Source organism: Mercenaria mercenaria, chromosome 16 (assembly GCF_021730395.1).
Source record: "Mercenaria mercenaria strain notata chromosome 16, MADL_Memer_1, whole genome shotgun sequence".
Lineage (NCBI taxonomy): Eukaryota > Metazoa > Mollusca > Bivalvia > Venerida > Veneridae > Mercenaria > Mercenaria mercenaria.
In genome coordinates, this window is record NC_069376.1 from 4,525,837 (window position 1) to 4,597,925 (window position 72,089).

General features: G+C 35.6%; 2 long non-coding RNA genes across 3 annotated transcripts; both read left to right on the forward strand.

Annotated features, from left to right (window-relative positions):
- The first annotated feature begins 11,096 nt into the window (after positions 1–11,096).
- Positions 11,097–17,376, forward strand: LOC128549430 (uncharacterized). 2 transcript variants are annotated; one of them, XR_008367608.1, is made up of 7 exons: positions 11,097–11,238; positions 11,720–11,835; positions 13,109–13,252; positions 14,046–14,179; positions 14,829–14,947; positions 16,514–16,647; positions 17,298–17,376. It is a non-coding gene; the product is annotated as an uncharacterized LOC128549430 (long non-coding RNA). The 2 variants fall into 2 exon arrangements; XR_008367609.1 differs by lacking the exons at positions 11,097–11,238; positions 11,720–11,835; positions 13,109–13,252 and adding an exon at positions 13,338–13,450.
- Positions 17,377–40,724: 23,348 nt separating this feature from the next.
- On the forward strand, positions 40,725–42,506 carry LOC128549435 (uncharacterized). Its single transcript, XR_008367621.1, has 2 exons — positions 40,725–40,864; positions 41,203–42,506. It is a non-coding gene; the product is annotated as an uncharacterized LOC128549435 (long non-coding RNA).
- Positions 42,507–72,089: the final 29,583 nt, after the last annotated feature.

The following is a 72,089-nucleotide window of genomic DNA, read 5'->3' on the forward strand; positions in this document are numbered from 1 at the left end:
CCCCTTAAAGGGAAATTTTTTATAAAATTTGGGGGTTTAAAATGATCACCTATCAAGACAATGTGCAAACCTATGAATAAAGCCATGCCGGCTCAAGGTAAAGGTCACAGCTTAGGGTGAAAATTTGGCCTTCCTTTTTGTTTTCGCTCTCTATCTCCTAAACCCCTTAAAGGATTTAAACAAACTTGGGCCCAAATGACACCTAGGGAAAGGGCAATGGGCAGAATTTTAATCAGCTATGCTGGTTCAAGGTCAAGGTCACAACTGAAATTTTAAAATGTTTGACCTTCCTTTTTTGTGTTGCTCTGTATCTCCTAATTCCCTTAAAGGTTTCTGTAAAAATTTAGGTCAAATAACACCTCATAAAAGGTGATTTTGCAGAACTCATAAATAAGCCATGCCGGCTCAATCAAGGTCAAAATGCAAGGTCAAAGGTTTTGGCCTTTCATTTCGTGCCCTGCTCTAAAATCTCCTTAACCCCTTGAAGGAATTTTTTTAAAACCCTTTTTTCAAATGTTAAACCTCATAAAAAACGATTGAGATTATGAGCCCAAGCCATGCTGGCTCAAGGTAAGGTAAAAACCCTTAAAGGGTGAAATGTTTAAAGCCTTCCACTGTATGTCCCTCTGTTTCCAAAACCCCCTTAAAAAGTTTTTTCATAAAAAATTTTTGGGGGGTCAAATGATCACCACATGAAGAACTAATGAGTCAGCCATTTCAACTAAAGGGTTAAAGGTCACAACCAAGGTAAAAAGGTTTTTGAGCTCTGAATCTTCAAAACCCCTTGAGGTTTTCATGAAACTTGGGTAAAATGATCCCCTCACCCAAAACATTGTGCGATTCAGAGCCCAGCCATGTAGTTTTAAGGTAAAGGGTTTCACAGCTAAAGGTCAAAGGTTTACCCTTTCATTTTCCCCTTAGCATTGGCGGGGGTTTTTGCTTTTCTTTTTAGACTGCCTTGTTAAAGTTATGTCCCGAGGGTGAAAAAGGGGCCCGGGCCCTGGGGGTCCCAAATTTAACTTTAGACTTATACATGTATAAAAGTTAAAGGGCCCCTAGGCCTTTGATATTTGGTGGGTCTTTCCCTATTTGAACCTCCTAAACGTTTTTTCAAATTATGGGTGAAAAGAGGTCTGCGGCTCTGCCCTTTGGGGGTCACATTTTTTAAAAATATGAGTTATATAGGAAAAAATACCCTTTTAAAAATTTTTCAGATCCCCTAATTTTTTTAGGGGTTTTTAAAACCCCAAAAAATTTTTTGGGTCACTTGGGCTTTGATCTTTTCCGTTTTACCTACTTTCTTGTTTTTAAAGATACCTGAGCCTTTAAATTTCGATGACATGTGCAGTTTTTTCAACGATCTTAAAAATGACTTTAAATAACCCTAAATGTGACTTAATGATCACCTTCTTTATATAGTTCTTAATAATTTTTTTACCATTTTTAAAAAATGTAGTCATTTACTCAGGGGAGCAAAACTAAAGGGGCATCTGACCCTCTTTTTTTCTTTTTCTAGGTACTTGCCCGGCTATTTTTGTTCAAGGGTTTTATAACTCTTTAATTGTGTTTAGGGGAAATTTTCCCCCCTTTTAGAAGTTAAAAATTTTGCTGCAAGTTGCTTCAAAAAATTTTTTTCAGGGTGTTTTTGAAAAATTTAAAGTTTGTCGTCAGTTATAGAACTAGGTGGTAGTAAACAAGTCCCCTCACTCTGTCATGAATTTTGGGCAAATCCTGCCCCCTTTTTTTTATGTTTTTCTTTAAGTTTTCTGGATTGAAACTCGATAGATATTTTAACATTTAGGGTTAAATTTTCCCTGCTTCCCGGGGAATAAGTTGGGAAAAGTCAAGCAAATTTTCTTCTTCAGACGCTCTTGTTTTATTAGCTAAACTGATTTTTTGAAAGAAAAAATGATGATTATTGTCACCCCTTGATTGGGGGCGTCACTGGGTTTCCCTTTCCTCCTTAACTTTTGAAAGTTTTTGCTTTGAAACTTGCAACATGGTTTTACCTCAATAAACGACCCTGTAAGCAAGAAACATAACTCCATCCTGCTTTTTGCAAGAATTATGGCCCTTTAAATTAAAAAAAATATCAGATTTCTGGGTTTTAAATTTTTTTGTTTAGGTATTTTCTTTTTTCCTAAACTATCCCAAAACTAAAAGCTTTGAAACTTGTTGGTTTTCCATCATAAGCTGACTCTGTACCCGCAAGAAAATAAAATCCTCCCGCTTTTTTTCAAAAATTTATGGCCCTTTTTTGGCCCTTTGGAAATCATGGGTAAAGGAAAAATATTTCTATTATACAGAACAAAAGAAATTTGATTGGTCCCGCAACCGCAAAAACGGGGCTTTGTATTTAAAATTGTCCCAGAAATTATATTTAGTTTTCCAATATGGAAAAAAAGGGAAAAAAAAACCCCAAAAATTGGCTTCATGCAGGGATTGCCAGTAGCTTTAATGTTTCGAAGATGTCACATTTTTAAAAAAGGGGGAAAAAATGTAAAATTGGAAGTTATTCTTGGGAGTTAAACTCTTTCTTTGGGTTTTATCTTTTAAAAATTGTTTAAAAGGATAAAGAAAAGGAAAATGGTCCCCGGGGAAAGACCAAAACTACAGTAGGTTTCAAGAGGGTAAGGACAAGAAGTCTGTTTTCATGGAAACATCCCGAGGGTTTAGAGGTTTTTGGAAAAAGGGAATTTTTATAAACTGTCAATTAACAAAAACTTTGGGATATGTTGGATGCATTAATTTTTTTCAGTAAGTGTGATAACAAAAATAAGGCATTGAAACAATTTTATTTCATCTATTTTAAACTGTTAAAAAATTTTCCCTACCCGCAATATAACAGTGTCCGGGGGACAAAATTATAAAGGGTGAATTTCAGCTCAACTATTCAAAGAATAAAAAAGTTTAGTGTCTTATTGTACTGGTTTAAAATTTTTCATTAAGTCTATATCTTCTGTTGGGAAAATTTAAAAAAATCTCAAATTTTTTGCCCCCCATGGATGTGGGTTCGACCTCACTGGGGGGCACTGAATTTTTTAATTTCCTGGGAAGCCATCCAGTTGGCTTATGGGAGGTCAATGGTTTTTACCCTTTTACCTGCTCGTGGAATTTAAAAAATCCACAAAAGGAGCACCTGGGTTTTTTCTTCAAAGCTGGAAAGTTTGCCCTATAACATATGGTTGTGTGGGTGCGACGTTTTAAAAACAAAAAAAAACAATTTAAAACAACAATCAAAAGAAGCAGGGTTTTAATTTCTAAATTTGTGTGACAAATTGGTTTTAAATCTTAGGGGCCGTATTTTTTCCCGTTACATGCCCCCTTTTTTTAAATTAAAAAAGGGTTTTATAACTCTTTAAATAAAATTTTTAAAAAAATTTTTCCCCTTTTTGGGGGTTAAAGGGGTTTAAAATTAAATTTTTTTTCTCCAAAGACAATGCATATATTGGGAAATGAAACATCAGACAACTTAAATTTTTGGGCCCTTTTTCACTGGGCTAGTTATTTCGGTATGGATTTGATTAATTTAAAATAGTTTCTCCAAAAATCACCCCCCAAAACATATTACACAAGGTCCATAACCTGGCACCAAAAATTTTTCATGAAAAAATGCCCCCATTTTACTTAAAATTTAAGGTAAATTTTTTATGCATTTTCGCTATACTCCCCCTTGTTTTTCTAAAAAACCCTTTTTATTAAAGGGCTTGAAGTAGTTGTTCCAATTATTTACCCCCTTAAAAAGACACAAGAAAGAAAAATTTTTGCACCAAACTTTTTTTAAAATTTTGCCCCCCTGTTTTCTTAGAATTTCGTTATTTAGTGTTTTATAAAACTTTATCTTTTTCTCTCTTATTTCTTTTTTTTTTGGACACCCGGGCCCAAAGCTATTGTGCAATATCTTTTTTCCCCCTTTGATCATTTTTAAAACTCAGGTTTACAGCTCCAGTTTCCTCAGATATTCCGTTTTTTACTTTCCCGGATCGAAATAGTGGGCGCGTTTCCTTTAAAAAGCTCTTGTTATTTGCAATGAAGAAAAAATGAACAATAAATTTAAAAACCCAAAATAACAACCCCACTGCATTTTAAATTTCAATTTAAGTCGTTAATATTTCTTCAATCCCTTTTTTTTCAGCAATAAAATGAGCAGGTTTCAAAAGTTGCCCTTTGGGGAGTCAAAAAAAGGGAAAGAAAAAAAAAAAGGGTTAAAAACTTAAAAAAAACTTCCCAAACAAAGCGGAAAGATGGGAAAATTTTTTATATTTTTTATTCCCCTTTTAAAAAAAAAGGATGTATTATGGGAATGTTTCAGGAGGAAAGGGGGAAACGGGCGGGGATCCACAGACTTTGTCCGGAGCATATCTTCGCATGGGGTTGAAAGGGGTTTCGATGGGGAAACTTGACCCCAACTGTTTACCCCTTATGAGATGGAGTGGGCATACTCTAGAACCGGGGTCCCCAGGTTCCCAACGTCAAGGGCACACCTTTTGAGGTCAAAAATCAAAGTCAAGAATGACTGTTTTTGGAGATAATTGCTTCAAAGCACGGAGGGATTTTTGTTTTTGGGTTGGCACAATTAGATGGGAGTGCCCGCGCTGGTCCCTTTTTTAAAATTTTTTTCCCTTTTTTGTTATAGAAATGTTATGTTGTTACCTTTTTTTTTACTAGAGGGGAGGAAAAAATGGAGAAACCCCTTTTCCCGGAAAACATTATGCATGGTTTCATCCAATTTTTAGGGTATTTTAACCAAAAACTCCTGGGTTTAAAGGGTTTTTTTTTTTTGTGGGGCCCTTTAAATTTTTTTTTTAAAAAATTAAATTGTTAGAATCTTCTATAAATAAATTTTATTGTAATTTTTATAATTTGGGCCGTAGGGAAAAAAACCCAAAACCACTTTTCTGGGGGTACAACATAGGTTTTTACTTTCCCAAAATTTTTGGTGATTTTAAGGTTTTTTCTACTGGGGAAGGAAACTTTTTTGTTTATTTAGAAAAACAGAAAAATTACAATGATTAGTAAACAACCACAAAATTTTAAAAAAACCTTTTTCAAATACAAAGGGGCGGGATAAAGAAATTTGCTGTGAAAGGGGTATATTGTGACATTTGGCACTCTTGTAAAATACAATTGTGTAACTTTCACTGAAGTTTCCCGGACACCACAATTTACATATTTTTTTTTTTTTTGTATTACATCATAAAATTGTCAAGTCTATTCGGTATCGTATCAACAAAAAGAAAAGGGCTTTTTCTGAAAAATATAATTTATTTTTTTTTTTTTCGGTGTTTTTTCGAAATATAACGGTGGGAAATTTTATCCTGATAAAATCACGGCCACTCAGTGAAAAATTTTCAAACTGATTTTTCCCGATTAACGTCAAAAAAATTTAAACCCCCCCAGCATACTGAAAACCGGAACAATATGGGCGATGACGTCGATAAAATGACGTCATCTTTGCGTGCTTTTTCCCGATAAAATTTCCCGCAAAAATTTTTACATTTCATTTTAAAAAAAACAACAAAAGTAGAGTTTTGACATAAAATAAACAGAAAAAATTTTTTGGGATCGATGTAATTTTCACCCGGGAATTTCACTCGTGAACACCCAAAAATTGTTTTTTTCACTGTGGCGCGCCAAATCGTGAAAATTTTCACTTTTTGGGCCCAAATCGGTGAAAAATTTTAACGGGGATATTAAAACCAAAAAACCCAAAAAATTTTCCTTATATAATCCTTGTTTTTAGCTCTTCATGCTCAAGGTGGCTTTTTTGATCGCCGGGGTCCGTTGGGCCCGTTTTTCGTCCGCCGTTCGTCCGCGTCAACAAAATTTTAAAGGGTTTAAAGCTCTAGATTTTAAATTTGATCTAATATTTTAAAGAAAGAATGCTACCCTCAGTAAAAAATTTTTTACAAATTTTATATTTGGTTATCTGGGGTCAAAAAATAGGTGACCAGGTCAAATCAAAAGGGAAAAATTTGTTTTAAAACTCTAGAGGTCACAATTTTAGCCCCAAACTTAATGAAACTTGGGCAGGGGAAAGCACCCCTTTAAACAAAATCTTACAAAAGTTTGATTTTGGGTCATCTGGGGTCAAAAACTAGATCACCAGGTCAGATCAAAGGAAAAGCTTGTTAACATTCTAGAGGTCACAATTTTGAACCAATATTAATGAAACTTGGTCAGAATGTTAGCCTTAATAAAATCTGGACGGGTTCGATATTGGGTCATCTGGGGTCAAAAACTAGATCACAAGGTCAAATCAAAGGAAAAGTTTGTTAACACTGTAGAGGCCACATTTATGACTATATCTTCATGAAACTTGGTCAGAACGTTAATATTGATGATCTGAAAGTCTAGTTTGAATCTGGAAAATGTAGGGTTAAAAACTAGGTCACAAGGTCAAATCAAAGGAAATGCTAGTTAACACTCTAGAGGCCACATTTATGAACCTATCTTAATGAAACTTGGTCAGAATGTTAATCTTGATGATCTGTAGGTCAAGTTCAAATCTGGATCAGGTGGGGTCAAAAACTAGGTCACCGGGTTAAATCAAAGGAAAAGCTTGTTAACACTCTAGAGGTCACAATTATGGCCCAATCTTAATGAAACTGGGTCAGAATGTTTCCCTCAATAAAGTCTTGGATGATTTTGATATTGGGTCATCTGAGGTCAAAAACTAAATCATCAGGTCAAATCAAAGGAAAAGCTTGTTAACACTGTAGTGGCCACATTTATGACCATATCTTAATGAAGCCTGGTCAGAATGTTAATCTTGATGATCTGTAGGTCAAGTTTAAATCTGGGTCAGGTGGGGGGTCAAAAACTAGGTCAATAGGTCAAATCAAAGGAAAAGCTTGTTAACACTCTAGAAGCCATATTTATGACTGTATGATCTTTAGGTCAAGTTTGAATCTGGGTCATGTGAGGTCAAAAACTGTAAGTTTAATGGCAGCACTCGGCGAGTTATCTTCCCAAATGATTTAACAGGTGTCGCTACGGGCGAATAGGTCCTACCATGCGGTGTACTCACGGCGTTTATCATAGTGTTAAGAAAGTGATTCAAATATTTAAAAAAGTGAAATCATGTAATTTATCAATATCATCTATTTAGATAGCTACATGTTTCTTCTGTTTTTAACGAGATTTATAGCCTCACTTCAAAATACTGGCCATTAATATATAACTGAAATAGTGTCTTAGCATTTATTTTTAAGTGAGTCACATTTCTGTTTAGTTTGCGAGCAAAGCGGGGTTAGCTTATTTAGCTAGTTGAAAATATTGCTAAATTTACCCCTGTATGGATTCTTTGTTTCACATAGACAATGATTTCTCTGGATATATTAAGTTTGCATAACATTTCCTATCCACTGACTGCATACTGATTGTTATCATAAAAATGTGCATGCCGTGTGTCCTGTTAACTCTTAGGGGGTTAAAGAATATGTCATTGAAGCAGATTTAACACCTTCTCCTCCCTCGTGTGTGCTACATATTTGACAGTCTGATGTTAATGTTTATAATAAGTTTTCTTAATACTTTTAACACTGATTTGACATAATGTCTAATAGGTCTCACATTTGTTGTTATTTTTTATTTCCAAAGCTCTACAAATTTGTGGTCTGTATATTAAAAATCCTCGGGTGCTTTTATAAATATATCTATTTTGACATTCATGTGATATTTCTACCTTTGTTTTCTATAGTTAAGAAACAAAGGTGTCAGTTTTTTTGTTTTTTTTTATTTTATTTAAAAGCATTTCAACTAATTATTGGGTGTTATCTCAAGAGGCGATGCTTTAGGCCCGACAAAAATTTGAGACTGAACCAATGGCCCTTTATTGGAAGTTTGTATTTCACTTTATGTGGACAAACTGCTGTGAATTTGAATTGACTGAAAAATTAAAGAGGCAGCACCATAACATTAAAATTAACACGAGGTATGTTTAATTTGTCAATAGAGATCATTTATGCCTCATTAATGATATTTTCATAAAATATATGAGAAAACAGATTTAATAATTAACTGGGCTGATGGAAATTTGTAGGGACATCTTATCACAAGTGCATATATTTCAAAGTTTTACAGTAAATATTCTTATAATTTCTGTATTATTCAAGACCTCAGCTGTGTATGCAGATCTTTCCGATAAAATTGTAACTTTACGAATATATACTGTCTATACTGATCCTTGATTTAAAGAATATACGGTAGTCTGAATACTTGCAAAATGATAAAAGAATTTTCCAAGGAAGGCACTGAATATTGAAAAACTACTTAAAAGCTAAATAAAGCATGTATTGCCATAATTAACAAATATGACAATCATACAGTCTGTGAATAAAATGACACACAGAAAATGCACTTTAAAACAGTCCTTACAGCTAGTCTGTTATTTTTCAAGGCAGTGGCTAGGGTTACGGTACCGTAATCCTAGCCTCTGATTCTAGGATTACGGAAGTTCCGTATTTCTAGACAACCCTATTAGAATAGGCTAGGATTACGGAAGTATTTAAGAGGAATTAAATATATATGTTAGTATATGCATATATGATGTTGTAAGCTTACTTATTTCACTTAGAATAGCGATTTTTCATGTCTGCCATATTATTTCGTGTTATCGATCCGCCATTTTGGGTTAGTAAAATATAGCTGGGCAATTATTTTTGCGCTGTTGATGAATGATTATGAATGCTAAAAGTTAAAATCTTCTTAATGAAAATAGTAATGTTTCATTGTTGTTTCAGTGTTTACATAATTGTCATACTACATCACGAGGAGGCGCTCAGTTCAAGGCCCATTTCTTTTTCTTTTCAATTTCCATAAAAAAATAATCGTGTTTTTTTTTTAATATATTGTTGTAATTTTGTTTTTTGTTTAGAGTATGTTATTATTTCATAGTCATGATTTTGCATTTTTAATTGTTCTTCTCTATTTTGTTTTCTTTTCTCTTTCTTCCTTTACTACAGTAACCCAAAATGGCGGATCGATAACACGACAGGCATGAAAAGTCGCTATTTTAAGTGAAATAAGTAAGCTTACAACACCATTTGAATGCATGTCGTGACATATATTTGATGCCTCTTAAATATTTTCGTAATCCTAGCCTATCCCCATAGGGTTGTCTAGAAATACGGAACTTCCGTAATCCTAGAATCGGAGGCTAGGATTACGGTACCGTAACCCTAGCCACTGCCATTTTTCAAAGCATAGAATATCAATAGCTTTGAACACTCAAAATTTTGCTTAGGTGATAAAAAGCTGATCTTTAATGACATATTCGGATACTTTCAAAATCTACTAATATTTTGAAGTAACAACGACTGTACATGTATAACGATGTAAGTATAAAACTTAATCTAGGACCTATTCGCATGTAGCGCCACCTATACGCGCACCTGTTTTATCAGGGGAATTAACTGACCGATGTCGCCCATTACCATTTAGTGCTCATAAAATGTTAATTCTGTTGGTAGCAGAAGCCTGACTGTCCAACTTTGATCACAAAAATACTTTGAAACACTAAACAATGTGTTAGTCATATCTCACATGAAAACACTAAGTTGTGTTTTACAGTAATACAAGATGAAAGAGAAAAATGCCCAGGTTTCATATACCGCCTCACCTTCTGGAAAACAAGGTAATATAAGTATGAAATATCCAAATCCATTATCCCCAACAACTTGTTAACATATCCTTCAGAGATTTTTTCTTCATGTTTTTACACATTTTTGTCCAATCTTATTGAAAATAGGTCAGAATATTTGTCTTCATGAAATCTCAGAAGGTTTAAAAATTGTGTCAGGCTGGGGCAAAAAAACTAGGTCACTAGACTAAATCGAAAAAAAAATCAAACTTGTTTTAATACACTCTAGAGGCCACATATTTGCTCCAATTTTCATGAAACTCAGAGTGTTAATCTTCTTGAAAACTTGGGGTAGTTTAAATTAAACTGGGCCACTAGGACAAACATGTGTACACTGTTATGGTGTGTTACTCAGGTGAGCAAACTGTGGCAGTATTTTCTATTGTCGGTGCAGATATACTCTTCCTGTAATAAATATACTGATATGGGCAAATCTTTACCACAGATATGCTGTAATTGGACCCATTAATAATTGATAATTATTGTATGAAAAATGAGTGACCTTTCTGCATGTTTACACTTTCCTTACCTGTTGCACTTGGTATGAAGCACAGTGATTTTTTCTTGCTGCCAGCATTACCTTTGTGCACTGTCATGAAGTTCAGTAACTTTCTTGCTTCCAGCTCTACCTGTGTACATTGTCATGAAGCAAGTGACTTTCTTGCTGCCAGCTTTACCAGGTTACTTTGTCATGAAGCTGAGTGACTTTCATGCTACCAGCTATACCCCAGTACATTGTCATGAAGCCGAGTGACTTTCTTGCTACTAGCTTTACCTGAGTACATTGTCGTGAAGCCGAGTGACTTTCTTGCTGCCTGCTCTACCTGAGTACATTGTCATGAAGCCTAGTGACTTTCATGCTACTAGCTCTACCTGAGTACATTGTCATGAAGCCGAGTGACTTTCTTGCTGCTAGCTCTACCTGTGTACACTGTCATGAAGCCAAGTGACTTTCTTGCTACCAGCTTTACGTGAGTAGATTGTCATGAAGCCGAGTGACTTTCTTGCTACTAGCTTTACGTGAGTACATTGTCATGAAGCCGAGTGACTTTCTTGCTGATAACTCTACCTGTGTACATTGTCATGAAGCCGAGTGACTTTCTTGCTACAAGCTTTACCTGTGTACACTGTCATGAAGCTCAGTGACTTTCTTGCTGATAGCTCTACCTGTGTACATTGTCATGAAGCTAAATGACTTTCTTCCTACAAGCTCTTCCTGTGAACATTGTCATGAAGCCGGCTGACTTTCTTGATTCAGCTTTACCTGTGTACACTGTCATAAAGCTTAGTGACTTCCTTGATGCCAGCTTTATCTGTGTACAATGTCATGAAGCCCAGTGACTTTCTTGATTTCATCTGTCATGAAGCTCAGTGACTTTCTTGATGCAGCTTTACCTGTGTACAATGTCATGAAGCTGAGTGACTTTCTTGATGCCAGCTTTACCTGTGTACAATGTCATGAAGCCGAGTGACTTTCTTGATTCCAGCTCTACCTGTGTACACATTGTCATGAACCCCAGTGATTTTCTTGATTCCAGCTTTACCTGTGCACACTATCATGAAGCCCAGTGAACTTCTTGCTACCAGCTCTACAGGTTACACTGTCATGAAGCTCAGTGACTTTCTTGATTGCAGCTTAACTGTGTACACTGTCATGAAGCCCAGTGACTTTCGTGATACCAGCTTTTACCTGTGTATAATGCAGTGGTACAATGTCATTAAGCCCAGTGACTTTCTTGCTGCCAGCTCTACCTGTGAACACTGTCATGAAGCCGAGTGACATTTTCAATGCCAGCTCTACCTGTGAACACTGTCATGAAGCCGAGTGACATTTTCAATGCCAGCTCTACCTGTGTAAACTGTCATGAAGCTCAGTGACTTTCTTGCTACCAGCTTTACCTGTGTACACTGCCATATAATTAATAAATAATAATATTGAAGTTGATTATTGAGTTTTAAAGTTAAAGTCCATAACATCTCCATAAACGAAATGTCAAGCTTTTTAATTTTCTCTGACTTTCAATAACAAGTTTTCACATATATAATACGTATATAATAATATTACAACATTTTCAGGCCAGTTGAAACCAGAGACTACCGGTACATTTTTTGGTGATCATTTGACGAAGCCAGTTGTAGTGCTTTTACAGTTAGGGGGAGTGAGTTTACATTTTGCTGGAACCTTGTTACAGGTATTTCTCTATTACAAAAAGGAACCAAAGGCATGGAAGACTGTTTATGCCTACAAATAATGACATACATATATATATATATATATATATACACGTATATGTTAGTAAATTCATCTACACGTATATGTTAGTAAATTCATCCATGCTAAGCACTTAGTGTTTTGAGTTTTCACTTTTAAACAGTTCAAGGAATTCCAGTGATACCTTACTCAGATGAAATCATGTTGAGAAATTGTGTGCTATGTACATGAATCAGATTTTTACATCAAAAGTCAAGGTTCACAGCCAAGGGCACTGCAGTTCATGGGTGTTCATTTTTAATTCACATATTCATTTTAGCTTAATTGTGATGGAATCTTTAAGCTTATTTTGAACCACATCTGTGTCCACAGTATTGATGTCATAATGTAGGGATAACGCATGTTTTTTTCGTGTTATAGCATCTGCGAATCCTGAGGGATTGGTTGGTACCCAAGCCCGTTAGGGCGAAGGTACCAACGATTCCTGAGGGATTCTGAAGATGTTATAACATGAAAAGAACATGCGCTAACGCTTTTCTAGCAGAAAAGGCGTAAAAAACATGTGAATTAATATATTGTCCCTCAACGTCATTGAATTTCCATGAAATGCGCGGTAAAGTCTACGTTGTTTAGTCACGTTGATGTCATTTCATTTTGAATTATCCGTTTTGGGGCTGTAATGCGTTTACGCTTTGCCACGGAACGTGGATATATAAAAAGATGTTATAACAGCACGTTAGCGCGAGAATCTCTCTGTTAACACATGTTTTCTCTCCTGTTAAAACACCCCCGAAAAGTGACAATAACAGCAGTTTTATGCTAGAATAGAGGATGTGTTCTTGACCCCATTGGGTATCAAATCCATGATCCCCGGGGTGATCAACAAGACACCTTAACCATTATACTACCGCTCCCCCACCTCATGTTTACTAATGACCTCTCTTGTTCAATCTACACATATGATACACATTCTGTTTGTGCTCTGCCTTTCACCAGTAGGCATGTGGAAACACCATGAAAAAGGGTACAAAAATAATGTAAACATTCCATTTGAAAAAAATTTTTTTGTATATTATACGGAAGTGGTTACGCGGAAAATAGTTCCTCTGTTTGATGGTGAATACTGGTGAATTTTTGAGTGAAAGACCTGCAATAAATGGCATGATTTAATAGAGGAGATATGAAATAGTAGGTACATGTACAATTTGACAGAATGAAAATGTCAGAATATGCATAACATGACTTTTTGATAGGGCCTGTTTTGCCTGTTTGCCGCCATCTAGAGAGTATTCTTCATACGCATGTGATTTGGTTCAAAATGGTGGAAAAAAGAGCCGGTCAACCCAATGTTTACTGTGGCTGGAATTTTTTCTCTTGGATAGTTCTGTTGAGTTCAGGTATTTTATAGGGGTTGGAATGCATGCAAAATTGCTATAGTGTCCAGTGCCTATATAGAAACATATAGTAAAAATAACTGTGGTCTTAGGCCTGATATAGTGGAAAATGTCAGAAAGTAAATTGTCAATATTTTTGTTATTTTTCAATCTACATGGCTGAAATTTTGACAGTGAATGGCTGGTAGGCATAGAAATCTGGTAAATATTTAGATTAATCATTACATTTGCTGAAATTGCTTCAGTTTGGGTAAAAAGTATACATGCACTTGAAACTTGTGAAAAATCCTACTTTCAGTTTACATATTTCTGGATTTTTTTCTAATTTTGCAGGTTTTCATGCATGAAATGCATTTTTATAAGTTCTTTGTTTGAAACCGGTATGCGGAAAACAAAATGGGGTATTACAAATGCCGCGATGTGATATTTTTTGATTTTTTAGAAATTTGAGCTGCGACTGAGGAAATCTGACCTAAAGTCAGATATGTATTTTTTTCTATTCTTGTTTACATAAAATTGCTCTTTTGGTTACTTGAATTTACACAGTACACACAGTGTGAATAGTGAAATATGTGTAATCATAATCTGTGCAAGAAAAATCAGTTCAAGGGCTTGAAAATTGGACAGATTAGGCCTGAAATTGGCATATTTCAATTGATTTTGAAGGAAAACAGGCAGATTTTCACACACTAGACTTGCATATTGGTTTCCTTAATGCTTAATTGAGCATAAATCATCATATCTGAGGTCCTGAATTGTATATTTACTTATTCTGTTGGATTTCTTACACTTTTAGTACCTAAAAACCAGAAATGAGAGCGCTCGGGCAATGTGAAGTTTGTCGCATAGACGGGGATTGACCGCCTTTGTACATATATGTCTACAGCTTCTCAGATTTGACCGAAGACAGTTGTTCGGTGTTGTGAATGGGTAAATAATTCCATTTTAGATGCTTTTAATCAAGATCAGGTACTTTCGGTGATTTTGTAAAATTTAATAGACTTCGTTAAATTGCATCGGGAAGCGAAAACAAGCCAGAAAATAGAATTGTAGTGGAATAACATTATTTCAGCCAGTTTTGCCATAATGACTACTTTCTAAATCATGTGTGGTAGTTAGATAACATTTATAATCAGTTACCATGGAATTGGACAGGAATTTGTTCATAATAGTTGATGCAGTAAGCTGTATTCCCAGTGTGAATACTCAGTTCAGATTGTAGCTAATTTCACCTGAAAATAGTAAACATTGCTTCAGATCTAGCAATCAGTAAAGCAAGGAAACTGGACAGACTGCTTTGTGATTGATAGTTTGTTATTCAGACTGTTTGTTATGACAAATTTTACTTACATAAGACTTGAATTTGAGGTTTTATATTACATTATGACAGTTTCAGTATGGGGAAAGAGACTGTGATATAAATATTCATAGAAAAGTTGCTTTGAGGGGCACTTTTTAGCATTTCACACTTTCTTTGCAGTCAGATTGTTTTGAAATATAGTTTGCACATACATACAATCATGTAAACTGATTAAGTATTCATTCTAAGAAATTATGACTAGCTCGACTCATATTTCAGATGTTGTTCGTCCGAAGGCCTTCCAGTCACACAGAAGATCCTGGTTCAGTCGCACGAAGGGTCACTTCCATTGATATTAGTCACAGGAAAAATTAGGAGCACCAGTTGTAGTTTTTCAGGTTGATATTTATTAAGGTTTTTGCTGAAATTAAGTCAGTTTGGAACATTCAGCAGGCAGTGATGTACATTAAAATCATTCTTTATAGAGATAGGGGCTGTTTTGCCAGAATGCTCAGCTGTGATACACAGTGTAAGATTTTGTGCAGTGTAAATGGTCATGGTGTGCAGTTTTCATTTACAGAGGCACTGAATACCTGTAAACTTAAATTTGAGTGAAATATTCAATTCCATGAAAGGCTCAAAGCTCTTTTAGTCACTGATGTCATCATTTTGATTTTCCGAGCTTTTGGCTATGTTTACGCTTAGGTAGCCACAAGATGGATAATAAAAGTATGAATAACAGCACGTTAGCAAACTATCTCATTTAACACATTTTTGCTCTCCTGTTAAAAAGCGAAAATGACATACAGCAGTTTTTGTTAGATGAGATGTTTTACTTTTACCCATGATCCGGTGATAAAAGACATTCCTTTTACGCTCCCCTTTTTACTAATGACTCTTTTCATTACAAATTGATACAGTATATTGTGCTCAGCTTTCAAGTGGCATGTAAAATGAAAGGTAAATGAAAATAAAAAAATGTATATTAACGGAATGACATGCTTGTTTTATTGTGATTTTTGAGTGAAAACTGCATAAATCAATTAATAAGTTAGATAGAAATTTGGTCAGTTTCTTTGACATGAATGTCAAAATGTACGCGATATTTTTGTTTTGCTCAAAATTTGTACCATACCATGTGTAAATTGGAAGCCTGTCAACCCAATTTTAGTGCATTTTCACATAGGTGTTCTTTCAGTTTAATTTTATAGGTTGGAATCATGCAAAATTGTATAGTTGTTTGAAAAGAAAAATAGGGTCTTAGGATATAGTGGAAAATGTCAGAAAGTAAATTGTCAATATTTTTGTTATTTTTCAATCTAAATGGCTGAAATTTTGACAGTGAATGGCTGGTAGGCATAGAAATCTGGTAAATATTTAGATTAATCATTACATTTGCTGAAATTGCTTCAGTTTGGGTAAAAAGTATACATGCACTTGAAAGTTGTGAAAAATCCTACTTTCAGTTTACATATTTCTGGATTTTTTTCTAATTTTGCAGGTTTTCATGCATGAAATGCATTTTTATAAGTTCTTTGTTTGAAACCGGTATGCGGAAAACAAAATGGGGTATTACAAATGCCGCGATGTGATATTTTTTGATTTTTTAGAAATTTGAGCTGCGACTGAGGAAATCTGACCTAAAGTCAGATATGTATTTTTTTCTATTCTTGTTTACATAAAATTGCTCTTTTGGTTACTTGAATTTACACAGTACACACAGTGTGAATAGTGAAATATGTGTAATCATAATCTGTGCAAGAAAAATCAGTTCAAGGGCTTGAAAATTGGACAGATTAGGCCTGAAATTGGCATATTTCAATTGATTTTGAAGGAAAACAGGCAGATTTTCACACACTAGACTTGCATATTGGTTTCCTTAATGCTTAATTGAGCATAAATCATCATATCTGAGGTCCTGAATTGTATATTTACTTATTCTGTTGGATTTCTTACACTTTTAGTACCTAAGAACCTGAAATGAGAGCGCTCGGGCAATGTGAAGTTTGTCGCATAGACGGGGATTGACCGCCTTTGTACATATATGTCTACAGCTTCTCAGATTTGACCGAAGACAGTTGTTCGGTGTTGTGAATGGGTAAATAATTCCATTTTAGATGCTTTTAATCAAGATCAGGTACTTTCGTGTTATTTTGTAAAATTTAATAGACTTCGTTAAATTGCATCGGAAGCGAAAAAAGCCAGAAAATAGAATTGTAGTGGAATAACATTATTTCAGCCAGTTTTGCCATAATGACTACTTTCTAAATCATGTGTGGTAGTGAGATAACATTTATAATCAGTTACCATGGAATTGGACAGGAATTTGTTCATAATAGTTGATGCAGTAAGCTGTATTCCCAGTGTGAATACTCAGTTCAGATTGTAGCTAATTTCACCTGAAAATAGTAAACATTGCTTCAGATCTAGCAGTCAGTAAAGCAAGGAAACTGGACAGACTGCTTTGTGATTGATAGTTTTGTTATTCAGACTGTTTGTTATGACAAATTTTACTTACATAAGACTTGAATTTGAGGTTTTATATTACATTATGACAGTTTCAGTATGGGGAAAGGAGACTGTGATATAAATATTCATAGAAAAGTTGCTTTGAGGGGCACTTTTTAGCATTTCACACTTTCTTTGCAGTCAGATTGTTTTGAAATATAGTTTGCACATACATACAATCATGTAAACTGATTAAGTATTCATTCTAAGAAATTATGACTAGCTCGACTCATATTTCAGATGTTGTTCGGCCGAAGGCCTTCCAGTCACACAGAAGATCCTGGTTCAGTCACACGAAGGGTCACTTCATTGATATTAGTTTACAGGAAAAATTAGGAGCACCAGTTGTAGTTTCTCAGGTTGATATTTTTTAAGGTTTTTGCTGAAATTAAGTCAGTTTGGAACATTCAGCAGGCAGTGATGTACATTAAAATCATTCTTTATAGAGATAGGGGCTGTTTTGCCAGAATGCTCAGCTGTGATACACAGTGTAAGATTTTGTGCAGTGTAAATGGTCATGGTGTGCATGTTTCATTTACAGAGTGCACTGAATACCTGTAAACTGTAAGATTTGAGTGAAATATTCATTCCAGAAAGACTCATAAGCTTTTTAGTAAGCTCACATATTGGATTTTTCAGAGCTGTTTGGCTCATTTTACCTAGGGCAGCCATAAATGAATGATCACTGAAAAGTATATGACACATATATGTACAAAAGCTATTCATTCTCATATTTGCCACATACTAGGCTGCTTAAAAAGGGCAAATTTGACAGCTACAGGATTTTTGTTAGTTCACATTTTACTTTTTCGTGTGAGTAGACTCCGCGTTTTGACGTGCTTTTTGTAATATGAATAGTTTTCCTTAAAATTGGAACAGTGATATTGTAATCAGACTTGAAGTGGCTCTTAATTTGGATAGATGTATATTAAGGAAACATGCTGTTTTTTATTTTGGGTGAAAATCTCATCAAACCAAAAAGTTATAGAATTTTGCGTTTTTTTTTCATCTGAAAAGTACGCGAATTTTTTTTTTGCTCAGATTTGACCGATACCATGTGTAACATTGGAAGCTGTCAAATTTTAGTGCATAGTTCAACAAAGGTGTAACTTTCAGATTTAATTTCCTATACATCTGAGATTATACTGGTAAAATATTTTTTAGTTTGGAGAGAAAAATAGGTCTTATAAGGGAAAGCTGAATACACTAACTCGATTTTGGAATAATTGTACATAGAACTAAAACATTTTGTTACATCTGCGAAGACAGGGTAAAAGTTCAGATCTAAAATTTAAATTACTTTCAGTTATACAAGATATTTGCTAATTTGAGTTATTAAAACATTTTTATAAGTTTCGTTACCGTTGACTGGGTATTCAATGATGATATTTTTTGTAGAAATTAGGGGAAAATCTAGCACTCCTAAACAGTAGTATTTGTTCAATTCTTGGGTTAATAAAATGGTCTGGACTTAATTACCATAAACAGTGTCTAAATAGTGTATAAATGATGCACAAAAATCAGTTAAGGGCTGATAAAAGGAAATAGCTGAAATTGGCATATTAATGATTTCTGAAGGACACACAGGCAATGTTTACACTACATGACTTCATATTGGTGTTCCAGTATGCTTAATTGACATAAACATTCATATCTGAGTCATGAATTGTATATACTATTCTGCTTGGATTTCTACACTTATATACCTAAGAACCTGAAATGAGAGCGCTCGGGCAATGTGAAGTTTGTCGCATAGACGGGATTGACCGCCTTTGTACATATATGTCTACAGCTTCTCAGATTTGACCGAAGACAGTTGTTCGGTGTTGTGAATGGGTAAATAATTCCATTTTAGATGCTTTTAATCAAGATCAGGTACTTTCTGTGATTTTGTAAAATTTAATAGACTTCGTTAAATTGCATCGGCAAGCGAAAAAAAGCCAGAAAATAGAATTGTAGTGGAATAACATTATTTCAGCCAGTTTTGCCATAATGACTACTTTCTAAATCATGTGTGGTAGTGAGATAACATTTATAATCAGTTACCATGGAATTGGACAGGAATTTGTTCATAATAGTTGATGCAGTAAGCTGTATTCCCAGTGTGAATACTCAGTTCAGATTGTAGCTAATTTCACCTGAAAATAGTAAACATTGCTTCAGATCTAGCAGTCAGTAAAGCAAGGAAACTGGACAGACTGCTTTGTGATTGATAGTTTTGTTATTCAGACTGTTTGTTATGACAAATTTTACTTACATAAGACTTGAATTTGAGGTTTTATATTACATTATGACAGTTTCAGTATGGGGAAAGGAGACTGTGATATAAATATTCATAGAAAAGTTGCTTTGAGGGGCACTTTTTAGCATTTCACACTTTCTTTGCAGTCAGATTGTTTTGAAATATAGTTTGCACATACATACAATCATGTAAACTGATTAAGTATTCATTCTAAGAAATTATGACTAGCTCGACTCATATTTCAGATGTTGTTCGGTCCGAAGGCCTTCCAGTCACACAGAAGATCCTGGTTCAGTCACACGAAGGGTCACTTCTATTGATATTAGTCACAGAAAAATTAGGAGCACCAGTTGTAGTTTCTCAGGTTGATATTTATTAAGGTTTTTGCTGAAATTAAGTCAGTTTGGAACATTCAGCAGGCAGTGATGTACATTAAAATCATTCTTTATAGAGATAGGGGCTGTTTTGCCAGAATGCTCAGCTGTGATACACAGTGTAAGATTTTGTGCAGTGTAAATGGTCATGGTGTGCATGTTTCATTTACAGAGTGCACTGAATACCTGTAAACTGTAAGATTTGAGTGAAATATTCATTCCAGAAAGACTCATAAGCTTTTTAGTAAGCTCACATATTGGATTTTTCAGAGCTGTTTGGCTCATTTTACCTAGGGCAGCCATAAATGAATGATCACTGAAAAGTATATGACACATATATGTACAAAAGCTATTCATTCTCATATTTGCCACATACTAGGCTGCTTAAAAAGGGCAAATTTGACAGCTACAGGATTTTTGTTAGTTCACATTTTACTTTTTCGTGTGAGTAGACTCCGCGTTTTGACGTGCTTTTTGTAATATGAATAGTTTTCCTTAAAATTGGAACAGTGATATTGTAATCAGACTTGAAGTGGCTCTTAATTTGGATAGATGTATATTAAGGAAACATGCTGTTTTTTATTTTGGGTGAAAATCTCATCAAACCAAAAAGTTATAGAATTTTGCGTTTTTTTTTCATCTGAAAAGTACGCGAATTTTTTTTTTTGCTCAGATTTGACCGATACCATGTGTAACATTGGAAGCTGTCAAATTTTAGTGCATAGTTCAACAAAGGTGTAACTTTCAGATTTAATTTCCTATACATCTGAGATTATACTGGTAAAATATTTTTTAGTTTGGAGAGAAAAATAGGTCTTACTAGGAACTGATAACTAGCCGATTTTGGATAATTGTACATACACTAAAACATAGTCCCGCGGAGGACGGTAAATTTTCAGAATCTATTTATTTTTTGCATGTTATTACAAGAAATGTGCGTAATTGTGATTACTTAAACTTTTTAAACCGTTATCGTTCTCTGACTCGTGTCATAGAATTATTTTTTGACAAAAAGGAAAATCTACTTTCACTTTCCTAAACTGTAGTATTGCAGCGCAATTATGGTATATTAAATATGGATCTGGAGACTTAGATATCATAAGATCAATGTCCTAAACGTTTAAATGATGCACAAATAGAGTGCTTAAGTCATGTCATCAAGAAGGAATACTGTGTGGCCTGATATACCAGCTGGCACCCCATGTCAATGTACATGTACATGTATATCATATTCTGTTCAAAGTGTTAATAACCAAACACTTACTCTAAGTTTACATATTGCAGTTCTGATAGTCTAGTCCTTCCCTTGGTGCACCACTGACAGTTAGACCAAAGAGAGAATAATTTCTCTGCTATTGCTAACTGGAAATGCTAAAAAGTACTTGTTGTTTACAACTATGAATCATGGACAATGTAATACTGACAGGATTTCAGTTTTCAACACCACTATCATGAGTGAAAAACAACCACCTTTGTAAATTCCAGTTTTATTTTTACATATATTAAAGTTCATACACACTATTTTGCAGTCTATTTTTTATTAATTAATAGGCCTACTAAACATGGGGAACATATCAAACAAATACACTTTAGGAAACATATAAAATCCTAAGCACAGACAACTTCAATACAATATAATTATTAATGGAACTATTTGCTGGTCAATAGTAAAAAAAAACAAGAGCACCGCCTTGCGGGTGCTGACGCTCATCTGATTTTTTTTAGTGTAATAGAAATATTGTCCTACCCATGATTTTCTAAGTCTAAAAAAGACCATCATTCTTGCAAAAAGCAGGATAGAGTTATGTTTCTTGATGTACAGTGTCCACTTATGATGGTGAAAAACTGTTGCAAGTTTTAAAGCAATAGCTTTGATAGTTTATGAGAAAAGTTGACAAACATAATACTCAACCAAGAAAATGATTTTCTAAGTCCAAAAGGGGCAATAATTATTGCAAAAAGCAGGATGGAGTTATGTTGCTTGCTGTACAGGGTCAGCTTATGATGGGGAACAAGTGTTGCAAGTTTCAAAGCAATAGCTTTGATAGTTTAAGAGAAAAAGTTGACCTAAACATAAAACTTAACCAAGAAATCTGATATTTTCTAAGTCCAAAAGGGGCCATAAATCTTGCAAAAAGCAGGACGGAGTTATGTTTCTTGCTGTACAGGGTCAACTTATGATGGTGAACAAGTGTTGCAAGTTTTAAAGCAATAGCTTTGATAGTTTATGATTAAAGCTGACCTAAACATAAAACTTAACCAAGAAAACTGATTTTCTAAGTCCAAAAGGGGCAATAAATCTTGCAAAAAGCAAGATGGAGTTATGTTTCTTGATGTACAGGGTCAGCTTATGATGGTGAACAAGTATTCCAAGTTTCAAAGCAATAGCTTTGATAGTTTAGGAGAAAAGTTGACCTAAACATAAAACTTAACCAAGAAATCTGATATTTTCTAAGTACAAAAGGGGCCATAAATCTTGCAAAAAGCAAGATGGAGTTATGTTTCTTGCTATACAGGGTCAGCTTATGATGGTGAACAAGTATTCCAAGTTTCAAAGCAATAGCTTTGATAGTTTAGGAGAAAAGCTGACCTAAACATAAAACTTAACCAGGCAACGCCGACGCAGACGCCGACGCCGACAACCGCTCAAGTGATGACAATAACTCATCATTTTTTTTCAAAAAATCAGATGAGCTAAAAAGGCTAAGTCATGAATACTGACTGGCAAGCCATTCAATAAGTGGTATATAACATGACTTTAGACATTAATATTAACTATAATTCTCAAATATTAGACATGTCATAAAACACAAACTATGGACCAGATATTTATGTAAGAAGTGATGCAATATTACTAATGATTATTAATATTATTTCTGGTACAAACATTAAAAACATTTTATCAGATCAGTAAAAGGTAAAAGGGTAATACACTCGTAACTTAAATGAAAATAATAACTAGAATGTTAACAATGTGTATATATATACAGTCAATAAAAGATGTTTAAAATGTTTCTAGATTCTGTTCAATGTTTTAAATTGATAGTATTTCACACAAAAATTCTATTTCCCAGACTAGTTGTAAAATATTTAGTTCATTCTTCTCTCAGAAAGTAGGTTTAATTTCCAGTATTTGACCAAAAATTCTCTCCATCTTTTTTACATCTTCCAACCAAATTTTTTAGTAAATATTATGTCAACCATACCATTTAAAACACAAAGCAATATGTTAAATCAAGTCCCTTTCTTCTGAAATGGATTTTATTCATAATTCATTCTGATACAAAAATAACAATGTGACTTAGTTTCAGAAGAGTCCATTATTTCTATCACTACAACTTCCTGACAGCTCATGCAGCAGATTGAGAAATATGCAAGGATTATGTATAGTGACCTTTACAAATATGTAATGTAATATACTGTTACTAGTATCTTGGTCTGCAGTATTCATCTAAAGTCAGCTTTTACTAAATCAAAATAAAACAAAAATGTCCTAGTTTGTATTACCTATTGACCTGCAGTTATAAAACATGGGACATGCTTGTTTCTCAGTTGAAAAAATCTAAATGTTACATTAGTATATACCTACCATTTCATGTATCTAAAACTGTAAGATTATATCAAAGTTAATAGGATATTGTGCTCAACAACAAAATTTATAACAATAAATTAAAGCATCAATCTCTTAAGTTTTCCATGGCAAAATGCTTGAAACACTTTCTAAATGTGCTGTATTATGCAACATATTATAAGATCAAATGTACATACATGAAGAATTAAAGATTTATGTGTTAAAATTTGGAAGTGTAAATTGACATAATTGGAGGTAATAAGGTGGACAAGTGCCAGGTCAGGATTCGAACCTGAGACCTCCCCATGACATATAAACTTCTATGTCTGGGGTGCTCTAACCAACTGAGCTACCTGTCACCGACTGTCCTCACCGAGAAATAAATTCTGCGATTTTTTACAATTTTGAAGCAAGCCGTGAGAAATCTTTATTGAATATGATTTTTACTATTCCGATATCATATAAACTCGTATTAATTATCAACTGTTTATTCAGGAAAAAATATCAGTTAACAAAACAAGAATACAATACAAGAAAACAAAGTGTGCATCTGGTAATTAGCCTTTTAGGTCTGGTATTTAGCCTTTTAGGTCTGGACCATTTCTGACTAGACTATACATTTAGCCTTACTGGACTACATCAAACTGATACTTTGGAAATTAGTCCTGCCAAAAAAAAAAAAAATGTATGACTGACATTATTTCAATTTATAGTTATGAGGAATTTGAAAATGGTGCGTTCAATATTTTGTACATTTGTTTAATGAAATGATGTACATGTACAGCTCAGTAGGTAGCGCGTAGATCTACGGATCGAGAGTTCAATCCTCGGGCAGGGCTAATGTTCTTTGCGACTATTTGATAAATAATATTTGTGTCTGAAATAATTAGTCCTCCACCTCCGATTCATGTGGGGAATTTTGCAGTTACTTGTGGAGAACAGGTTTGTACTGGTACAGAAATCAGAAACACTGGTTAGGTTAACTGCCCGCCGTAACATGACTGAAATTCTGTTGAAAAACGGCGTTAAACCCAAAACAAACAAACAAAAAACTGTACAGAAATAATACATTTAAAATTTTGCGGGAAAACAAGCTAATCGACCCCTTTTTTTCATGTATGAAACGTTTTGAACAACGGCAGAAAAATTTTAAATTTCCCATAAATTTCAAATGAACTAGAAGGGATACACTAAATTTAAATCAACCCCGGGAAACAACAAGGGGAAAATTTTCCAACTAAAATGCAAAGAAAAATATTTTTTTTTCCCCCCATTTTTTCCTGTTTCACCCATGTTAAAAATAGTTCTTACCCATAAGGCCCCGGCGAAAGTACACGGGTCAGTGCACAGTATGAAAGAGCAAACCGTATGCACAGTATGAAAGCGCTACCATAGTGTACACAATGAAGTTTTTAAGCCTTTTTTACAGTTATGTGTTTCCTTTTAACCCTTCTGACTTTTTCTTTATGAATATTTTTTTTTTTAATTTTCTTTGGGAGTCTGACAAGAAAATTTTATGACTATTTTGGGTTTTTAAAAGGGTTTTTTTAATTTCTTGGCTTAAAAAATAAAAAACCAGATCAAAAAGGGGGAAATATTTAAAAAATGAAACGGGAAAATTTCAAAATTGGGTGACCCACCCTTTTTCTTTTTATTTTTTCAAAAGAAAACATTAGTCTGCATTCTTGAAAAGTTTAAATAAAAATTCCTTTATGAAATTTTGGAAATATTAAGCTGAAGGAAATATCCCAATATTTCATAAAAAAGAGGGCTTTTTTTCCCTAGAAAACAACAAAAACCCCCAACACGTTTCTAAAGTATTTTTTGAAAAACATTAAATTTCTTTTTATTTTTAACGAAGATTCATCCCCCTTAGAATTCGACTCTTTATACTTATAATCATTTTTTTTACTCCTTGTTTTAAAAATTTTTATACAAAATACCTCTAAATTTCAAATAAATTTTAACCGGGCATGCATTAAAAACTGAAATAAAATAAAAACGAAGTCGGTAACCCCCATATTTTTTTTTTTTTATTTTCTTATAGAATAACTAACAAAAAAAGAAATATAAACCCAAATCTGTATTAGGAAAAAAATGGTAAAATTTTCCTAGCATACGCCTTTAAAAAAAAAATTTTGCTAAAGGGTTTTTGGAGTTTATCATAAAAACACAAAAATTTTTTATAAACAAACCCCACACAAAATTTACCACCCAATTTATCTCACTTTTCATTTCTCTCGTAGTGTCCATGGGCCAACAGGGGATACTTAAAAAATTTTTTCCAAAAAAAGTTGTCCCCCTTTAGAAATTAATACCATTTGTATAAAATAAAAAAAACCCAATTTGCAGAAAACTAAATCAACTATTTTATTTAAAATTTCCAGCCCTGGGACATTGCTTTCCCAAAAAGATGATAAAACTATACGTAACAGTTTTTGAAAATGGGGGTTTTTTTAAAGACGTTCTGGGGGTTGGCCCCTTAGGTACCCTTTTGCCCCCCCGCATTACAGCTAAAAGACAAAGTTTCGGCTACTTACAAAAGGGTTTTGGTGGGGTTCGGGGTTCTCTGTTGACCATATTTTTTTTTTCTTTTTTTCTTTGAATTTAATAGTTGAAAAATTGCGTTTTTAAACATAATTTTTTTTTATTATACAATGTACTGTTTTGGGAAAAGAAAACCAGCCAAATTTCTAACCCTTTAAAAACTTTCTTCCTTTCCCCGCCTCATAGCCTAGGGGAAAGCTTTCCGCTTCGATGCGGGAAAATCGGGGGTTTCGACCCCCGGGCCGCGCATACCAAAGACGTAAAAGGGGGGTCCCCAAAAAACTCCTTTGTTTGGGCGCTCCAGCTTTAAAAAGGAAACTGGCCTCTTCTCTCATACCCTCGGGGCGTTTGGATTCCATCGGGAAAAAGGTGCGAGAGGGGATTAATAAAAGTTGTAAAAATTCCTTCACAATCGCCTAAAACAAATTTTATAAACAAATATTTCACTACAGGGTGTCAAGGTATTCCGAATCTAAAGTATTTTCCCAAATCACTTAAATTTCTTTTTTCCAAAATTTACAATAAAATGAAAAAATTTTTTCCTCGACTGATACTTAAAAAAATTCGAAAAAGTTGCCTCCCTTTGAAAATAAATGCCACTTTAAAGAAAAAAAGAAAAAAACAATTGCTGAAAACTGTTTTCCCAAACCCCCGTTATTAAAATTTTTCACCACTCGCACCCCTATTGCAAATGCATCAAAACGAACAGGGTGTAACATTTTTTGAAAATGGTGATTTTTTTTAAAAGGCTTTTTGCCCTGCCCCGGAATTTGGACCCCTTAGGCACCCTTTTTTCCGGAATTTAATGTTTATACCCAAACGGCACTTTTTTTTTCCGAAAGAAAATTTACATGTTTTACATGCTGTTAAATTTTTTTAAATGTCAAAAACTCTTTTTTTTCTATGTTTTGGTGTTGTTTGTTTTTTGTTCCTGAAACCAAAATTCTAAGCCTTAAGGAGACGTCCCCCAGCTGAGATAGTTTAGCATTATTACAATACACATTCGGTTTTGGGAAATTTTGTGTTTCTAATCATGTCCCTCATTAGATAATCCTCAATACAAATTTGAAAAAAAGGGGAATTTTTTTTTGGTATATTGAAACACTGTGGTTGCTCTAATTACTGACAAATACTGAAAAAAATGGGAATTTCGAAACGAAAAATGGAAAAAAAAACAACAGTGGGGTAACAAATTTTCTTTTTTTTGTTTTGAAGGGATAAATTGTAAGCCCCAATAAAGAAAACCCTTTTTAAATAAAAATAAAATTTGGGAAATTTTAGAAATAACAGAAAAAAATTAATTAGGTAAATAGTCATCATAACCTGTAAAAATTTTTCATTATTTTTTCCCGAGCGCCCAAAATTAATTTTATCTCTCTTTTCATAAAAACCCAATTTTTTTGAAAGTATTTTGGGAACGGAAATTTTTTAAAAACTTACTTTACATTCCACATTAATATTGGGTCTTAAATTTTCTTTTTTTAGCTCACCGACTTCCCCCGGGAATGTCAAATTTTTTAGTTTATTTTCTTTTAAAAAAAGGTATCAAATCTCAATTTTAAGATATAAAAAATTTTTCCCCTTTCTTGTAAAAAAGGGGAAACAAAATTGGGTTAAAATCATGATAAAAACGGTATTGGAAAAAACTGAAAAATTTTTTTTTTTTTTTTGGGTTTTTTCACCGAAAAATTAAAAAAGTGACATCCCCTTTTAACTTCTTCCATGACTGTAAAAAAACTGGTTTTTTTCAGGGGGGGTCCAGAAAAGGGAAGGTGCGGTGGGTGGGGGGGGAACTTCCCCCAAAAAAAATGTTTGTTTCTGGGGGTAAAGGCGGAAAACCAATGGTAACTTTCATATACCCAAACAAAAATTTTGGGGTAAACCCAATATCGGATATCTTTAAAATTTATACTACTAATATGCACGGGGGAAAAATAAATAAAGCGCGAATAAACAAAAACGACTGAAAATATGTCGGGGGTTTAAATGAGTGCCAACAGCAGAAAAAAATTTTATGATCTAGCACGGCCCAATGTAAAACCTTACGGTTTTAAAAAAACGAAAGTTAAATTAGAGTTTTTTTCGTAGCTATCAAGAAAATGGACACTTTATTTTTTTTTACAAAAATTCAATTCCCCTTCAAAAAAAGGGTTTTCCCTCGAAATACTTTTTTCAAAGTCTTTTTTACACTGTTATTTTGAAACTATTCAAATAGTCAGGGAAGGGGGTATTGAATAAAGGGTACATTTACTGTCACATAAAAAACCACAAATTGAAAAAAAACGCAGTGGGCACGTTTTGGAAAGAAAGTCCCTTTTCAGCCCCCAACGGTTAAGTAGGCCTACCCAACCATATTAAAAAACCCTTGAAAAAAATTTTTAAACCAGAAAAATTTTCCTTTCCCCACCCCAAAAACCAAAATCTTTGGGGTTTTGTATTTAAAAAATTGGGGAAAAAATTTTTTTTTTTCAAATGTGGGAAGGAATCAGTAAAAATTACTGCTGATTATTCAAAATTTCCTGGAACGAACACGTTTCCCCAGTTCCCTCGCATTTGGTTTTCACGACCCTTGTGTTCTATGAACCTGTTTAAAGACATCATGAAGTCTCGAAACTTTTCCCGATAAACGCAACTTTGTTTAAAGTAAATCATTTTTAAAAGAAAATTTTTTAGAAGATGTTACTTTTCAAGTTATTTTTTTTCCCCAGTAAAAATTTAACAGAAACTCAAAAACAAACCCCAGGGTTTCAAACATGGTCAGCATTGAATACCCTACCATGAAATTTAATTTAATAATTTTTTTTTAGATCAAAACAATCTTTCAAAAAAAAGAAAAGTTTGTAAAAAACGGAAATACTTCAATTTTTTGTTTCCCCAAAAATTTTGGGAAAGGAAACATTTTTTTCCCTGGTTTAAAATGAAAAATTTTTGTACACAGTTTTTGGGGGCCGATTGGGGAAAAAAAAGGGCGCATACTGCAATTTTCCCAAAAGAGTAAACAAGCGTATTTTTTGTTTTTAACTTGTTATAGACTTAAGAAAAACGGTCCCAAAGCTGGAGTTAGATAAAGGGGTAATTTTACACAAAGACGCAGAACCCCGGATTGGGGTATCCTGACGTAAAGAGGAGAAGTAGAAAGAATCGGGTAAAGATAAAAACAAACGAAAATTAAAATTTTTCAAAATTTGAAAAATAAAATTTGGAAAAAAAAAACCATTTATTGTCAAAGCCCTTGAAAGTTTTTTTTTTTTTTGCCTTCCCAGTAAAGTTAAATCGAACCAAAAAATGAGCTGGGGCCCCACAGTTTGAAAAAGAAAACTTCCCAACTTTTTTTAAAACCCCTTTTTGAGATTTTTTGTTTGCGGGAAAAAAGGGTGCCCTTTCATGGGGTACCCAAAATTAAAAAATGCTAATGGTTTTTTCTTAAACTTTGGTCCCATCATAGACTATCTTGGGCCATAAATATATATAAAAATTTTAATGTTACATTTTTCCTTTAAAAAGGGAAAAATCTTGGATCTGTGGGTTTCCTTTTTCCCAGGTGTACGGGTAAAGGCCCCCCAGGCAACCCTTTGGGCGTTATCACCCAATGCTCGGGGGCACTTTTAAAGAATCGGGCTGTCGTTTTCAAAACCCGAGCCTAGGCAAAGGGTTAGCCGGATAACCTCACCTTTTTCTGATCTCTCGGTCTTTGGGGTTTTTTGTCTCACTCTGTCCCTCGGACAATCGTTTCTGGGGGCCTGTACTAGAAAAGGAAATAAATTATGCCCCTTGTCCCCCTGCATTTGAACTATGTAAAGCGCCTTGGGCGTTTAAAAAATTTCGGGGTAAAATTAAATGTCCCAACCCATGAATTTTCAAATGTGAAAAATTTAGGCGTTTAATCAAAAAAGCATTTTTCGGGTTTGCCCGGGTTCCTTCATATTTTCAAAAACAAAATTTTTAAAAAACACCTAAAAAAATTTTAAGGAACTTGCACGGGATACCAAGCTAAACAGCAAAAAATTTAACAAATTTTTTCAATCGAGGGAAACTCATATTTTCGATCACAGAGTATACTTATCTTTATACATTTTAATTAAGCAAACTTTAAATTTTATTTCACGCTTAAAAAAATTTTTAAATCCTTTTGATTTTTTTCCTTTTAAACAGTGAGACATTAAAAGAAAATAAAATTTTTCACTAAAAAAATTTACCAAAAAATTTTTTTTTCACTTATTCGGGAGGAAAAGAAAAAAAATACATAAATAAAAAAACAAAAAATTTTAAAACATAGAGTCAAAAAAAATATATAAACATGGGTTTGTTTCACACACGTACAACCAAACCTTTGTGAAATTTTTAATATTTCCTCCATAAAAAATTTAAGTCCTGAAACGAAATTTTTTACTAAACCCTTTTACCGCAAAAATAAACAAAATGAGGACGAAAAAACGGGGATTTTTTATTGAAAAACCAATAAATTAAATCCCAAAAACAATTTTTTTGGGCCATTCTTTTATGCCCAAAAAATTGAGATACCACCAAAAAATGACCGTTGTTTTTCGAGCAGGGGAAAAATTTGTTGTATACAAACATGCACTTACCCCAAACATGCTTTAAACAAAAGACGAGCGAAATTCAATCAATACTTTTTTTGCCCGTTTGCAAATTTGGGTCGAGAACATTTTATAGTTTCCACTATCGGGAATAAAAGGGGGGCGCTATTCACTCACCCGGGCGTTGGCGTCGGCGTGGGGCGTGGGCCTCGGCGTCCCCCTTGACTTTCTTGTTTAAAGTTTTTCATAAATCTTTGTGTTTCTGTCCCATTTGTTACATGTTTTTACCCTTATTTTAAGTTATAAAAATATTTTTCAAGCTTACAAAAAAAGTATCTCCCGACTGGGCCCTTTAAAACCCCAAAAGGGAAAAAAGGCCAGAAAGTTTTTAAACTTTGAATTATTTTCATTTTAGATTTTTTTAAAGCTTTGTTTATAACAAATTTTTGGCTCTTGAAAAATAAGATTTAAAAATTTAAAAATTTTTCCTTTAATAATCCCGTTACAACCCCCATAACCAAATTTTTAAATTTTAAACAGATTTAAACCCCCCTTTTGTTTTTAATTTGTTTTTGGCAATCTTCATTTTCCCTTGATTTAAATTTTAAAGCGAAAAAAAAGAAAAGACTAAAAAACCTGAAACGAAATTTTTAATAAACCAAAAACCCTGCAGAGTGGTACAATCCCATAACTCTGATTTGTTTTTGGTTTTTTTTCCAAATAATCCCCTTTTTTGTTGTTCCAAATCTTTTTTTTCGGGACAACCTTTGATACTGTCAGGTGATGACTTGTAACTCAAAATATTTTTTTTTTCCCACCCTTTTTGTGCATGTGGGGTAACAACCCCCAAAAACTCTACTTTGGTTCCTTGTCAGAATTGGGCCCCTTTGGGTGATTCTCCTTTTAAAGTGGGGTCCTTATTAAAGACAGATTTTCCCTTTTACTATCTAACGCCGAGTAGTGGACGCGCTGCCCTTAAAACAGCTCTAGTTCTACAATTTCCACCAGATCGAACTTTTTTAAAATTAAAAACTTTTTAAAGGAATACACAAAACTTTTTATTTTATTTTAAAGTTTTATTTCTGTCTTTTTTTTCAGCTGAACAAACGTTTTATCTTTCCAATGGGAAGGGTTTAAATCCCTCAATAAAATATTTTCCCACGTTTTAACATGAGAAAGAAACTCGGCGAACAAGGCGGAGTTCAAGAATCGAAACATAAAAAACCCGCAGAACGACAGAAAAGGGCTCTTTCGAAAACAAACGGAAAAACGGAGAATTACTGTATTCCACCCAAAATTTTGAGAACGCTTTTTTCGAAAGTCGCCCCATTTACCCTTTAAATTTTTTTGATTTTGGGGAAAGACGATTTTTAAAGGGTTAGGGTTTTTTTTTGATATTTTTGGGGAAAAAAAAAAGGGAAAAAAATATATAATAGTAAAATTTTTCATTGAAGTGGCACAAAAAGTGACTTTTTAAAACAATATTTGAAATTTTACTTGAAAAATTCAGGGGTTTTTTTTTTTTTTTTTTTTTTAAAAAGTCAGGGGAATTTCAACCAGATGCACCAGTTTTTAAAAGCACTGGTTTTGGGCAATAGGGAAAAAAACCCCCAAAGGGGGGGGGTGCGGTCAGGGCTTTTTTGTTACAAAAAGGGGCCTTAAAAATTATCATTGTCCTTTTAGGAAAATTGTTGAAAAAACTATTATTTTTTTATTATGACAACGCCATTAAATTTAATCTTTTTATAAAAAAGGCTTTTAAAACAAATTGTTCATTTTCAGGGGTATTGCTAGGCCCATGTTTTTTTATTTTTCCTACATATCTGCGATGTGTCAAAATTTTTAAATTTAAAAAACGCCTTTGGAAGTATTTTCCATATAAAAGGGCGCTTAAAAAAATCGATATAATAAAAAATAATAAAAAAATAAAAATTTTTTAAAAAATAAATTAATGCACTGATTTTTTTTTGTGTTTTTTAGGCCTATTTGGGTTTTTTAGGGTACCAAGTGGGAAAACCTGTTTTTAATTTATAAAACAATTTTTTGCCCTTTGAATACGGGCTTTGTGTTAGCTTTATTACCGAAAACCCTTTTTTCATATTTTTTTTTGTTGCCCCCCAACCGAGCCCCAGTAGAAAACCCGAAGATCTATGGACCGGGTTTTTGCGGATCAATTTTCCGACGGACGTATTTCTCGATACAATTTGACAAAAGACATTTTTCCCTGAAAAATTTGTCCTCCCCCCTCTGGTTCCTAGGGGAAGTTGTCAGTTATTTTGGGGAAACATGTTTTGTACGGGACAGAATTCGGGAAAACCGGTTTGGTTACTGCCCCTCGTTAATAACTGAAATTCTGTTGGAAAAATAAAAGACGTTAAAAAAAAAGCAAAGATTTTAATACTTTCAGGAGCCAGAAATACTTTCAATCTTCATTTTCTTTTTAAATTTTTATTCCTGCACTTCTTATTAAAACCCCTTTGGGCATTATTTTCAGGGGGTGTCCCCATTGCGTGTACTTTCCCAACTTTCAGGGGCCAGCATATAGCTTTTTTAATTTTCAAATTTTTTTTTTTTATTAAATTCCTGCACTTCTGTAAAATTTTTGACATTATTTTCAGGCGGTGTCTCATTGCTGTGACTTCTATAAATTCAGGAACCATAAATAGTTTTCAATCATCATACTCTTCTAAAATTTCTAAAACCGTTCAAACTTTGAAGATTTTGTTTTGGCCCCCAAAGTCCATTGCGTGTGAATTTTAGCACCGCAGCTAAAAGGAAAAATTTACAAGAATTTGGGTGTTTAAAAGAATAGGGATTCCCTTTACATGTACTTAAAATGAAAAAGGGGGTACCCACTTAAATTCCGTTGCGTAAATTAAATTTTGTGAGTCGCAATTTTTTCCTGGTTGACACTTGGGTTTTCCTTCACTTTTGTATCTAAACGTCGTCATAGTAAAATTTGTTTTTTGTCCGTGTGACGTTCAAACCCGTTTTTAAAATAACCATGGGAATAAAACTACCAAAAAAATCAAATATACAGAAAATCCGTTTTACCAAAAATTATCCTAAACCGGAAAAATTCCCCCCTTTTTCTGGCGGAGTAATAATGATACTGCAATACTCACCGATACCGATGGGTTTATAGTAATTCCGGGATGTTTTTATTTTCTCAGCTAATATGAAATTAAAAAACATTACATCCTAAAAGTCATTTTGTAATAAGCGGGGAAAAATTTAAGAGTTTTTTAAATTTTAAAATTTTTGTCTAATATATTTACAGCACAGGAAAGTTCGACGGTGAGAGTGTACAAGGGCAGATTAGTTTAAAACGAAAAATGAAGAGTAAATTTAAAAAACCAAAACCCTCATCACTTTTGAAAAACCCCAGCTTGGGGCCCTACAAAAAAACGGGAATTTAAAAGAACACGGACAGTACAAAACAGAAAATTCTAAAAAATCAAGAGCTTTTCCCATTTTAAATTAATTTAAGAGTTTAACTGAGGGGCGTTGCCGGTATTTACATCGGCCAAAAATTTTTGGGGTTTAAAGTTATTCTCCGTGTGTGATTTTCCCGGGAACCTTTGAAATTTTGTCATGATAGGTAATTCCTTTTTAAAAACCCGAATCCCTTTAAAAACCAGCTGTTTTTTTATTTCATAAAAAATGCACTTAATTCATTAAGGGTTTTTGACATTTCAAACGAAACAGGTTTTCAGAGATTTAATTCCCAAAAAGCCCAATTATTAAATTAAAAAAAAAAAACAAAAAGAAAAGGAGGTTACTACATTCCTTAAAAACAACCCGCTGGATTTACTTCTTTTTGCTTCTTTCAATTTCTCTTTTTTGAGACCCTTAAATTTTTACGGGCCCCCATTTTTACCAAACAAAGCGATAGAATGCAAAGTGAAAACATTTAAAACGCAGTTGTTCATAGTTTAAACACATGCCGTCGGGGAAAATGCACTAGGAAAGGGGAAAAAAAAAAATTTGTACTATTTATATTTAACAAAATTTGACTAATTCTATCTGGTTTGTAAACCCCCTAAAAAAGGACTGGGGAGCGCTGAAATCCCCAAAATGATAAATAAAAATCGGGGAACGGAAAATATCGAAATCCATTTTTTTTTACTTCCCCGAGGTTTAAAAAAATTTATGTTAAACCCAAATTTTTTTACTCCAAAAAAGATTTGAGTTTTGGTTTTTTTTGCAAAGATCAAACCCATAAAGAAATATTTTAAATGGGAAAAAACCAAAAAATAGTAACAAAAAAATTGGGAAATTTTAAAACATGTAATGACAAAAAAAGTTTAAAAACTTTATAAAAAAAAGCAAAGTTTTTAAAAAAAATGAGTCCCCCGATCAAAATATTCTTCAAAAAAAAGTAAAAGTTTTAAAGAAAAAACCAAAGGGGAAAAATTTGAAGCTGGGTTTTTTCGTAAAACTAATATACAATGATAAAAAGCCAATCAATTTTGGGAATTTAGATTAATCTGAAAATGCCCTGTTTTTTCAAACACTAACACCTTTTGACGAGGCACGGGCAGTGATAGCCGAATTCTGAGCTCAAGTAAAAAACCAGTGGTGATTTAGCTTAACCACCCGGCAAAGGACAACCACCTCCCCACTCCCTCCCCCCCCCCACTTCCCCCCCCCCCCCCCCCTCTCTCTCTCCGGACTGAAAAAAAAAGCACTTTTTTTTAAGATGAATTAAAAAAATCCTGAATCTGAAAATTCCCGTGGTCCCTTTTAAAAACTTTTTTTTGATTTTTTTTTTTGTTATATGTTTCCGTTTTTTTTTTAAAGAGTTTCCGGGAAGGTCTAAAAACAGGTTTTTCCTTAGAATTTAACATATGTCAGCCGCCAGAAAAACATCACGGGATGTAAATAAAATTTTACATAACTGATTTTAAATTACAGAAGCACTAAAAAAACACGTTTTAAATTTTTTTTTTATTTTTAAAAATTTTAATTAAAATTTTTTAAACATTATTTCTCGCAAGTAACTTTATTTTTTTTATTTTGTTTAAAAAACACACCCAAAAAAGTAAAAGGTATTTGGGGGCTTTCCAAACTCCAAGTAAACCCCAGCTGGCCCCTTATGACATTTTTCGGGTATACATGGGACTTTGAAAAACCACAAAACATCCACCCGGCAATTGGATTGCTTAAAAACATCGGAGAAATTTTACTTTTTTTAAAAAAAAAAAAACAGTGACGAAGCCCCTCCACCACGGAAGTGCCCTTCATGCTTTTTGGGGCATTTAGTAAACCCTTGATTTTTTGTACTGAGATTAAAAATTTATTTAAACCCCTATTTTAAAATACCCCTTTATAACACTTATGGATTATCAAAATTTCATAATAAATTCCCTTTGAAAATAAACAAAATAAATTAATGACAAATAAAGGCCCAAAATTTCATTCAAATTTGCAGCAAAACAAAGGGCAAACACAAAAAAAAAGCGCTTTGAAATTGAAATTTTTAATGTAAATTGCTATTTTTGAATCTTTTTCCCCTTTTTAGCTAAGAACGGGTAACTTTTCTATTTTTAACCCTTTTTTTTTTAACGAATCCACGAAAAAAAAAACTTTTACTTTTAGGGTGCCCCCATCCTTTTTTTTCTAACAAATTTAAAAAAAACACTGCGCCCCCCTGGGGACCCATTTTACCCTCCGGGGGAATAAATTTATAACTTTCTTATTCCTTTTTGCACCGAATCCCTGCAAATTGGTTTACTGAAATAATGTAATGATTATACAGTTTAAGTTTTAAAAATTATCCGGCAAATTTAAATGCTCAATGGTTTTTTTTCTTATATTTAAAAAGAATGATAAAAAAATTAAAAAATCTCTTGGAACATAAATCCCTTTAAACCAAAAAAAAATAAGAACAGAAACCCGGTTTTTATTGAGTCTTTTGTGAAGGTAAAGAAATTGAACCACACCTCCATGGCTCATGATCCCAAAGAAACCCCAAAAATACAACAAGGACGGGCAATAAATATGAACCATTTCCCTTTTCCCAAATTTTAAAAATTTTTCGAACGATACATTTTTAACTGTATGAATAATATGGGTTTTACTTTAAACTGTTTTTTGGGCAAGTATAATTTTTTGGGCAATTATATGACAAGATAAAGTCAAAGTTTATTAACTTTAAGGGAAAGGGAAAATATGTTTGATTTCACATAAATGAGGCCGAAAGCAAACATTTTTTAGTTTGGGGTTTTAAAAACGTTTCTATTTCAAGTGGGTTTTTTCTTTTTTTTGCCTTAGTAAAGTGGACCATAATTTTTAAAAGCTTTTATTTGCCCCCTCCCCCTTTAAAACACATACCTTCAAACCGCACATTTTAGTGTTTATGTCGGGGAAACCAGTCAATTTTCAAATTCCATTACATGCTTTCCAAGGAATCCAAACCCCCAAAAATTTTGGGTCCCTAATTTTTATATTTTGTTCCTTTTGAAAAATTGGGAAAACATTTAAAAGTAAATGAAAAACAGTGCCCAAAAAAAGAATTTTTTTTCCAAGCCGTGCTAGGGGAAGGCTGATTTGGGCCTACCATTTTTTCATTACCTCCTATGAACCGAGTGTGGGTATTTTTATTATTTCATAATAATAATAAAAAATAAAATAATAAAAAATAATAATGAAGGGAAAAAAACGGTTTTCAAGATTCAAAGAATCAAATTTTTAATTTTTCCCATCCGAAATTTTTAAATTTTAAAAAAAATGTAAAAAAATTTTTTTTATTTTTACAAGATGTTGGGAAAATTTAATTTTAATGTTTTGCAACACATGACGAACGAGCGTTTTTTTTGGCCCGAAATGACCAACCCCTGGGCCGCAAAATGGGGAAAAGATTAGCCGACATCTAAGGGGTTTTCCCAAAAGTCTCTGCAGCAAGCCTCCCGACATAGATACGCTTTTAAAAAGGAAACATTTTAAACGAAAGACTTTTTTTTAAAACAATTTTCATATTTTAAAAACAATTTCCTGAATTTTTAAAGATTTTTAAAAAAGCTGTTGTTAACACAACGTATAAATCTTTTTAAAAGATACAAAATCTTTCTAAAATTTAAAAATGACATTAAACAACTGACAACTTTAAATAAAACAAAATAATGTCAAAAATTAGTATGGATGTGTGTTCCTTTAGTCTGTTTTTAAAAATCCCCCCCCCAAAAAAAAAAAACGCACGCACCTTTAAATTTAAATTTAAAAATTTTGCTCTTAGACATTCTGGACCTTCAGACAGCGGTTTTTTGTCCGCATACCTGAATTTTGGCACACTATCCCAAAGGGTTAAATTTCCTCTGTAAAAAGGTCTGGTAGGCAGGTTTCTTGAGGGGTGCATTCTTGAGGTTTGGGGGGCAGTACTTGAGGTCCCGGCGAGCAGTGAAAGACTCCGGTGGGGGTTTCTTGAGGTCGGGGGGCCCTTTTCCCATGTTTGTTTGCCCACTTTAAGGGGGGGGGGGTGGGGGGAGTCCTAAAGGGCGGGGGGCAGTAAATTGAAAGGGCTGATCGGGACTTTCGATGTTTGTTGCCCCACTGGGGGACATCCTTAAAAGGGCGCTGGGGAAATGCTTGAGGTTTCACTTTCCGATTTTTGAAACGCACAGTAAAGGACTGGGGGCAGTACTTTTGGGGTTTTGGGGGAGGACTTGAGGGCTGTGCGCACTTTCCGATTTTTTTAGGGGCACAGTATAAGGGCTGGTGGGGAAACTTGAGGGATTGGGTGGGCAGTACTTGATTCCCCAAAGCCATTTTTCCTAAAGTTTGTTTTCACACTATAAAAGGGCTGGTTTTGGGGAGTCCTTAAGGGGCTGGGCAGAAATTGAGGCGGTGCGCCCCAAAATTTTTTAAAGGGAAGTTCGCACTTTGGGAAATCTGGGGGGAGTACCCTGGGTCTGGGGGGCAATAAAATTAGGTCTGGTGCCAGTAAAATTTAGGTCTGGTGGGCATTTCTTTAAGTCTGGGGGGCAATAAATTTAAGTCTGGTGCGCACTTTTAAGGTATGTTGCCCCATTGTAAGGGCTGGTTTGGGAGTAAAATAGGGGCTGGGGCAATTAATTTTAAAGGGCGGGGGGCCAGTTCTTTTAGGTCTGGGGGGCAAAACTTGAGGGCCCGGTGGCAGTACTTGAAAATCTGGTGGCAAATCTTGAGGTCTGGTGGGGAGTACTTAGGCTGGGGGCCCAAAAAAAACCTTAAGGTCTGGTGGGGAGTACTTTTAGGGCTGGGGGGCAGTACTTTTAGGGCGGGGGCGCCTTTCAGAGGGTTTTTGTTTTCCACTTTGTAAGGGCGGGGGGCATACAATGAGGTCTGGGGGGCAATACTTGAGGGCGGTGCGCATACTTGAGGGCTGGTGGGCATACCCTTTAATCTGGTGGACAGTTTCTTGAAGGGCGGTGCGCACTTTCCGAGGGTTTTTGCGCACTTTGTAATTTTGGGCAAAATTTAAACCCTTTTAAAAAACCCGAGAAGTTTCTTTCTCTCTCTGACTGTTTCCCTTGCGGTGTGACATTGTACTACTTTCTTTTTTTTATTTGTCATATTGTTTTAAAAGGGAAATCATAACCCCCAAAATAGGGTTTTATCCGGGACGGCGCTTTTTTTTACATTATTTCTTTCAGAAGGATTTTTTTTTCTCTGAAGTTCTTAATTCAGTGTATTAAATTTTATGATATTAAGGCATCCGATTTTAATTCATCTGAAATTTAAAATTTTAGGTTTTTCCCATTTAAAATTGGGGAAACCACAAAAAAAAGAAGAAAAATCCCTGCCTTGCAAACCCTTTGGGGCAATCGCCTTAAAGTCCCGTCCCATAAACAAGAAAATAATGATGTCTCCGCCCTTTTAGAACCAACTTCAGTTGATACAAGAAGTGATTTGTCTGCTTATTAAAAAACAACGCCCGGCGATACAAGTAAGTGATGTCATCTCTTAAAGAACACAACGTTTAGTCGATACAACTAATTTATGTCCCTCTGCTTGAGCACAACGTTTATCGATACAAGTAAGGATGTCGTCTGCTTATAGAACACAACGTCATTTGTTTTAAGTAAGGGGATGCCCTATCAAAAAAAAGAACAAAATTAAGGGTAGTCTTCTAACATAATAACAAAAAAAAGGGAAAATAGAAAAATTTGAAAAATTTTTGCAATTAAAAAAATTTTAAATTTTCTAGCCATAACTACTGTTGATTAGCTTCGCGTTTTTTAAAGCTAATGTTTTAAATTTTTTTCTGTCAATTTTAGCCCGACTTCAAAGGGACCGTCCCGTTTTTTGGGGGAAACTTTCAGGGCCCCCCGGGAAAAAATCAATAGTCGAGCGCCCCCTAGTAATCGACCCCCATTTTTTGGGAAAAGGTGATACAGCCCACCTGTAAAGTTTAGACAGACCCCGCAGTTGAACCTCGGGGAAATCGTCTGCAGGCTTTAAATTTTTAGCAAATACACAAAGCAAATGCAACATCATTTTTAAGATCTATAAGGGTTTCCCTTTTCTTTACAAAACGAAGAATTTTATGTTTAAAGTTTTAAAAGGGGGGCTTGACACAAAAAGTATGATTAAAAATTTAAAATTTTTCCCATTTTTAAATTTCTGTTCCTTTACGGCTTGTGAAATCAAGGTTTAGTTCGCACCAAAAGGTACTTTGGGGGGGCACTGCGTAAGGTTAAGTGGGTGCGCACAGATTGGGGTTTTAAAAACCTTCCCCGAATTGGTTCTACCTCGACTGTTTTCCCTAACGACGTCCAATTTTGGGTAACTTTGTATATTTTTTTTTTAACTTTGTTTAAATTTAAAGTTTTTGCTTGGGATTTTTTTAAATTTTTGTTTTAAAGTTTAGTAAAAATGAAAAAAGAAGTAAATTTTTCCCGAAGACGGCGGTGGTTGGAAACATAGTTTCCTTTTTTTCTAAAACGAAATCTTTCGCTTAATGAGTTTATGAAATGTTGTTTTATATTTAGATTTTTTACAAATTAATAAAAGTTAAACAAATCTAAATTGTTTTATCAGGGACAAATGCTCCCAACTTTTGGGGATTTCCCCCGCTCCTTACACATTCGAACAAAGTCCAAACCCCACCAATAAAATAATTCGTCTGCTTTTTTAAAACAACGGCAAAAATTTTTTCAAATGTGTATACAACAAAAATTTAAAAAGAAAGTAGAACTGAGATGTAACTACGGGAAAATGGGTTTTTATTTATAGGGGAAAAAACTCCCGACGCTGAACCATTTGTTTGAAAAAAAAAAAGGGTTAGTTTTTTTGTAGCCCGACAATTTAAACGATCCAATTGCCCTTTAGACACTTAATGTTTTAATTTTTTTCATCAAATTTCCCTAGTACGTCAATGCCACAGGTCCGTTTTCCGGCAAAAAAAAACAGGTCCTTTCTGGGAAACATCAGACGGTGGAGCGCCCTCTAGTCACAAGTAGTCGTCTGCGTTCCTGGGAAGATGGTGAAACAGCGCCACAAACATTATAGTCAAACCTCGAGGAAATCGACTGCAAGCTCAACTATTTAGCAAAGTATACAAATATAACATGTCGTTTTAAGATCTGCGTGTTCTCTTCCGCTTCATACTGTTGAAGAGATTCGTGTAACATACTTTTATTTTCCAAACGCATTTAAATAATATAGTGATTTTAGTATTTTGTATTTTCACATCCTAAATGAAATTTAGTTAAGTTACCTTTGTTAAGTTATCTTTGAAATAACTGAAGTGGTCATACTGAAAATAGAATGTTAAGAAATTGAAAGTGTATTCTCTCTGCAACGGACAAAATGCATGCTCTTTTATTTTACTGCTGTCACTTCGATCAAACATAATAAATAACGACTGAACGTGAATTCCATTTTTTTTCAGCGGAATGCAAAACTTTGAATATCAACTCTGTGACTACTGTAACGTTGCTTGGACAGAAATTAACCATGCTTAGAAAGGAAGTGCCGGAACCGGTTCGTCCTCCTTCAACGTAATCCATAAGGCAAGATCCTCGACTTGTCAAATCTACAAATGATCTCTCTAGACTCCTCGGTAATTTGTGCCGGACTCCACACAAAAGTCTTCAAGATTTTTTTTCACTGACTGCTGAAAAACATTTTTTAATGAAATGTTCAACGTGTAAGCATGAATATTCATGATCAAATATCGACATTCAAATCTACAAATCATCTCGCATTGTGCAAGAAGAATTTTTATTGACTGCCGTCAATATTTTATCTATCAAGCATTTATAGCTCTGAACTAAAAAGTAGAAAATGTCACAAGACAATTTATGTTCAAACCCGTGTCTTCTGTCATTTTACCAAATTTGGCCCTATTTTGGCATATGATTATATATATTTTTTTGTAGATCTATTCGTAAATTATTATAAAATGACCAGTGTTTGTCGATTCTGATATGTATATAGTCTGATATTTACCAGGGATTGAAAGAAAGAAAATTTAAAATGGATGATTATACAAACATATCGATGTAACTCATTGCAGACTTGGAGCGGTCTTCTGCGCATGCCCGAAAGTGATTATCAGTAGATCTATGTCGTAAATACTGTCGTAAAATATCAGAATCTTCTTTTGGTAACACATGCCCTAGCCTAGTTCAAATCTTAGTATATGCTTAAGAAATAACAGATTCCAGCTGAATATACATTGTGCTGCATTTGACATTAAAATCCGTTCCCGACCATTCTGTTTACAATACAGAACAACCGTGACGTCATCTAAGGAACGGTTTCCCTGACTATACGCGGACGTCGTCAATACAGCTGTCTGTTATCACTAAGCAGCCTTGTTTTTATTTTGGTGCCCTTTGGTTGCGACATTAGCGGCGTTGCGTTGCGACATTTAACGTTGCCACACACCTCATTCCTGATGGAATTCATCGCCACGAGGGTATGAGAGAACAGGCCAGTTTCCCTTTTAATGCTGAGCGCCAAGCAAGAGAGCAGCTGATACCATTTTTCACCGTTTACGTTTACCTAACGTCGCTATGGTAATTCCTGGCGGAGATGCGGGGCCTTTGTTTAAAATGTAGCTGCCACATTATCCATTATAAACAGAAAATACATTTAACATTTTGTTAAATTTCCTATTTATGATAATTAAGTTCTATAAAAATTGTCAAAGTTTTAAATATTGCTGAATATACTAGAATCTTTTGTTAACTCTATTGCTTTTTATTACCTCCCTTTATTGCAATATTGAAAGTAGTCGTGTAAGTACGTATAGCATGATTTGGAAAGCTGTTTCATTTTTAAATTAATAATCAAAGCATTATGGACCTGTATATTTTGATATAACCTTCCTGTAATCACTCTGTACATAGGAAGTTCTTTCAGGACGCACCGAGTCAAATTATGAGTAAACTCAGTTTGGTTGTGCTTTTTCCATGAGACATAAATGAAATATGTAACATACGTCCACTCAAAACAGTTTCGTTGTCATGGTAATTGTAGTTAATAACTTACAGGGTGGATACCGTATGATTGTGCAGATTTTCTTAAAGTATATGACAGCATGTTTCCACCTCTACAGCAAGGTATGCCAATATTACAGAATACATGTTGGAAATTCTGATCCTTCTTCAAAAAATTTCTCTTTTGCTTTGATGTCTGGTACATGTAAAATAACCTCATCCAACCGTGGTGTTCATTGCTGGCAGCCTGCATCAGTTGTTTAAGCCAGGTATGTCATCATTAGCAAACTTTGCATTCCATTTCAAATGTTAACATTTTTAGAGCTGAGACGTGTCCCAGTCGCCATCCAGGCATGACCTATGTAGTTGTTTAACTTGCAAACTGTTCAAAACTCTTCCGGTAGTTTAGCCATGTCTGTGAAAAGCTAATATCAAGAATTAGATGTGCCTTACATAAAATGGCTACACTGTCATTGATTTTTCTGGATTCTCAAAAGAGGTAACCCAATGTAATTCAGGGCCATAGGAAGTAGGAAGGGGTGTGGGGCAATAATTTGACCGATTATTGTAATTATCTTAGCAAGTTTTTGACAGCAAGTTTATTTTAGCTGATTTTCATAATGTGTACCCCACCCCAACCAAAGCTGAAAATGCTTCCTACGGCCCTGTAATTTCCCCGTCATAACCAAGGGAATGGTCGGAGAACATTTTCTTCATGTATTGCAAAATAAATTGCTTCATTAAATTGTATTTTACCTGCTTAGCACGAAAGAAATCATTCCTAAGGGAGATAATTCCCTGTGATTCAGTACATTTCAGTTGTAGGTATTGCTTCCCCGTAATTGAATATAGTCCTGGGCATACAATTTTACACTTATACCTCTCCAGTCCGCCTCTGCGTTGAAATCAATTTTTGGTCGACTAGTTTATATTGCTACAACGATACAATGACATCCACCGAGTTAATAATTGCTTGATAACGCCATGCTTACGCTATGATGTACACTTAATCAGGAATTGTTTTACCAGATTCTATTATTCTTCCGAAACAGCAGCCCCTCATTCAACTGAAAAAGTGTTTACATTAATGGCATGGACTAGCACTGAACAGCTGTTTGTGACTGGAAAAGTACATATGTGGTCTCCTGTCTCATGTTTTATGTTTCTGTCTAAACATGAAAAATAAAATGAAATTCGTTAGAAAACTAATCGATGGCAGCGAAAATGCATTCACCCGGCCATATTTATCCACCGTTTTTGCGACGAATCCTGCACCGCCACAGCATTGGAACCACTGTGAATGCTATGGCCAGTGTTCAAATGACGTGCAAATTCTAGTTTTGGAGGCCTCATTCGACTAGAGGCAAAATTTGCCCATACACACATCTACTGGATGAAACAACAACATACGACAGCTTTCAGTCAGCAATATGATTTTCAGACCATATCATAATTGGGTGTTGTTTTTTTTTGTTTTTTTTTCTTGATTTATTTTTAGAATAACTGCAATTACTGCATCTAATGTAGAAATGGCCAGCAACAATTGATACATGAATCTTGGCTTTCCTTGAAACGCAGCTGATTTTCTAAAATGATTTTCAATCTGGCTGTCGTTCCGTCCGGAAACTGTTGAAAAGGTATAAAATATTTCTGATTTTCACGAAACTTTATTTGATATCTATAAACCTAGAATAAATTCGCCGGAATGTTTTTCTGTCTCTGTCTCTTTCCCAGGGGATTCCTATCGCTCTGTCCCTCCAGTCAGATTTCAATGTGACTGTACTGTTTTCGGATGAATTGTGCGCCCTAAGTGCCTCTGAATTTAAAACATCTTTGAAGTTTCTTTGGAAACGCAGAACGCAACAAATGTTAAAACATTTAGTAGCAGATTCGGCTTTATTGATAGGCAATGAAATATGCAACACACTTCTCCTCCGACCCTAGTACCAACACACTTATTTATTTATGTATTTATTTATTATTATCACATGTTTGACGTCGCGGGAGAGTAATAAAACCATTAAGTAAAAACGATAATACACTAGTGTTATAAAGCTTTGACGTCGACGTCATTTATAGTATAGGACACGTTGGTCAAATTGACTTGTTAATAAAATAAAAGAAAGTAGATTTTTTGATGTTTCGGCAGGAAAGACTAACATGTGATAAAAAGAATTTTACATTTGTGACTTTCCACATTGAATTTATTAAACTCTTTGAATAAAACTGATAAAAACGTGAATTATCCCAACATTGTAGTCGTTGCTGCATTTTCGTAGACATGACGGTAATGTTCAAAAATGGAATGAACTTGTATGGGAGAAGCGCGAGTAAGTACGATGTTTGAGGAAGCGTGTTTCAGGTCATTAATTGATGCAGCAAAATATACTAAGAATAAGATTGCGTTTTTTGCTGTGTTGTTGTTGCTTTTTTACTACGAAAAAGAGGTTATTATGGAGAAACAAGAGACAGAAACCAGATTTCTGTCTTATCAAGGAAAGGATTACCCAGTCCCTGGAAAAGCATTTTAAAAATAAAAATCGTGTATTAATAGCACATGAATTGACATGTTTTACAAACACATTTTTTTCTCCCGTTGTGTATGGGCGGATCCAGTTAAAAAGTATTTTTATGCAAGAAAAAAAGAATTATCCAAGGCACGGTCTTTTTGGCGTGTTCAAAAATCGGTTACAATGCCGCCAACAAAAAACATTGATTAGAAATTGATGTCATATTCAGTGCTGAAAATTAAAAATATTACAGTTATTTTATGTACAATTAATGGAGAGATGTCGCAAAGTTTTCTTGTTGATATTTAGCAGCATTAAATTGTTAGTATATAACTGAAATCCGAAGGGACACCGTAATTTCGTACTGTCTATCCCTGCAGGGGTAACTACGATACTACGATACAACATCACGTCAACACGATACAGGGACACCGTAATTTCATACTGTCTATTCCTGTAGGGGTAAGTACGATACTACGGTACAACATCACGTCAACACGATACAGGGATACTGTACTTTCGTATTGTCTATCCCCGCAGAGGTAAGTACGATACTACGATACAACATCACGTCAACACGATACAGGGATACCGTACTTTCGTACTGTCTATCCCTGCAGAGGTAAGTACGATACTACGATACAACATCACGTCAACACGATACAGGGACACCGTAATTTCGTACTGTCTATCCCCGCAGAGGTAAGTACGATACTACGATACAACATCACGTCAACACGATACAGGGATACCGTACTTTCGTACTGTCTATCCCCGCAGAGGTAAGTACGATACTACGATACAACATCACGTCAACACGATACAGGGACACCGTACTTTCTTACTGTCTATTCCTGCAGGGGTAAGTACGTTACTACGATACAACATCACGTCAACACGATACAGGGATACTGTACTTTCGTACTGTCTATCCCTGTAGGGGTAAGTACGATACTACGATACAACATCACGTCAACACGATACAGGGACACCGTACTTTCGTACTGTCTATCCCTGCAGGGGTAAGTACGATACTACGATACAACATCACGTCAACACGATACAGGGATACTGTACTTTCGTACTGTCTATTCCTGTAGGGTAAGTACGATACTACGATACAACATCACGTCAACACGATACGGGGACACCGTACTTTCGTACTGTCTATTCCTGCAGAGGTAAGTACGATACTACGATACAACATCACGTCAACACGATACAGGGATACTGTACTTTCGTACTGTCTATCCCTGCAGAGGTAAGTACGATACTACGATACAACATCACGTCAACACGATAAAGGGACACCGTACTTTCGTTCTGTCTATTCCTGCAGAGGTAAGTACGATACTACGATACAACATCACGTCAACACGATACAGGGACACCGTAATTTCGTACTGTCTATCCCTGCAGAGGTAAGTAGGATACTACGATACAACATCACCTCAACACAATGCCAAAGCACGATAACACAATGTGACAGGATAACTACACAATGCTACAGCACGATAAAACAATGTGATAGGACAACTACATCATTTTACCGCACGAAAACATAATGTGATAGCACGGCAGCACGTTGTGATAGAAGAATATTATAGAATATTATATAAATATTGCATTCCTGAGAGGGTGATATGAAAAATGTTCACCACGAGATATATGAATATCGACCGAGGCGCCAGCCGAGGTCTATATTCATATTTCGAAGGGTGAACAGTTTTCATATCACTCTCTCAGGAATGCAATATTTATTTTATTATACCGAAATGACATTAAAGGTCAAACATTTACTGTAAAATCAACATATAATAATGATTTAAATGATTTATCTAACGTTAAAAATGAATTACCAAATAATGGAGAGTGTATTAAGGAGTGCTTAATCATTTCAACATTGTGACACTGTTGAAATCCATAGCAGTTACATTCGAAAAACGGCGATAACTTTATTATGTCTAAACGAAACATATATGTGTGAGCACTTATTTTCATAGTTAGATCATTTCCAATCTCATGGAAATAGTTTTGATTCAATATTTGATAAAAAGTTGTTTTCGAAATTGTTGGCACGCAGAACAAATCATTAATAAAAGAAAAATCGGCCTGGTTCACAAATGAAAGAAATTTAATCCTAAATTATAAAAGCACATCTTTTGAAAAGGTATTTTAGTTAAGTTGGTCTGCAGTTCGCAGTTCGCAGTTCGCGTTTCGAATTGCGAACTGCAAACTGGTCTGCAGTTCGCAGTTCGCGATTCGAATTGCGAACTGCAAACTGGTCTGCAGTTCGCGATTCGAATTGCGAACTGTAAACTGGTCTGCACTTTACGATTCAAATGTCAAGGTGCAGTCTGATCAACAATGTCCTGCACATTGCAGACAAGAATGCATTTCACAGTTGGTCTGCAGTTCTCGTTTCGAATTGCGAACTGCAAACTGGTCTGCAGTTCGCGATTCGAATTGCAAACTGTAAACTGGTCTGCGCTTTACGATTCAAATGTCAACGTGCAGTCTGATCAACACTGTCCTGCGCATTGCAGACAAGAATGCATTTCACAGTTGGTCTGCAGTTCGCGTTTCGAATTGCGAACTGCAAACTGGTCTGCAGTTCGCGATTCGAATTCGAACTGCAAACTGGTCTGCAGTTTGAGATTCATATTGCGAACTGTAAACTGGGCTGCAGTTTACAATTCAAATTTCAAAGTGCAGACTGATCAGCACTGTCCAGCGCATTGCGAACAAGAATGCATTTCATAATTAGTCTGCAGTTTGCATTTCGCGTTTCCAACTGCGAACTGCAAACTGGTCCGCAGTTCGCGTTCCGAATTGCAAACTGCAATCTTGTCTGCTGATTACAATACAAATTTCAAAGTGCAGTCTGATCAGCACTTTCTTGCGCATTGCAGACAAGAATGCATTTCACAGTTGGTCTATAGTTCGCAGGTTGTGTTTCCAATTGCGAACTGCAAACTGGTCTGCAGTTTGCAGTTCGCAGTTCGTGATTCGAATTGCGAACTGCAAACTGGTCTGCAGTTCGCGATTCGTATTTCGAACTGCAAACTGGGACACAATTTACGATTCAAATTTCAAAGTGCAGTCTGATCAGCACTGTCCAGCGCATTGCGGACAAGAATGCACTTCACAGTTGGTCTGCAGTTCGCAGTTCGCGTTTCGAATTGCGAACTGCAAACTGGTCTGCAGTTCGGGATTCGTATTGCAAACTGTAAACTGGGCTACAATTTACGATTCAAATTTCAAAGTGCAGTCTGATCAGCACTGTCCAGCGCATTGCGGACAAGAATGCATTTCATAATTAGTCTGCAGTTCGCATTTCGCGTTTCCAACTGCGAACTGCAAACTGGTCCGCAGTTCGCGTTCCGAATTGCAAACTGCAATCTTGTCGGCTGATTACAATAAAAATTTCAAAGTGCAGTCTGATCAGCACTTTCTTGCGCATTTCACAGTTGGTCTATAGTTCGCAGTTTGTGTTTCGAATTGCGAACTGCAAACTGGTCTGCAGTTCGCAGTTCGCAGTTCGCGATTCGAATTGCGAACTGCAAATTGGTCTGCAGTTCGCGATTCGAATTCGAACTGCAAACTGGTCTGCGGTTCAAGATTCAAAATAAAAATATATTTGAACGTTACTCTTATACTTTTAAGTAATAGGTCAGTATTTGCTAAATATAAAATTTTGAGCCGTGCCATGAGAAAATCAACATAGTGGGTTTGCGACCAGCATAGATCCAGACCAGCTTGCGCATCCGCTCAGTCTGGTCAGGATCCATGCTGTTCGCTAATGGTTTCTCTAATTGCAGTAGGCTTTAAAAGTGAATAGCATGGATCCTGACCAGACTGAGCGGATGCGCAAGCTGGTCTGGATCCATGCTGGTCGCAAACCCACTATGTTGATTTTTTCATGGCACGGCTCATTAATGTTAATGGTCTGCACATCCTCCCTCTTCAGTAGAACTGCAAAGTGCCGGCAAGTCTGCGGCTCCTAGTTTTCGATTCGAACTACGAAATGCAAACTGGTCTGCAGTTCTCAGTTCGCAGTTCGCAATTCGTAGTTCATAATTCGAATTGCGAACTGCAAACTGGTCTGCAGTTCGCAGTTCACGATTCGAATTGCGAACTGCAAACTGGTCTGCAGTTCAAGATTCAAAATGAAAATGAGTTTGAAAGTTACTCTTATACTTCAAAGTAATAGGCAAGTGTTTGCTAAACATAAATGTGAAAAGTCTGCACTTCCTCCCTCTCCATTAGAACTGCAGACAAGAATGCATTTCACAGTTGGTCAGCAGTTCGCAGTTTGCGTTTCGAATTGTGAACTGCAAACTGGTCCGCAGTTCGCAGTTCGCCTTTCGAATTGCGAACTGCAAACTGGCCTGCAGTTCGCAGTTCGCGATTCGAATTGCGAACTGCAAACTGGTCCGCTGTTCGCAGTTCGCCTTTCGAATTGCGAACTGCAAACTGGCCTGCAGTTCGCAGTTCGCGATTCGAATTGCGAACTGCAAACTGGTCTGCAGTTCGCGATTCAAATTCGAACTGAAACTGGTCTGCAGTTCGAGATTCGTATTGAGAACTGTATACTGTGCTGCAGATTACGATTCAAATTTCAAAGTACAGTCTGATCAGCACTGTCCAGCAAAATGTAGACAAGAATGCATTTCACAGTTGGTCTGCAGTTTGCAGTTCTCAGTTCACGTTTTCAAATGCGATCTGCAAACTGGAAAAGTAAAGAAGAAATGAAAAATCTTGAAATGGAGCTTCTCTGTCTTGCAGGATTTTTTCCAATGAATTTAGTAACATTTTTATGGAGAAGCCGCCCATATCAATTACCGGTGACGAATATAGATAAGCTTAAATATAAACAATGAAAACATGTAGAAGTTATAGCATGTTTGTCACGGGATGTAACATTTCATGTTCTTTAAAGTTAATAGTGACGTGCGCCGCGCATAGCGGGGAAACTAATACTTTTCCCTGGCGGTATCGTCGGCTGTTTAATTAAATTGGATATCCTCGGCAATGAACGTGTTATTACGAATATTAACGGAGATGTCCGAGGCACTTCATCCTTGCCCGTACAGTCTTTGTGAATTCTTGTCATGTAGGTTACATTCTACCAATTCAATTCCTTATTTATTTCATATTAATAACAAAACATTCAGACCTCATTTTCAGCACTTTAGAGCATTTCAATGATATGAAAACCATTTATGGTCATTTAGTATAACATGTCTTCTTATCAAAAATAGAAAAATATTGACATGTTATGTTGTATATAAGAAGAATAATCTGTTCTGAGAAACATCACCCTCTAAAAATGCCCCCACGAAAACAGCCGTTTAGCAATTACGCGTAGGTAGACATTTTTCGCAAAGAATAAAACCTATTCCAGGAAATTTACAATGAAAATGGTCTAGATCTATTCTCAATACAATAAGCAATAAACATAAGCCAAAAATTTAGCTGTCACCTCCTCATGTCACTCATTATAAACACAAACTGCGAACTATAGACCAACTGTGAAATGCATTCTTGTCTGCAATGCGCAGGTCAGTGTTGATCAGACTGCACGTTAAAATTTGAATCGTAAACTGCAGACTAGTTTGCAGTTCGCAACACGAATCGCGAATTGCAGACCAGTTTGCAGTTCGCAATTCGAAACGCGAACTGCAGACCAACCGTGAAATGCATTCTTGTCTGCAATGCGCAGGACAGTGTAGATCAGACTGCACGTTGACATTTGAATCGTAAAGTGCAGACCAGTTTACAGTTCGCAATTCGAATCGCGAACTGCAGACCAGTTTGCAGTTCGCAATTCGAATCGCGAACTGCGAACTGCAGACCAGTTTGCAGTTCGCAATTCGAAACGCGAACTGCGAACTGCGAACTGCAGACCAACTTAACTGATATAACGTCTCAGTCTTTTACTCACTGCAGAAGTATCAATCACTCAACGGGAGATATGAAAAAATAATATCTCATGCGCAGAAAAACAAAATAGCGCTTTTGCGCAGGTGATATGAAATTATGTATCATATCACATGCGCAGAAACTGAAAATCACGATTTTGCGCATGAGATATAAAATTGCTGGGGAATATGATATATTATTCAAGTTAAACTAATGGGAAATTTGCATTGGATATTTATGTGAGGTATAATAATAACTCTTATCATGCTAGGCAAGACTGATTCTACCTTTGTGACCAGTGTAGATCATTATCAACCTGCACATCCGTGCAGTCTGATCTTAATCCACACTGTTCACCAAATATCTTTTTGGTAATCACTCCTTTTAACAGTTAATGGTACTATACAAACTGAAAAATAGCCATTTTAAATTTTTTCATCAGAAATTTAGCGAGGTTAAGATCGTGTTATGGCATCATTTTTTCGAGCCTGTCGTATCGTGTTGCCGTGCTGTCGCACTGCTGTTGTAGTGCTGTCACAGTCGGCAGCAGCTCATTATATCGCGCAATAGACACATGTTATCGTAGTGTCGCGGTTTACTGTACGACATCCAGGTAGTTCTGCACGTTCGGATTAATATTTTTAACACAATATAACATTTGAATAAACTCTGATTTTCAAAACTTCTGAAAATACCTAGAAAATTCAGCAAATAAAATATGTAGGATCATGCGCTTGACATTTTGCTAGACTGATTTGAAAAATTTGGACTGCATGCAATTTTTCATAATAAGATACTATGGCAAATTCACATTTTTCATATAGAAAGTTTTCTACAAATATAATCTGGATAGTTAATCCCTCGGAAGCACCGAGAGCAAAGCAAACAGTAAAATTGCAGACTCGGTTTGATTAAGTCTGTTCATGAGCAGTAATGGGAAGTGCAACACTGCCCACGCCCCCTAGCACCGGCTTAAGCAGTATTCAATTTTCAAATCGAAATGAGTTGAAATCAATGATCCCGAAGGACCAGAAAATATAACAACACTGAGATGAGGTTAATTTTAATGAAAATTCTTACAGTTGTAAATAGACACATGGTCTATAATGTGGTGAAAATAAATGTAAATGTCCGTGTGCATATCTTTCTTATATTTGTCCATGATTAAAATGAACCGCACTTTTCAAGCTAATTTTAAGACAATTTGTTTTAATTATCTAACATGTCAGATGTTTTGATATCGTTTTTCAACTTAACTCTTACCCTGCTAAATTTCTGTAATGAATTGGTCCATCATTCAATTTGGGCAATACCATTTATAATTCGAAGGGGTGTTTACTGAAAATTTACTGATTGAATAGCGAACAGTGCAGACTTTGATCAGACTGCACGGATGTGCAGGCCGATCTTGGTCTGCACTGGTCGCAAAGGCAGAATCACATGCCGCCAGAAGGCTAAGGGTTAAGAATGAAAGGAATAGTGCCTTTGTAATAAATTTACTGACAAGCTGTTATTAAATCACAGAACGCCGAATCTAGGCTTTATTCTACGTTTTACGGCTAAATGTCGTTACGCCATCACTTCCGGTTAACCAAACGTGCAGAACTTCCTTAATATCATGTCATTCCGTTCCAGTAAGACATGTACAGTAACAATAACATAGTAGGTTAGTGTTACAGACCTAGAAATTCAACGGTTCAGCAAAAGAGAATTTTGTCTAGGAATCCGTGGGAATATTATCATGTGTACCTTATCTAAGTTACGTTGTTTTCTTTTGTCAAAACCCCTTCCAGATAATAAAGTTGTACAGCAAACGTTCGGCACTTTTCCTAAATGCAATAGAATTATGGCTCCAAAAAGTGTCCCTCTGGCAATTTTTGTATTCTGGCAGGACCGAAAATGTACTTCCCATTTCCTCCCCTTGCAGTTTGCAATTTCAGAGTTTAAGGAGTTTTAAATGATTTAGAATTATCTCTTGTTTTAATCATGAAGTTAAACTAAATATTTTGGAATTCGCCAGTGATATGAGTTTTTACAAATAAATCACATATCTGTTTTAAAGTTCGTCAGAAGTTATATACTGAGTCGGAAGTAAACAACCCTAGCAGACGTCACACAAGACCCGCACGTTACGTTTCACGCCATTTTGTACATGGTGCAGACGAGTGTACAGGTCATTATCTCTGCTTGGAACCATTGTCATAAAATCAGCTCTTGACCTCGTTGATTTGAACGCCCGTTCACTGAAGTTTGATTATAAGCACGTTTTTCTTACCTACTGAGGTACAGGCCTTTACGTAAGCTGCCGTCTGAAAGAACAAAGAAGTGGCGGGAAACGTAACGTGCAGACTTAACGTAACGTCTGCTACAGTAATTTTTTATCTAGCTCAATATCATACCTCCTCACAAACTTGAAAATGAATGTTTCATATCATTTGAGTGTTGTTGTTTTTTTTCATCTTGAATTGTCGTTCGTTTGGTTTCCCGGCATTTCCCGGGCCTGTCCGGCGTACGTCGATGTGCGCCGGTCTAGCGAGATAGGCAAAGAGGTAACACATACATATTTGTGATATAAAATCGGTTAAACATCTTAAAAAATGGGTTGCTATCAGTAAATGTAGAAAATACCACAAGAAATATTTTGCTAACATTTTTTGACAAGGCCTCAATAGAAAATCATAATAAATTAGAATTTCATTTTTTTTATTTGCAGTACACGTAGCTGGCGAACGCCAAAGCGTTCATTTATCAATATGAAATAAAGCAAAGCCTCAAAGCAAGCTCAAAGAAATCAGGCCTAGCTAAACACATATACATCATTTACCTTTAATAAAGAATCTATTCACTACTTATGGTGGTATATTTCTGCCAACCACACATCATTCCTGTAAAAGCGAATATCATACGTTGCAAAAGTTATGAGAAGCCGGTGTCACAGTGACGTCATGGCCTATTTTTACCTAGTCCAACCCGTTGCGTAATTATCACTTTCATTTCATTTCAGTTTGATATTACGACTCTGTGGACGGACCGTCAGGGGAGGTAACTAGAGTCACGGATTGGGACTAATTTTTACCATGTTTCCTTGGCTTTATGCTTTGAACACTAATTTTACGAAAGTGAAGACTTCGCTCGAAACAATTGACATTTAGTGTCATTATAGCGAATATCATAGGCCTACTTTGCAAAAATTACGAGAAGCTGGTGTGATGGTGACGTCACTCACCGCGTTCTCGCACTGACTTTAGGACTTGTTGTTTTGTTTGTAGGGCCTGGACGATTTCAAAATTTTGAAACCGGTTAATCATTTGAATGAAATCGAATCGAACCGGTAAATCGGCCGCCATGTTGAAAATGCTGTTTTATTTCCTGACGGCCGTATCAATGTACTTCCAGCAACTGACTTCATTATGAACCTACGGACTTTATCGTTTGCAAGCAGTGTGATAATTTATAAGTCACATTTTGGTGTATCTATTAATCATATCACGACAGGCAAATCCGAGACTATTGATTTTGTTGATGTCCTAGTGCATAACATCTCTTTTTTATATGAATATTGCCCTTGTACAAATGAATATTGCCCTTGTCCAGACGGATATTACCCTTGCTGGATATTTGTGGAAACAATAAATAGTAACCAAATCCTTGGAAAGTGTTTAGTAATAACACAACTCAAAACTCGGTGACATATTTTTATTTTCATGTATTTATACTATTTCAATAAATTGTACAATTCTGATTTATATTATTTATCAAAATATGTGTTACACAGAGAACCTACACTAGCTCATGTATTAAAAATATTGATGACATAAAAATAAAATAAAATACTCAAGTATGGGGATACACTTCATGAACTATAATTAAAGGTTATTAGCTTTGTATCGGGGGAATATGCACGGATTCTTCAGTACTCTAGGAGCGCAATATTATTCTTCCGCTGAAGAACGAGTGCATAATTCCAGTTGCAAAGATAGTAACATTTTAATTACATATACACCTACACGTACAAATATCATGTAAATATCATAAATATGTTCAATAGCCTGAATAGTATTGACAATACTTTACTAAACAGAAAATTATAGCGCAACAACACACACGCACCCGATATGAAATTCAGGCGCCAGTGTACGGAAAAATATTGGCGTTTCCGATACCAGTGTAACTTAACATGGAGTAGAAACGAGTATGTAATAATATTTATTATGAAACTGATTTTGCACAGCCATGGTAAGATAATGTACACTATCAATAAACCCAAAGAATTCAATTTATCATAATGTTTTTTTTTTGTGCTGTTGGTCAACACTTGCACTACACATAAGCTCAGGACTGGGTAGCCAAATTATACCTTATGTCTTCATTGTTTATAGTACCAAGAATATAATACTGGAGTCAAAGTAGAGCGTTGTTTCTTCTGCTTCTGCTTTGGCACAGTGTAGATCACAGTTTACAGCGTCTAATTTTTATGTGATAAAAGATTTTGATTAAAAATGCCTTTAGTTATAGAACTCCTTGATTAAACAATATTATGTTTGGCAAGTGCTATCATTCAACTTTACCTGTCCAATAACAACTACTGAAACTGCACTCATTTGATACCATTTTCATCATTAATAAAAACAAAGCAAGTTTAAGGGAAGAGCCGTTTACTGACCGATACTGGAATTCTGGGTTGTTGGTTCCAGTGTCTAAATTCACGTTAATGTGAACTGATAACATGAAGTCCATTTTATATTTCTATTTTTAATATCTTTTGTGCAGGTAATAATTTAATTTTCTCAGATCACACATTTACAGACTAGCACTATGACTTCGACAATATACTCTCCAACGTCTCAGTGGGAATGGTCAGGAAAGGGTTAAAAACCTTAGAGATGTTCTTAATTTTATATGTTACTGGTGTTTAATGTTTGAATGATAAGGTAATTCTTGCAGTTTCAGAAATTCTAGTGTCTGAAACTAATATAAAATAAATATGTATAGTTAATTCAAATCCAAGTTTAACTATTTTTAATTACAAAAACGAATTACAGAAGCATGAAAGGTGTGATAGTATTTAATATGATAATATAATAATATGGTAACGGCAATAATATGTTACAGATCTCTCAAAGATACAAGGGTTAATTCCCTTAAAACAGTTTGTATGTTACATAGATGTTTTTTGCAAACATATTGTGAGTATATATATACCACGGCCACCTTCACAAACATATTTTGAGAGAACAAAGTTTTCACCTAAACAATACATAAAAAGTCTCGAAAACCTGCAAATTAATTTTAAATGACGTCATTACGAGAACGACATACGCAAACCGGCAGCAATCTGATTACGAGCAGGCGACATTGTGCAGGTGTACGATGAAGTTCCTATAGATTACTGTGGAAACTCGCAGTTGTTGAGGAACTTATTCCTGGCGGAGATGGGCGCGTGCGAGCAGCGAAGGTCCGTACCAGTGATGGGTCAACTACCAGGCTAATAGTAAAATTGTATCCACTCGAGAATTAATGAGAGACAATCAGTAGACACTCCATAGTGCATTCAAACATATTTAAAAACTGATATTTCACAATGAGATAATTCTGAAATCAATTTATTTATTTATTTTGTTGGGTTTAACGTCGCACCGACACAATTTTAGGTCATATGGCGACTTTCCAGCTTTTATGGTGGAGGAAGACCCCAGGTGCCCCTCCGTGCATAATTTTTTTTTATTTCATCACGAGCGGGCACCTGGGTAGAACCACCGACCTTCCGTAAGCCAGCTGGATGGCTTCCTCACGTGAAGAATTCTACGCCCCAAATGAGGTTTCGAACTCACATCGATGAGGGGCAAATGGTTTGAAGTCAACGACTCTAACCACTCGGCCACGAAATCAAGACTGTTTCGTGTGACAGTTTGCGAAATTTATAGATTTTTATCAGTGATATTGTTTATGGACGCGAAATAAGTAGATGTTCACATCAATCAATTTTTGTACGCCCGAAGGGACGTAGGGGTCCTTTTGTCCGCCCATCTGTCCGTTAGCAGTTTCCTGTCCGCTCTGTATCTTGAACCCCTTGAAGGATTTCAAAGACACTTGGAACAAATTTTCACAATATTGAAACGACGTGCATGTATCAGATGGCTTGCTTCAAGGTCAAGGTCACACTTAGGGGTCAAAGGTTTTGACTTTGTTGCTTGTCCGTTCTGTAACTGTTGAACTGATTGAAGGATTTTTAAGATTGTTTACATTAATGGCAAAGACTAGAACTGAACAACTGTTTGTGACTGGACATATGTGGGCTCCTGGCTCATACTTTTTGTTTCAATCTAAACATGAAAAATAATATAAAACTCGTTAAGACACTAATCGATGACAACGAAAATGAATTCACCCGGCCATATTTATCCACCGTTTTAGCGACGAATTCTGCGCCGCTGCAGCATTGGAACCACCGCGAATGTCTTGGCCAGTTTTCAAATGGACGCGCAGTTTCCAGTTTCGGAGGCCTCATTCGACTACAGGCAAATTTTGCTCATATAGAAACATCTACTGGGGAAAAACATACGAAGCTTTCAGTCAGCAATATGATTTTCAGGCCATATATATTATTACAATTATGGTTGTTTTATTTTTCCGTGTTTTTTTTGTTTTTTTTTTTTGTTTTTTTTTTTTTAGAATAATTGCAATAAGTGTTAAAAGCGCCAGCAACGATTATTGATACATGAATCTGGGGTTTCTTGCGATATTTCTTTAAAATGATTATTTTGAATGTGGCTGTCGTTCCGTGAAACTGTAGACAAGTTTATAGAATATTTCTGAATATTATTTCTAACACGATCTGCAGCAATTGGTATATAAACATTTAGTAAAATCGCCTATATACATGAATCTACGATAAAATATGGTTGGCTGTTACATTTCACTCCCTATGATTGTGAAATAAGAGATTCTTCTTCAGTTCCATTACATACAAATTATTTCAAGGCCAAACGGTTGAAAACAACATCTCAAAAACGTAAATATGATCAAATGTCATATTGACTTATGTGTAGGACCGTAAAACACGATATGATCTCTATAAGCGAATTCAATTAGCTTAATTAAGATTCAGCGGTGACGTCATAAATGTATGACATAAAGTGTGACGTCATATAAAGTCAAGCTCGTAACTTGTAACACAGGGTCAACTCGCTTTTTTTTGACGATTCTCTTCATAATTAGTTTGCGAGCTGTTAGATTACTAAATTATAAATACTTCTCAAAACTCTGATAAAAAGAAACAAATATCTATACGTTACATTGGCTATGCAACTTTTTCTAACCATAGGGGGTAAATTGTAATAGCATATAACCCGAAAGACGTATTACGCTGAAAATGTAGTACTGTAAAATGCGAATTATTTGCGTTGTTAGAATCGAAATAATAAATGTGTTCCAATAATTTTATCAATTAATAAAACATGGGCAGTCATTGGATGCGGATAATTAAATCACTCGTGATTTAATTATTACGCATCCAAACTCCTGCCCATATTTTATTAACTGATAAAATATAGGAGCAGATTTATTATTTCTTAATTAAACTTCATTTGACATCTATACATCTAGACTAAGTTAGACGGGCATTCTCTGTCTCTTTCCCGGAGAATTCCTCTCGCTCCATCCTTCCAGTCAGATTTCAATGTGACTACTGTTTGAGGATGAATTTGGTGAGTGCCTCTGAATTTAAAACGTTTTTGAACGTATCAAGATTCTGTTGGAAACCCAGAACACAACCAATATTAAAACATTTAGTAGCAGATTCGGTTTGACTAAGAGGCAATGAAATATACAACACACTTCTTGTCCGACCCTAGTACCAACACAGACTGATTGGAACTTGATCGCATTTCGGTATTTCTGTGTTTCCATAAACTATTTTCAGATGGATAAAGCGCCAAATTTTTCTCCAAGAACAAGCTCAAGTCATAATATCTACCGTCCTTTTGATTAATGTTGACGCCTCTTACATGTGTTGTGGATATGGTGGGGGGGGGGGGGGGGGGGGGTGGTACCAGACAGTGTAGGTTGACTGTGTACTGCTTACTGGTTTGCATTTCTACCTTACTGGTAGAGCAAGAAATTGAAGGTTACACTTAAGATCATAAAGTCGGACGACGTATGACATGTTAGTTTATACTAATTTGTTTTAGCTCGATTGTGATGAAAGCTTTAAGCTTATTGTAACCACTCGCGTGAATCCGCTTCCTGGAAAAACCCGTACTGGTGTCATATGAGAAGTCATGGACATGACCCCAGTGGGGCTCGAACCCACGACCCCTGATTGAGCGGCCAGCACCTTATCCACTAGACCACCGCTCCCCTTGTGACATGTTGGTGATAAAAACAGGATAAATACTCGTTTGGTGCCTCCTCCTGAAAGTCTGCGAGTGTTGCTAAAATGTTGCAGACAACTGGAAATGAAAATGAACCTGCGGGCAGTAAGGATGTCTATGACAACATTAACGCGTTTGGCATCGACTCCTAGAAGTCTGCGAATGTTCCTGAAAATGTTGCAGACCAGTGTAAATGAGTATGAACCTGTTAACTTTGTGACATGTCTATTGGTAGATCTGCAAGTCTTCCTCTATGTATCACAAACAAGTGCAAATAAACAGGAGCCTACATGAGATGTAAACAGGAGAGAGAAGTGGTTTGAAAACGCCTGAAAGTCTGCGAGTGTTTCTGCAAGCGTTGCAATCATCCTATGAAGTTAGACGACTGTAGGTCAAAGCGTTCTTTTGTAAGTTAGCGTTAATCGTTTTCATTCCGAAGTTTTCTGTGAGGTCTGACTCATTGACCCCGAAAACAAAAAGGTCATCTACTGACGACAGGCATGATACTTGCATAACATTCAATCCATAGCGATTGTAAGACGTATGAAAGCACATATATCACAAACATTATCAAGTACATTATTTATATTATTTTTGTCTCAGCAGCTTATGTATTTTCATGTACATGAATGTGTACCAAGACACAGAATAACTCCTAATACTGGAAACCATGCTTTCTTTCATTGTTCATTTTTGTATGCGCATGTCAGACAGGAAGGCGTTAACACGACAACGATAGTTCACGATGGTGATGACACGACAGTACAACAACATGATGATGATGGAGCGAAGGCACGAAGACGAAGACGCGAAGTAATAGCGAATGTTTGTCATCGTGCTGTCGTAGCATCACAACATCACAACCGTGTCATCGTAGCATCGTGTCTTCTAGTCCTGGCTTCCAAAACTCTAAATGCCGCTTTTTTATATTTTATTTTTTTCATAGTTGCGGCTTTAGAGTTTTGGACCAGGCCTACTATGAAACCATACCAAAATAAAAAGTTGTCCAACTTTTCGTCGCAAACGTAGTCAACTGAAATTTTGAACGAAGATGTATGGATATCTTGATAAAGTAATCACTTCTACATCAGTTAACACCATTTATCAAATTCTGGAAGCAAATCTTACAATAAAATCGCCAATTTTTACAAGTCACTGCTAGATCAGCATCATTTCGGCGGCCATTGTTGAATAGCTACAACGAGATTCTCGCATGACGTAACAGCGCGAGCCGCTAAAAATACACATGTAGAGTCTCTAGAGCACCTTGTAAACAAAAGAAATGATTTATACATACAAGTTTTCTTAAGGATTTATCTATGAAAGTAATAATTCAAATCAATTTCAATAAAAAATAACCAATTTCCCAAGTTTTTGTGCCACCGGGATGCTGATGCAACTTCAAATACGAAGCGGCACATGTGAGTGCTCTCTTAGCGGTTCGTGCGGGTGAAAGGTCAGTCTCGTATTTCAAAGGAGCAAGATGGCGGCGTAGAGTAAACGTTTCAGACCAGTTCGAAATTGTCAGGTAGTTCTGCCATCAATTATGGGTTTTAATGCGTAAAATTTGGCACAATGGTAGATTTTACTATATATTAACTGATCAGAAAGTGCTGCTGCCGATTTCTTTTAAAATGTACAAACGCGAGCGTGTCAGATTTCTGGCACGATTATTCACGGTGGGGTAACCACGTGACTAACTTTGGTAACGTGCACGCAAAAGTGCTAAAAATAGGCCCGCTTCAGGTATGTTTTTTCACTGTAACTTTTTTAATCCGCAATTGTTTTAAACGAGATAACGTGCATAAACCCCGCAATAAAAAGCTCTTTCATCGGATATATGTAACTTGATAAAACTCCCTCCCGTTTTTACGTAATCCTTGCCCAACCGATTCGAAATATGCAAAATATTTTGGTAACGAACACGTCTGTTCACAAGTTACGCACCTAGCACAGATTCTGCAGGAAATTTTCGCTGGAATTTAAGTTTAAAATAAAGCTTGTCATTGTCCAAAGTCCTGTACCAAATAATTAACATGACTATTCAGGAATATTAAAGATATCGTAAGACAAAGGGTGCGGTAACGTACACGTTGCGGTTTTTCAGGAGGTGACGTACACGTCATTTTTCGCCAGAGGGTAACGTACACGTCAAAGACTATTTATCATGCATGTAGACCATCTTTGTCTTTAAATGACTGAATTGTTAACATTTTGACATTGTTAAAAAAGATGCAGATGCTGGGAATAGGCTGTTTTTCTTTCGGAAGGTTAGTATATACAGAAATGCTACAGTGAAAATGAGTAGCGTCGGTCCTCATCCTAGCTTGGAAATAATAACACGTTTACAGCTCTTGTATATCTATACATATATAGGTAAAATGATAAAATTTTGAAATTATTTTGCTCTAAATCCATCATATGCGCAACTGACCATGTATCTTTGAGTGAAAAAGTTGACAGTTGCTTACGGGTGATGGAAGCCTAGTACTTGTTCTTTCCAGTAACGATAGTTAGTTTAGTTGTCCGCACCATATGATTCTGACTTTTGAAAGAGACGTATTAAATACGCATATAGGTAATAGAAAGAGCATTGAAACTCGAGGGTAAACGATTTGTACGAGGGGGCGTAGCCCCCGAGTATAAATCGTTTACCAGAGAGTTTTAATGTTCTTTCTGTTTTGTATCATATCCATCCATATATGGTAGTTGTAGGCGTTTCACATTGCCATATACAGCAGTTCAGTGGGTACTTAATATCCTTGCTTTACAAATGTGTAAAGCCCAGGTAAAATAATCCAATGCTAGAGCAGAAAATCAATAAAATACACTTCGCTGTCTACTGTTCCAGACACGCTGGCATACTTTCCTACCCAACAGTGCGGTAACTAGCGTGCGGGTATCAAATACCTGCACACTTAGTTACCGCACCCTGTATTCACTGTATGCGAATTACCTGCACCAAATTTGTTAAGAAAAACACCTAGCTATGATACAAGTATAATTGTTGCACCGAGAGTAACAGCAGTAAAACTATTGTCTATTTATAGCACGGAGAATGAATATATTTGCAATTAGTGCAAAATGTCTTTTCGGAGACAAAAGTAATTTAAAGGCGCACGAGAAGAGACATAGTGGAGCGTGACCCTACCACTGTTGTGGGAAAAACTTTTTTTGGACGACCCATTTTCTAAAAATAACAACAGAAAAAAACTTGTTACTTTTCTTTTTGACATGTTTATATTTTGTATATCATTGATTTTACTTGGATTCCATACAAGTTTCTTATACATACAGAGAGGTAATTAAAAATGGAGTCAGTAAGAGTTATGATTCCTTATCACTGCACTATCTTTCACTGACCTGTATTAATGTACAAAGTATCAAATCAACCCTTCATAGTTTTTCGCTTGTGCTTCAGTCAAGCTTCTTGCTTTTCCTTTTCATGCATAAAGGGAGGTGATTCAAAAATGAGGTCAGCTAAAGTAATGGTTCTTTGACACTGCACTTTGCTTCACTGACCTCTATCAATGTATCAAGTATCAAGGCAATCCTTTATATGGTTTTTACATTGGCCCCAGACAAGTTTTTTCATAGATAAAGGGAGGTTATTCAAAAATAAGATCAGTTAGAGTTATGGTTCTTTGACACTGTACTTCCTTTCATTGGACCTCTATTTATGTGCAAAGTTTCAAGTCAATTCTTTATATAATTTCGACTTGGGCTTCGGACAAGGTTTCTTTATAACGATAAGGGGAGGTAATTTAAAAATGTGACCATTACACTGCGCTTCCTCTGTCAATGTGTAAAGTATCTTCAAATTCTTCAAATAGTTTTTGACTTGGGCTCTGGACAAGTCTTTTTTATAAGGATAAGGGGAAATAATTGAAAAATGGGACCACCTAGAGTTATGGTTCTTTGATACTGCACATCCTCTCACTGTGTTCGATCATTGTATGAAGTAACAAATTAGCACCTTTATTATTTCTTGAGTTATGCTCCGGACAAGAAGCGTGACGGACGCCAGCCGGTCGCCAACGGACAGACAAACGGACGACGGAAAAGTGATTCCTATATGTCGCAGCTACTTTGTAGTAGGCGACACAAAATCTGTCTAAGTCAACTGTACTTGGTTAAAAAAAAATCAATTTTTTTGCGACATTTTCTAACTTTTTTTGCGATCCAATATAGCTTAGTTTAGTTTAATAGTTAATTGTAATCTCGTTAATGCTTATATAAGGTATTTGATTTTGTGAATGAACAGCCTAAACTTAACCGAGGCTGTTACTTTAAAGCTTTGGATGTAATTGACGCATTTATAGATCTATATTATCAGAATATGTCAGCATTTATAATTTAATCAACCATGGAATGGCTATAGTCCTCAGATATGCAAAATTTAGGTCAATACTGATATGTTGTTTCAGTAAGGAGGTCTAAATGAATAACTAGCTGACCAACAAACTGTCACTAACCTACAGAAAGAATAACATTACTCCCGCACGATTAAACGACAACGTGTTTATATTACTGGCTGATTGTTATGGTCCCATGCATGATAGAACTCAAACAGTTTGTCAATGATTCAAATAAGGTGCATGCTGTCATATTAAACAAAAAGATTTTCTGTATTGTAACGTTTTAATAAAGAAAAATCATGGTTATCAAGCATGCTATCGTTCCAGTTATCGTTCAGAATTTATACTAATTCCAGCATCTTTTTAACAATATAAAAAATGTTTACAGTTCAACGGGTCATCAAGAAGATTTGAACATATGGATTTGATTAAACCCTGCTGACAGACAGAACTACATGGTTTATTCCCAGAAACCTAATTAACTTTTTGTTTGGTAGTTGGAGAAAAGAAAAAGTTGACATATAAAATGGCAACTGCTAACAATGTCTACTTGTCAAAATAACATACACGATTAGACCATAAAATTCCAAATGCTATTCATTTTCACTGTAGCATTTCTGTATATACTAACCTACCGAAAGAAAAACAGCCTGTTCCCAGCATCTGCATCTTTTTTTTAACAATATCAAAATGTTTACAGTTCAGTCATTTAAAGACAAAGATGTTCTACATGCATGATAAATAGTTTTTGACGTGTACGTTACCCTCAGGGGGAAAAATGACGTGTACGTCACCTCCTGAAAACCGGAACGTGTACGTTACCGCACCCTTTGTCTTACGATATCTTTAATATTCCTGAATAGTCATGTTAAATATTTGGTACAGGACTTTTGACAATGACAAGCTTTATTTTAAACCTAAATTCCAGCGAAAATTCTCTGCAGAATCTGTGCTAGGTGCGTAACTTGTGAACAGACGTGTTCGTTCCCAAAATATTTTGCATCTTTCGAATCGGTTGGGCAAGGATTACGTAAAAACGGGAGGGAGTTTTATCAAGTTACATATATCCGATGAAAGAGCTTTTTATTGCGGGGTTTATGCACGTTATCTCGTTTAAAACAATTGCGGATCAAAAAAGTTATAGTGAAAAAACATACCTGAAGCGGGCCTATTTTTAGCACTTTTGCGTGCACGTTATCCGATTTAGTCACGTGGTTTCCCCACCGTGTTATTGGTATGATTTCCCTACGGAGTGCACTTCAGCTCTCCCGTCCAAATCCAGTATATAAACCGAGAGAGCTGAAGATCTTAAGCTACGTGTCTTCGTGATCGTACCTTCGTGTCTTCGTCATCGTACCTTCGCGTCTTCGTCATCGTGATTTCTCTCCATCACCATCGTACTATTACAATGGCCCTAATGGGACACCGTACAAACCTGTACATCTTCGTAGTGTACTATGGGATATGATTATACATATATTTAGTCATAGAGTTCAAGCGTGTGGTGCACTAGAAAAATTTGTGCTACCTTTAAGTATTTGTCTCGCCATTTCTGTAACATTTCTATCGACGTTGTCATTAAAATGTCACTGAAGTCATCATAAAATTATACAATTAAGAAATATTATAACACGACCAGACTTGTTTTCCCAAGACACGAAGATGGCGGAAATTGTGAAGTTCTTATAATACAGGACAGAACAGAACAGAACAGAACACGAAACTTGTACAGTTGTTTGAGTATACAATGCAAGAGATACATTCAATTCAACATGACATGGTGATATAAGCATGTACGAAGTCTAATAACATGTATAGTATTATCATGGTTGCTGTTTTGCATATCATTCCAAAAGGTGATTAGATTACAGATTATACATAAAAAAAAAGTGACAAAAAAAAAAAGAAAAAAAAAAAAAGACTGGGGAAATGTTACTACAATTATCCCGCAATCACACTATGTCAATCCATAACGGATACCTCTTAGCGCAATTTACCGTGCCCAATACCTCGAAGCGTAGGCAACGGAGCCTCGCAGCTAAAAACAAGCCAGTTTCAAGAACTGCAGAGTTAGTAAGTAAAAGTACGCTGTTGTTTCAGAATAAATGTTCGGGAGTCTGCCTTCACGGAACTTGCTATATAAATGTTCGGGAGTCTGCCTTCACGGAACTTGCTATATAAATGTTCGGGAGTCTGCCTTCACGGAACTTGCTATATAAATGTTCGGGTGTCTGCCTTCACGGAACTTGCTATATAAATGTTCGGGAGTCTGCCTTCACGGAACTTGCTATATATATTTCTTATGAATACATGGCTAAAAATTAAAATTTAACCAAGCAATTTCACAAAATAGTGAAAACAGTTGACAAGTGTAAGCTTGAGTGGTCGTAAACATGCACATTTACCGCATTATTTAAATACATATCACGTTCTCGCCAAGGAAATTGGTGCTAAAACTTTCCTCCTGGCATACATACTTTACCTGTAATAATATACGGTCCGTGCTGTCACTTGAAGAGCTACAGCATCACGCAAATAGAATCCAAACGAAAGTGCAACGACACCGGAGTCCTATAAAACTGTTGCAGCGGAGACCCTTTAGCGTGATGTCCAGTTTAATGAGCTTAGCTGCCTATGATTAAGTGTGTTAATAATGGTGGTATTTATACATTTTATTAAAGCATTGTGGACATTTCGGTCAATGTTGCTATTTTTATCATTTTTGGTTTCTTTTAAACAAGTAGAGATTAATTTGCTCCAAACATTTGACAGTTTAAAGACAAACTTGCTATATTTGAATCATGGGCCATGTTGCCTTTCTAACGTTGCTTTTGCACTACCAAGAAATTGATAATCGAAGTTCCTATATTTCTATGTAACATTCTTCTTTACCTAAATACGACACTATCTAATTCAAAAATAAAACGTTTCTCCGAGATATTTTTTTTTCAAATTTTATCATTTTTGAGGGAGATAATCGATATTGAAGTTAACATTGATGCCTATGGGAAATATACAATTTCTTTGATTATGAGAATCGTAACTTGAATTTTGAGATTTTGTTTTGCAGTAGAAAGCCGCATTATATGATTCTGGTACAAATATCAAAAAGAAATCTAAAATTCGCCATAGGGAAAAGTAGGAAACTACTTTATCTACTTTTTGGGGAGATAACTCATGAACAAAATTATCAGGGGAGGTAATCTAAAGGAAATTTTTAGAACTATGTTACTTGTCAATATGTACCTTATTTCTATTGTTTGACATTTTCAAAGCTTACATATCCAAGTTGTATGTACGCTTTTGGTGAAATTGAGGCCTATTAACTACGGGTAGTCTACCTTAAGTTTTATAATTACGTGGTTATTTTCATCACATCTGTCATTTATACGCAACAGGAGACGTGCATTTCATATAATTTTGTTTTCAAAAATAACGCTCTGTATGTACGTACTAGTGACAACCCCATGGTCCGGTCATGTTTTTGAATCCATGGCAATGAAAGTTCCTCGAAAAAATGAGTGACAAAGCCTGTCATTTCATATTTATTACCCAGTAGAGGAAACTTCCCGTTCTGGAAACTAGTTTCCGAACGGAAAGCTTTTAGGATAATTGTCAAAGACTGTGTTTACATGTGACAGATCTTTAAGCTATTGACTGAGGCTCATCCATGGAATTTTCTTACCACTCTCATATATGAGCCGCGCAACGAGAAAACCAACGTAGTTGCTTTGCGACCGACATGGATCCAGACCAGCCTGCGCATCTCCTCTGTTTTCTTTCAAAGCCTATTGCAATTAGAGTGTGCGAATGCCTAGGCTGGTCTGGATCCATGCTGGTCGCTAACGCACTATGTTTGTTTTTCCTCATGGCGCGGCTCATATGTTTGAATATGTTTTATACTCGTTGAACTAAGAGTTCCATCGGACATTCGTCGCAGTAAAAATACCACCTTCTGAAAACACTTATTTCATTGCGTCAGTTTAGTTAAGCGTTGGTTGCTGAATTTTTCCTACATTTTCGACATGTTAATATCCTATATAGCCCAAATCACACCAAGAGAGTTCTCAAAACGTCCCAACCCGTCCTAAAATATTGTGAAACGGACTGCGATCTGGCTAGAACGTTTGTACTTTGGCCGGAAAATATCCATAATGCAATCGTAGTTAGCTCATAAACAGTTCTCGATACGTCCACTGCGTCTTTATCCCGTCTGAAGTCCGTTTATAGTAAGTTCAGTTCGGAGATAATTGCCCGTTCACCTCATGTGACCACCTTTTGTAGGCAGTCCATGTCCGTCTGTAGTCAGATTAAAGAAGTTCGAAACTAGTCCTATTTCGTTCCGAGTACGTTCTAACTAGTTTATAACTCGACCAACTCGTTCACAAATAGTTTAACTCGTTCTAATTACGTCCTTATCTCTCCCTAGTACGTTCAGAACGTAAATTGCAATTACGTCCTGGCCCGTGGGCTATTAAAAGCCATTACGTTTTGCCCAGTTCTTGTTTGTCTCAGTACAAAAAAAAGAATCCACAGCTATAGGCAAGTATCAAACAGAAACATGGTGTAAAGTGTTAAGCAATAAAAGACCGATGTCTGACAGAAGCCGATACAGAGTATCCTGAGTCAGCCCCTGAAAGTTGTGAGGATGAGCGTCGTAATTGATTCCCTGCACCGTCTGAAGCCTCTATCCGAGGATGAAGGAGGACAGAATCAGAAACCAAAGAAAAAAAAGCAAAGGCATAAGCTTGTCTAAACCTTGTGTCAAAATCATGAACCTGTACGGTAACAGCGTGTATTTATCACCTCACTTGTTTATCTATGAAATGGTTAAACCAAACGGATCCGGTCAGTGTGCACACATACTGAAATTGACGCCCGATCGCATTACGTCATAACATGTCTCTAGTACGGTCGAAGTACGGCGGTTCAGTTCTTAGTAGGTCCATCTCGTTTTAAGTACGTTGTCAGTCCATCTGACTGTAGGATGGAATGATCGGCAGAAAATTTTGAGTAGGCTCAAAGTTCTGGAGCACCATTCCCGTTCAACCCCGTTTGAGCCAGCCCATTAAGTTCTTAGACAGACTGTAGAACGTCGCTACTACGTCTATTTCGTTGCCACACAGTTTGAGCCCGTTTGGCAACATTTTTTAGAACGTACTGAAAACGAGCTAGGTGTGATGGGGGGTATATAATTTTTACATCTACCTGTTTTAGGGTAAAGTGCATGCATGTTTCTTTGTTAAAGTTTGAAGATGTGAGGTTTCAAACTTTATTCTCTCGTTCGTTTCGCTCTCTTGATGTTTAAACTAAAATATGTTTTCCAAGGTGTAAGACGCCACAATTTAAGGTAAACACAGTGGTAATATATGTTACGAAAAGAACAATGTCCTTTATTTCTGAACGCAAGAATACCACAGTGATTTGGAAAAAAATGTAACAAAATTAAAAATATTTAAGGGGACATACATGCTTTCAGTGAATTATTGGCATACTATTGAGAAATATATCTGGAATTTCAAAGTGAAAATATCAAATGCATTTTCCACTGGTAAGAAATTCAGTATTGGATAGGTAAATTTTGTCGAAACATGAAAGAGTTAGATAGTTTGTTTGTTTCACATGTTAGATGAAATTATCACTCACTCCTGAACACCACATCTTACATTTCCGTGAGTAACATGCCACACGTAGAAATATGGCATCTAGTATTCAGACTTGTGAAAGATATTTCAGTCTCACACTGAAACAAACGAATATCTTCTCCGATTTCTTTCTCCCTCTTTCGCACATCTTACCCCGAGCTTTGCCTGAAGGAGACATCGAATATATTATGTATATCTAAGGCCACATTTCTTTCTAAGTAGTAACTATTTATTTATTTTTTATTCAAGGAGCGCGATAAATGGTTGACGATGTTTAGCATGACCCCGCTGTCTGACGAAGATTCTAGCTGTGACGAAAACAACAATGTCTCTACCGTCAGGTATGTTTTGGACTCTGGAAAAGTTTGACGAGAACAGAATAGTATCTTTATCGACTACAAACTCCTGTATGACCACAACAACTGTAGATACAGCAGACGACTCGGGTCCAAATAATGAAGCAAGCACGGCTGTATCGAATCACGAAAGTATCAGTTCAAGTCATCTGAAGTAAGTCATGATGTGGGAATTAGTGTAATTTCTTCATCGCCAACAAACACTGGCTGGACTACATCCACAGAAGTTCAAGCAGACGACTCGGCGTCGCAAATCATTCACCTCGAAGTATGCAGCGATTTGAATGTGAAAATTTCCAGCAACTCTAAATTCCGTGCAACCTATAATCTCAAATCAAAATGATATCAGGTGTACGAACTTTCTTATCCCAGTTCTATACATCGTGTTTTATAGACTCTCAACAAAGTGTTAAAATCAGACAAAAGCATGGCATTTTACTTATTTATGTGTTTTATAGTTTAAAGGAGTCCTGTGTCATACATCTTAAAAGTGTCCGGTGTCATACATCTTAAAGGTGTCCGGTGTGATACATCTTAAAGGTGTCCGGTGCTATCTATTTTAGACAATTTGCAGGTGCCAAAAGGACACCCGTGCTTGTGAAAATATAGGTACCTTATGAATTACGCCTTTTCCTCATTCTGTGGAGCACTTGTCTGAATGGTCATTTTGGACTGTGCGTGGAACTAATTTTTAACTATTTCACTTTGTATAAAGAGCTACTTATACTACAACTACCATACTTTAACCAAATATTTGTCATGTTTTACATAATACACCATGATATGGGCAATTTATTTTCGATACAGAACGTTGTCTTGCCCGTCATTGAATTAAAAGCATACAAAAGTATACGCATCAGAAGTTCCTCGAGACATAGCAAGAGTCTTGATAAATTATACTTGTCGTTTTTAACGGTTTTACCCTTTTTTATTAACTCTTTTTTTTTTCGCCGGAGTCCATGTTTTGAGCTGTGAGGCTCCTGTGCCCTGCGCTTCGAGGGGCTTGGTAAGGTAAATTGCGCTACGAGGTATCCGTTATGGATTGACACCGTGAATCAATGATAATCTGTGAAACAACCTATACTGTTACAGAATTATAATTTCGAAAAAAGACTATATAGTACTTAAAGTTATATTGAAACAGACTGTAAGTTTTGACCCTGAGTTACTGTGTCAACATGTTCGCTTTAATTGTCACAAGTAGTGTGTTATTCAGGTATAATCTGTTTTGATATTTTAAGAAGGAATATAACAGAATTACTTTAAGGTGATATCACATTTTGTATTTCCGGTGAATGATAAAAACCAAAAAATATTCAGTTCTCTCCAAAAACCGGTATCCTATGATTCAACCAAATAGTTTCCTTTGCCTACCAGAAAGGTGCAATTCTTACATCTTAATTTTGAGGTTTGATTCCTTTATTACAGACAATAAAACTAAAACAATAGAAATTCTTACGTGACTTTGAACAGTGAGTTCAACAAAGCAATTTCAAGCAAACATATCAATGTGGAAAGTTAAAGTAGGTTGCACACTACAATGTCCTACCAAGATACTTACAAAAACAATGCATTTGCAGAATGGAGAGATAAAAATAATTTTGACAACTCGTGAAAACTAATGACAAATTTTGACAGTTGTATGATGACCCATGACCTAATTTAAAAAATTTCTGTTATTTCTAACTTCCAGTTTCATTTTCTTAAAAATGGGTCTTCTATATTGTAGCTTACAACTCAAAAGTTAAAACAATAAAAGAATATATTGTTACCTTATTGTCGTTTTGTCTATCCAAGTCACGTTCCTATTTTTTCAGTCATTTGTCACTAATCAGAGCAACAGACAGTGTTGCAAACATACAAAACACATCACTTATTTTTACATAGATATTGAGGATTTATGTAATGAGCACATGTATTGGAAACACAATTTTGATACCCATGGTGTATTGCAATAATACTAAACTATCTCAGCCGTGACGTGTCCTTAAGCGACACATATAACGTCATTCCATATCAAACGCCACACTGGCGCGCTGCAAGCTTGTGGATGTCGGCAGTTGTTATCCTTCGTATCGTGTAAGAACCGAAATAATATCATACAGCAGGGCCGTAGGAACAGGGGGAGGGGGCTGGGGGTGGGCGGTCACCCACCAATAATATCAT